The 70,968-nt window shown below is 43.9% G+C and overlaps 1 protein-coding gene and 1 pseudogene across 1 annotated transcript; one reads left to right on the forward strand and one right to left on the reverse strand.

Annotated features, from left to right (window-relative positions):
• Positions 1 to 6,926: 6,926 nt before the first annotated feature.
• LOC115173277 (ephrin-A1) lies at positions 6,927 to 20,250 on the forward strand. The gene is made up of 5 exons (XM_029731222.1): positions 6,927 to 7,193; positions 17,025 to 17,320; positions 17,939 to 18,004; positions 18,226 to 18,306; positions 18,521 to 20,250. The coding sequence occupies exons 1-5, from the start codon at positions 7,096 to 7,098 to the stop codon at positions 18,643 to 18,645; spliced, it is 666 nt and encodes a 221-aa protein (XP_029587082.1). The 5' UTR covers positions 6,927 to 7,095; the 3' UTR covers positions 18,646 to 20,250.
• Positions 20,251 to 33,506: 13,256 nt separating this feature from the next.
• Positions 33,507 to 60,117, reverse strand: LOC115173116 (dolichol-phosphate mannosyltransferase subunit 3-like; annotated as a pseudogene).
• Between the last annotated feature and the right edge of the window lie 10,851 nt (positions 60,118 to 70,968).

Raw genomic sequence — 70,968 nt, forward strand, 5'->3', positions numbered from 1 at the left:
AGCACACAGAGTGCTGAGCTCACCGTGAGACCTCTGACTGAGATGTGTCGTCTTAATAGGTTTACCTGAGCACAACACTCCTCTGGCAGCCCACTGATCATTTACTTCCGCTCACTATAATGAGCCACTCATTTCACCCTCTTATAATTAACCAGGGCATTAACAACTTAACTGTTGCTATAGCTTATAGGTGTTCACTCACTGATTATTCACTATTATTCACTAAGGCTTTATTGCATGACTAGCTACCACTAATCATTTACCACTGTTTGCTTTCCGCTGCCTTAGGGGAGTTGAGAGCAATTTAGCATTGATGCTAGAGTAAGGACAAAAATAGCAGGAACAAACTTGTTCCCATAGATAGGCTATATAGTATATTGACTATGCTTGTTCCTCTGTAACCCCATTCTGTTCGTGAAGGTGCAGCATTAGCAAGTTAGTGGATTGGTGTCGTATCTTTACAGATCTATATTAAAAACCAAAATAACATGACTTGTAGATGCTAAATTCCAAACACTTCACTTTCAAACACTTTTTTTTGTTCCAGAAAAGGAACTCAATATACAGATCCATCCAGGACAAGCAATGGGAAGCATTGTTCTACTGTTACTCTAATTACCCATTACAGTAACAGCAGGGCAGTCATAGAAATAGAATCTAGTCGTTATGTTTCTATTCGAGCAGCAGCATCCCATGGAGGCCCATAATAGGACATCCACTGGACACACTGGGCCGTGTGCCGTTCACACATTCACTCATTTCCATTATGTTAATGTCGTTATACAATGGTAGCGCCATAACAGCTCAGGCTAAAACCATTGGTATTCACAGTACTGGGAGGGAGGGAGGCAGCAAGCAACATCCCCGGAACGAGACGCAAAACCCCAAGGTATACCTCACCTTCATTCATTGCATTCTGACCATCCAGAACTAGCGTTATTATACAAAACAACCCCAGTCATGCAGTCCTTCCTTTGTTTTAAGCAATTTACGTTTAGCTACCTGTTAGCCCACTGGGATTCACAGTACAGGGAGGCAGACAGGCATACAACATCCCCGGAATGATCCGCAAACTCCCAAGGAGAAGGAACTCTGCATTTAGCTACCTGTGAGTCCACTGCAGGTGACTGACAGATTAAGTTCAGCCTGTGGATCTGGTAAATATAGAGCTAATGACCTTGTGAGCTGCTGCTAATCCGGTCCCATCAGGCACCAGACTGGGGATGTGATGGCTTTCGTCGTAATGAGAAGGGGACCAAAACGCAGCGTGGTAAGTGTTCATATTTATTAATATAACGGAACACTTAAACAAAGAAACAAAACAAAAGCAAACAGTTCCGTCAGGCAACAGATAACTAAACGGAAAACAACTACCCACAAACACAGGTGGGAAAAGGCTGCCTAAGTATGATTCCCAATCAGAGACAACGATACACAGCTGCCTCTGATTGGAAACCATACTCGGCCAAAACAAAGAAATATAATGACATAGAATGCCCACCTCATATCACACCCTGACCTAACCAAACAGAGAAAAATGGCTCTCCCAGGTCAGGGCGTGACAGGGGATGTCATCATCATCAAGGTGACCCAGGAGTCATCCGCACAGCCACCGATTCCAGGAGTCATCCACACCGCCACCGATTCCAAGGAGCAGAAAAGTCTGTGTCACGACTCCCGCCGAAGTCGGCTCCTCTCCTTGTTCGGGCGGCGCTCGGCGGTTGACGTTACCGGTCTTCCAGCCATCGCCGCTCCACCTTTCATTTTCCATTTGTTTTGTCTTGTTTTTCCGCACACCTGTTTTACATCCCCTCATCACTCTACGTGTATATTATCCTCTGTTCCCCCCATGTCTGTGTGTGTAATTGTTCGTTACGTGTCATGTGGGACGCTTCATGCTGGTTCTTCGCTGGGTCTTGTTTGGAACCCGTGGTATTGTATAATGTACATTATTTGTGTGACGAGTGTGCTATTCGCTTTTGCCTTTGGCGGGAGTGTCGTTACGCAGTTGCGGCTGACTGTTTTCCTTCTGCCAAATAAAGTGTGCCTATTCACTCATCTCTGCTCTCCTGTACCTGACTTCAGTTAACCAGTTGCGCACACTCCTGACAGAATTACACACCTACCATGGAGTCAGCAGGAGCAGGTACCCCGGTTGTAGGGGTTGAGGAGCGCGTCAGAGAGATGCTGCAACATCTCGGCGCCGCGATGGGCCACGGCTCCCATTACCTCACTGCTGAAGGGGGGACCGGTAAGTTTGCGGTGGTCGGCTGAGGCGGACAGCGCTTTTGTTCACCTAAGAGCTCTGTTTACCTCGGCTCCCGTGCTGGCCCATCCGGATCCCTCTTTGGCGTTCATAGTGGAAGTGGACGTGTCCGAGGCTGGGATAGGAGCCGTGCTCTCTCAGCGCTCGGGCACGCCACTGAAGCTCTGCCCCAGTGCCTTCTTCTCGAGGAAGCTCAGCCCGGCGGAGCGAAACTATGATGTGGGGGACAGGGAGCTGTTGACTGTGGTCAAGGCTTTGAAGGCATGGAGACATTGGCTTGAGGGGGCTAAACACCCTTTCTCACCTGGACTGACAACCGCAACCTGGAGTACATCTGGGCAGCGAGGAGACTGAATCCTCGTCAGGCAAGGTGGGCCATGTTTTTTACCCATTTTGTTTTCACCCTTTCCTACAGACCAGGTTCCCAAAACGTGAAGGCAGATGCACTGACCCGGCTGTATGACACAGAGGAGCGGCCCATGGATCATACTCCCATACTCCCGGCCTTCTGCCTGGTGGCGCCGGTAGTGTGGGAGCTGGACGCGGACATTGAGCAGGCGTTACGTGCAGTGTCCCGCTGGGTGTCTGTACGTTCCGTCTGCTGACCGTGACCGGTTGATCTACTGGGCCCACACGTCACCCTCCTCTGGTCATCCTGGGATCAGTCGGATGGTGTGCTGTTTGAGTGGGAGGTACTGGTGGCCTACCTTGGCCAACGACGTGAGGGTTTATGTCTCCTCCTCCTCGGTGTGCGCCCAGTGTAAGGCTCCTAGGCACCTGCCCAGAGGGAAGCTACACACCTTACCCGTTCCACAACGGCCTTGGTTGCACCTGTCGGTGGATTTTCTTACCGATCTCCCCCCTCACAGGGAAACACCACGATCCTGGTCGTTGTGGATCGGTTCTCTAAGTCCTGCCATCTCTTCCCTCTGCCCGGTCTCCCTACGGCCCTACAGACTGCGGAGGCCTTGTTTACGCACATCTTCCGGCACTACGGGGTACCTGAGGATATAGTATCTGATCGAGGTCCACAGTTCACTTCGAAGGTCTAAAAGGCGTTCATGGAACGTCTGGCAGTCTCGATAAGCCTTACCTCTGGGTTTCATCCCGAGATTAATGGGCAGGTGGAGAGAGTGAACCAGGATGTGGGCAGGTTTCTGCGGTCCTATTGCCAGGACCGGCTGGGGGAGTGGGTGGCGTTCATGCCCTGGGCCAAGATGGGTCAGAACTCGCTCCGCCACTCCTCCACTAACCTCTCTCCCTTCCAGTGCGTACTGGGGTACCAGCCGGTTCTGGCACCTTGGCATCGGAGTCAGACCGATGCTCCTGCGGTGGAAGACTGGTTCAGGCACGCTGATGAGACATGGAAAGCTGTCCGTGTTCACCTTCAGTGGGCCGTGCTGCGCCAAAAGGAGAATGCAGACCGCCACCGCAGTAAGGGTACCGGGTCTGGCTCTCGACCCGAAACCTGCCCCTCCGCCTGTCCTGCCGGAAGCTGGGTCCGTGGTTTGTGGGGCCATTTAAAGTCCTGAGGAGAGTGAACAAAGTTTATTATAGGTTACAGCTTCCCCCTGATTACCGTATTAACCCCTCGTTCCATGTGTCTCTCCTCAGGCCGGTGGTGGCTGGCCCGCTCTAGGAGTCTGAGGTGCGGGAGGTTCCTCCGCCCCCTCTGGACATCGAAGGGGCCCCGGCTCCATACTGGATTTGAGGCGTTGGGTGAGGGGCCTTTAGTATCTCGTGGAGTTGGAGGGGTACGGTCCGGAGGAAAGGTGCTGTGTTCCAGTCGAGGACGTGTTGGACCCTTTAATGCTGCAGGAGTTACACCGTCTTCGTCCGGATCGCCCTGCGCCTCACCCTCCGGGTCGTCCCCGAGGCCGGTGTCGACGCGCTGCTGGAGCCACGCGTCAAGGGGTGGTACTGTCACGACTTCCTCCAAAGTCAGTCCCTCTCCGTGTTCGGGCGACGTTCGGCGGTCGACGTCACCGGTCTTCTAGCCATCGCCGATGCACCTTTCATTTTCCATTTGTCTTGTCTTCCCACACACCTGGTTTCAATTCCATCAATTATATGTTGTGTATTTAACCCTCTGTTCCCCCCATGTCCTTGTCCGGTATTGTTTATTGTAGTGCTTGTGCATGTTATGCTGGTGTGTGGCGGTGTGTGGATTTTTTTGTGGAAAAGATTGTGTTGGTTTGACAAAGAAAGCTTTAGAAAGACTTTGGCAACTTTTATTCCATTCATCTCTCTGTTCAATTCACACCTCAGTGTCAGAAGGAGGATAAGTTATGAAAAAGTCCTCTCATGTGTATGTTATGGATGATGTTTTGACATGAGTTCTTACGGTACGTTAAAAGCTTTGACAGTGCAATTTCCCTCACTTGCGATGCAAAACTCAGTTACGTTGACTGTAGGCTCTCTCCCACTCATCTTCCTCAGAGTGAGACAAAGAACAAATGCAAAAAGTGATTCTTAAAAATGCATCTAATGGAATTAAAGTGTTATTCATAAATGCTAAAATCAAGTTATATCTGTATTAGGCCTAGAATAGAACCTATCTAGAATTGAACAGATATACCAGTATCCATGTGCATTTGTGCAGTGGTGCCTTGTGTGATACTTCATATTCCCATTGGTTGAAATTAGAAAGAAACTGTGAGGATTGAAGGTAATGTTACCTACCTGTCAGACTCAGAACTATTTCACTTAGCTAAATGAGGTAGGTAAAGTGTTTAAGTTTGCAATGTAGGCCTACTACATACAGTATGGTCATCACAAGGTGGTTATTTTATTGCTGAGTGGAAATGAAATGTAAGGACCCCAACCTCGAAATAGGGCATTTCAAAGAGAGCTCTTTTCCTATACAGTATCCAAAATAATGTATGTTGCCTAAGTATGTGTGGTTTATGGCCTCATTAGTACGTCAGAGCTCAGAGGTTTACACCTCAGTAGATACATTGGAACAGATCTTTACTGCGTTGACTACATTTTAGGTAGACAATTATCTGCACCTACTTCGGATCCCTACTTGTATATCAAGAATCAAGGTAAGACCCAGGTGCAGACTGTCGATGTAACAATGTTTATTGTAGCAACAGGGGCAGGCAAAGACAGGTCAAGGCAGGCAGGGGTCGAAGATCCAGGGTAAGTCAAAGGTACAGGATGGCAGGCGGGGTCAGGGTTAGGGACAGACAGAGTTTAGTAATCCAGAGGTGGAGCAACGGTACAGGACAGCAGGCAGACTCAGGGACAGGCAGAGAGGTCACGCGAGCGGGTACAGTGTCAGGACAAGCAGAGGTCAAAAACCAGGAGGACGAGGAAAGAGAGGCTGCGAAACTATAGGAACTGACAGGAAACGGCTGGTTAGCTTGAACGAACAAGACGAACTGGCAACAAACAGACAGAGAACACAGGTATAAATGCTACGTTAGCTCAACCGTCCTGCAGGGGACCCACCAATCCTGAAGAAGTTTAACCTCTTCAGGAACGGACCCTTTTTAAAAAATTTCGCCTAAAATGACATACCCAAATCTAACTGCCTGTAACTCAGGCCCTGAAGCATGGATATGCATATTCTTGGTACCATTTGAAAGGAAATACTTTGAAGTTTGTGGAAATGTGAAAGGAATGTAGGAGAATTTAACACAATAGATCTGGTAAAAGACAATACAAAGATAAAACCAACCATTCTTTTGTATTTTTTTGTACCATCAATGCAAGAGAAAGACCATCATGTATTATTCCAGCCCAGCTGCAATTCAGATTTTTGCCACTAGATGGCAGCAGTGTATGTGCAAACTTTTAGACTGATGCAATGAACCATTGCATTTCTGCTCAAAATGTTGTGTCAAGACTGCCCAAATGTGCCTAATTGGTTTATTAATGTCTCGCTTAAATGTAACCTGTCATTGTAAGTAATATGCGCTAATCGGATTGTTTGGATTTAATGTCTAGCTTAAATGTAACATGTCACTGTAGGTAATATGCACTAATCGGATTGTTTGGATTTAATGTCTAGTTTAAATGTAACATGTCATTGTAGGTAATATACGCTAATCGGATAGCATGTCAAATACTGCAACAGTAAATGCTCCCCAGTTACATGTTATGTCTATGGGCCTATGTCATGTTGGCAATGTCACCAGACCTACACAAAACCAATCACTGAAATTGAGGAATGAGAATCAAGAATAAAATGTAATTTGCATCCCAATGGCACCCTATTCCCTAGATATTGTACAACTGTTGGCCAGTGCACTTTGTAGGAAATAGGGTGCCATTTGCTACGCATATAGCCTAAAGTTTGGGAAACCCTGTGTTAACTGACCACCATAGAGTGGTTGTGTTGAAAAGCTATTATACAATTGACTTCCCTCAGATTGGGTCGTTTGATTCTGCGAAGATCATGTAAACGATATTGACGTAGTCCCTACTGCGAATAAGTCTGGAAAAATAAATTGTCAATAGAATAGGCCCTTAAAACTTATTTGAAATTCCCCTCTTCGACCTGTACCACAGAGGGCATCTCGCGTCTATCAAACAAGAGGTGGAGTAACTAGGCGCTTTGTCCTCCCATTGGTTCTTAATCCTAATGGGGCGTGATTAACGATAGTAGGCGTTCCACAAAACCAGAAATCACGCAAGTTGTTGTTCATTCACTGCGGGCTGAGCTTAATTGAAACAACCCCTTCGTATTTTTTCTTTCTATTTTAAAGCTATTGCTTGCCTAAGTCAATTTCCTGAGTAAACAACCTACTCGTGAATGGACGCATAGATATTTTCCAAAGTTGAATTTGTCTGCTAGACTCACGCATCCTCCCCACTCCACAATGGATTTGGTCTGGAGCCTGTGCTTCGTTGGGAGTCTCTGCGCTTGGTTTGCATCTGCAGAAAGGCACAGCGTATATTGGAATAGAACAAATACCAAGTAAGTTAAACTGTTTGTGATCGCTTAGGTTTTTTTAGTCATTCTTTTTCCATTACTGTTCATTTGTAACAGTTTAGCGAATCCGATTCGCAAGTGCAACAAAGTAATAAGATGCAATCTATTGGCAGCTGTGCAACAAGGTAGTAACATCTATCGGCAGCTGTGATTGTTACTTTCATGATTGTCGGCTAGCTAGTCTACGCGCAACAATGCTACAGTAGCCTAACTGTTTATGTCTGTGCATATCGATGACCATGCAATAGCCTAAACCTGTTAGTGAACTGCATTAATGTGATTGTTCAGGGGTATTTTAAATGCGCGTAGCCTACTTCCTCAACTGGTTTACATACTGATTCTACTGAATCTGATGGAGATGCATATATGCAGCTGGCCGCTATTGTTATTATAATACATGGCAGTTACAGTATCTTCTTGGTCACTGGCTTCACTACTGCCCGCTGGAAACTTTTCTACAATCTGTTTGTCTGCCCGCTTAGAAGGAGTTGGTAGTTACACATAGTTATGCCATAAATCTGATGTATTGATAGGCTACCGTCTAAGTTACACAACTTTCAAGGACATATGGTTATGGATTGGGGGGTGCGTTATTATTAGCACTACCTTTACACCAAGACTAGCGACTATTAGTTATTAAATGTAATATTGATGTGATAATCAGTGATAATAACATTTCCTATTGAAAGACCCAAACAAACTAACAGAAATGTAATTCCACATTCCTTTATCAACAGATATCACTTTTTAAATGGATATGCCTGTCGTTGCCAAAGGCGTTATAACAGTCACCCAGAGACTTGACCGTGGTAGTACATTCTTCAGGAGAGTAGTGGAATATGTCCGTGTTGGTTTGAAGGTGTTCGTCCATCAGTGTGGTGTAGAAATATCGGTTGCAAAATCCGTTCCCTCTGATGGCGTTGATATCTCCATTTTAATTAGGCCTGTCTGTCTGTCCACTAAATCACTGGATCTTCGATGGGCTGACAGGATGGTACAGGGAGACATATGAAGGTTCATTTTTTTAGGTGGCAAGATGAGGAATAATGGTGTAATGAGACAGAGGAGGTAACTTGAAGCCTGCCCAGTAGGTCATATTATGGGAGTGAGATGGATAGCTTGGGATGGAGAGATTGAAGGCCAAATTGTTGGGGTTTGGAGACAACTGAATAGATGGAGGTCAATTCGAGTTATGGTTGATGGTGGTTGGGGTGAAAAGTTGGGAATGTGTTGGAGTGTGAGATTGAAACACACACACTTAGATACAAACTCATTCAATCACACATGCAAACAAAGCAAATGCCCAATCAATCACAGCAAGGCATACACTCTCACTTGTATGCAAACACGTCCCATCTTGTAGACACACACACACACATATATTCACATTCCTACAGTACTAAACTTAGTTTCTCCTCTGCTGTGATCCATGGAGATTTCCCATAAGGCAATGCCACTGCAGTCATTGTTCTCAGAAACACATCCATGTCATAATCTCAGAGAATGAAGTTACCAGTCCCAGATGTAAGCGTGTTACGTCAATGCAGGGACAACAATGATCGTCATTTCTGCAAATAAACGCTTAATCCCCACACTTGCTATTTTTACTGGATATCTGCACTAAATCTCTCCCTCTGGCAGCACTTAATCTCACATTCGCAGAAGTAAAGGAGAGTTCGGGAGAGAGATGTTTTCTCATTAATTCTCTTCTTTTCTTAGTTTTCTCTCAATCTGTCCCCCCCCCCTCCCCTCCCGACTGCTGCTTGATGTGCTGCTGTTGTTGATTTGTTTGCCTCTATCAGTCCTTTTTGCGTTGACGCCCTCCCTCTCTCTCCCCCGATCTGTGTGGCCTATCAATCAGTAGTCTTGATTAGAACGCTATAGTTTAATCTAATTGACAACAGACTGATCATCTCGGTCAGTTAGGTGTCTGCTTCTCTATATGGAATAAACGGTGTATGTGTCAGTTACAGATGCTCTACTATGCACTGGTGTGTGTATCGTGCGTGTGTGTGCGCCTTGGGGCATGTTGACTGCAAGGTCGCGGCTGCTAGTGAGCGAGCTACCGCTGTTTCAGTCCAACTAAGATCTGACAGTGCATTGGCTGGGTTGGTGTGTGTGTGTGTGCGCCTATGTGTCAACCTGCAAGCTTGCATCTGAGGTTAAGAAGGGCTTAATCATTCACATTGGTTCCCAGAAGTTGCTCTATCAGTATGCTTTGCTCTCTGTGTGTCCGTATGCGTGTGAAGGGTGTGTCCCATGCGGGAGGCAGTGTGTTAAAGCACCAGCTCCTAAATCACTGGCTGACTCACTGGCTCGCTCACTCACACACACACACACACACATTAACCCAGACTTCCATGCTTACACACTGCTGCACTGCATTTCTGTGATTGATGTTAACATTGTCTCTAGTGCTCTATGGACTATATAACCCCAAAGTTAAGCTATACTGTAGCCTACTCCTTCAGCTTGCTCCTTCTCTGGGTAAAACACTTTTTTTTCTCCCCCTGACAGAGCACGAGTACACCTCCCTCTTCCTTCTCCCTGTACCTGTCTCTCCCTCTCTCCACCGCCTCATTCCTGTTCAAGCTGATTCAGTGGCAGAAAGTTCACGTGTTCAATGTTAACTCTTTCCTCACTCCCTCATGCTAGAGTGAACATTCTCTCTGTTTAGCATATTTTCCACTTTATTTACACCTCTTTTCCAACTTAATGGCTTTTTCTCATCACATATTTCCAACGTAATCGCTTTTTCTCGATGCACATTTAATCTTTTTGGGGGGTTTAATCTTCTTCGTTAATGTTTTGCTTTTTTTAGCCCAAATGAGCTCTGGGATATTTTCACACAAATGACTTATCGCTCTATAGTGCATTTCATCCAAATAATTTTTTATGGTGTATTTGCATCTAATTAATGATTTTTATGGTAAGTTTCACCCATATGAGTGATTTTTGCAGGCATTGTCCAGACAATTTGGCTGTTTTTTTGTAGTGCTTCCCATACAAATTGGGGGAATTCTCTTCAGAGTGCCTCAGAACAGAACAGTAACTGGTGTGACTGATTGGGGTTCAGAGTGCACACGGTGATGAAGTGCCATTGCCTCTATCAGTCTGTCAGTCATTCTGTCACTGCGGTGGTCTCTGAATGCTGGCTGCCACTCAGGCCTCCCCTCTTCACACGGCTTTGGAACTGCCTCGGGGAGATTCATTCTTCCTCCTGTCTCTGTGTCCCCCTCTGCTCTCTCTCTCTCTCCACCTTTTTATCTCAACTTTACATGCTGCCTCTTTTCAGTTCATTTATTTCCTCACCTCCTACTCTCCTTCTCTAAAAGGGGAAGGAGGAAAGAAGGCTAAGAGGTGTGTACAGTTTTTATTGTTTTTGGCACCCATAGCCATTCACCACTAGGCACTTTGCCCTCTCTCAGCTTTACCTCTCCTTCAAGCTTTCCCCTCCACTAACCGCCATTGGCTTTTCAATGAACTCAAGCAATTTCGTCCCCCTCTTTCAGTTGTTGTCTCACTCTGTATGCTTTTCTCTTTGTGTTTATTTTATGGGGCAATGGAAGTGGTTGAACCAGTCTGAGAACTCTGCTCTGCCACATCAAAAACAAAGGTGTGTGTGTGTGTGTGTGTGTGTGTGTGTGTGTGTGTGTGTGTGTGTGTGTGTGTGGCGAGAGAGAAAAAGGGTTGGCTAGCCACATCTTCGGGTGACAGTAGGTGGTGTGCGAGATGAGGGATTTCTACATTGCTTAGACAATCTAAATTGTATCGCTCTTTTCTGCGAAAAAGGCTAGTTTTCCTCTTTTCTCTCGAATCCCATGTTGTTCCCATCTTTTTACACCCCCTTTCTAGTCATTTCTGGGAATGTCTCTTCCATCCCCACTCATTCTCTGTTTCTCCATCTCCCCCAAGTCCCATAATCTTCTCCCTAATCTCTGTCTAGTAAATTGGAATCGGAGGAAAACACGCTGAGATTGCGGACTACTGGTAATCTGCTGCGATAGGCTCAATGGTCGTTGGGGTGTGTAGACAGTATTATAGTTGGTAATCATCAGTTAAGCAGACTTTACCTCGACGACCATAATGACAGGTCAGCCTTTTATTTATTTATTTTTCTTCAATAATCTTCATTGTCGTCTGTCTGGGTGGGAGACAGAAGGTTCTAAATTGTATTGAGTACAGGAAGATGGTGAATCAGGCCAAAGGTTTTCACAGGGGTAGTATGTGCATGTTTCTCAACGAGTGTGAGCTTCCTGGCCTAGTCTTTTCCCGGGAAATGGCATATCCTGCCTATACAATAAACAATACCTTTCTCACACACAGGCAACCACGAACCCTGTACTAATTACTTATCTACACACTGAGGAGTTGATCACATTTTCTCAGGGTCATTTCAGAAATCAACACAATTTGTCTCCTGCCATTGAGAGTCATTTGATGAATAGTGATTTGATAGTGATCGGTTGTTTGATAAGGTGTGTGTGTTCTCCACCTCCTTCTCAATGTCTTACAACCTTTCAACCCCAAATACTGAGTATAAAAGACTTTCCTGATAAACAGATGTAGTAATATGATAAGTGTGTGTGTGTGTGTGTGTGTGTGTGTGTGTTCAGACTTGTCCAGCTACATAGTCATTGTCTTTGCGTGTATCCATGCATTTGTAATGAAGTGTGTAGGAGAATGTGTGTATGGCACTCCATGTGGTTGATTATTGTCTGTGTGTAATGTTGTGTAAATAAGGGTCATTGTGTGTTTGTCCTGTTGAAATGGTGAAATGGCTGGACTCTGGTTGTTAACTTGTTCCCACAGCAATTGTGCGCATATTGTCACTCGTCTACAGTATGGGCCACACTCTCGCTCACACTCTGCTCCAGTTACTACTGCCCCCTGGAGGTAAAGATGTGTAGTGTTGACCTCTGCATTGAATAGAACATCTCAGCCAATGTACTTGTACCGTCTCAATGCCACTGGCAGACAAACAATGGTCAATGCTCACAGACTATTATACTCTCGGAGGAATTCATTACGCTACGAGGCTCGACTGAGCGAGGATTGGGGGAAAAAAAGATTTAAAAAAAAAAAGTTTATCTTGCGGAAATCAATTTGGTAAAATCGATTTTCCTAGCACAGATATTTGCCTCTTGATAAATGTAATTTCAGTGGTGACCTTTTTGGTCAGGCTCTTACAGAAGTACAAATGACTCTGGGGACTGTGTTAGACAGTTGGAAAGAGCACACCTATTCATCTAACTCCCGCAGTTGTCCAAGATAAGGCAATTATGTTGCTGGTGCACTCTGGGGTTACTTTGTTGGAGGGAAGGAGTTAAAATCTTTGGCCAGGGGCGCTGTCAGAATGAACAATGGACAAAGGTAAAGTGACAGAGAAAGGCGAGATTGATGACAGAAGTCAACACAACCCAAGAATGAACCTGCGCCTCTGAATATTGTGTTAAGAGGGAGGGGCTAAGAGTGTTGGACCATTCTTTTTTCTATTAACTGTGCTAGCCTCTCTATAAACGGTGGGACACAAACTCACATGTTTGGCATTCCAACAAGGCCTTCTCTGATTGGTTCGGCGAGTACTAGGAGCAGGGAAGGGGTTGGAATGAAATGGGGAACTATTAGGCTTATTGAGTGATGAAAGAAAGACAGACAGGGAGAGGGTGGGGAGACCTGACAGAGATGGATGGATGGATGGATGGAGAGATGAAATGAAAGAAATTTAGCTGTGTAGAAAACCGTGAACCAGCACTACAGCACAGCCGGACTTGTATTTCAGAGGGGCTCTCAATCTCTTAACTGTTTTCCAGAGGATACATTCAGAAAGAAATGCCTCCCCTTTCATCCATGTCTTTCATCTCTCTCTTTTTTTAACACCTCATTTTCCCTCCATGTCCTTATGCTCGCACACACACAGTAATACCCCCTCTGTTTTGGAACAATGGACCCAAGGCCCCACCCCGCCCTTTTCCCCGTCTTTCCCCCACTCCTGTCCCCCCTCTCTGGGCCTCGGTGTCGGCTCTAAGCCCTTGTATTAGGCAGAGTCTGGTGCCGCTGAATGGACCCGAGCTCAGCCGCTGCTCCACCCAATAATCCGGGTTTGGACGAGCCGATTAGGCGGCCTCCGGCATTCCGATCCGCTCATGCGATGGCTCTAGACTAACATGGCTCTCGCTCTATCATGGTGAGTAGTAGGGCTCTGGTGGTGATTTTTCTGGGGTGTCACAGTGGTCAGGTGTTGTGAGCTTGTCAGCTGGTGGAACCTCATGTGCTTTTAAATAGACTAAAACTGAACCTCAAAGCAGGTGATTCTCCACACAACATCCATCTCTGGGCTTTTAAATGCACGGGAGCAGCACATCACTTGCTGACCGTGTGTGTGTGTGTGTGTGTGTGTGTGTGTGTGTGTGTGTGTGTGTATATAAGACCCTCTGGTGCTGACTGCGATTGCCCGACCTTTGATCCTGAGTGAGCCCTCCTCCCCTCAGAGGTCCCACATTCCACAGGGCGGTAGAGTGCAGAGATGAAAGAGGAAGGGGGGTGGAGGTGAAGAAGAAAGTAAAACACTGGCCAGAGAGATTAAAGTAGAGCGATTAGGCTCCTGCCCCTGAATAGGCTCTAATGCATCAATAATTCACTCTGTTCGAGCCTCTTCCTCTCCTCCAGTCTGGAGTCTAATTTTCACTAGACACAACACACAGACAGACACCGACGCAGAACCCCGACATCCATGGCTGGTTGTCTGCTACCGATGTCATTCATTATCCGCCCTTATCACACACACACACACATTCCTCAGCAGACCCAATACACACACACAAACATAGTTGCATATCTGTCATAGTTCCACAAGTCATCCATAAGCAGAGAATGTCACCCCCTCCCTGTAGTTATTTCTGCTCAGGCGCTAAACATCGCTGTTATTAAAACTGAGCATCCCAGGAACAACCGAGAGTATTAATCAGCTTTGTAACCATAGTGAGAGACAATTCCGGCACCATTTTCAATATGGACACTGAAAGGAAGAGATTGAATCTGTTTAGTTTGCCAGAGTAATGGTGACAATGTTTTACATTAACTTTAATCAGTCCGGATGCTGAGGACCCTTTAATGCCAAGGTGTAGAAGATAAAAGCCCCCGGGATAATTCAACTATTTACAATTAATAAAAGGGCCCCTCAGGGGTGTGCATTCATCCCCCTGTTCATTTTGGTTCATGATATATTCCATCAGATGAGGGTGTGAATGGTACCACTGTATGAAACGGTGGCATTGATGAAGCAACTGCAACACTCACACACAAAGTTTAACACAGATCAAAGTCATTCGCAGCTAGAGGCCTCTGACCCTCTTATTCACATGGCTTCCCCCTTCCCCTCACTCCCAGCCTGGGGGGGCAGGGTGGGGGGAGGGGAAGCAGAATTACTCCCCTGCAGGGGGACTTTAACACCCCTTTTTGTGTTTTAATTGCACCCCCCCCTTTTGATGAACACATGGGATGGGGGGGTGGGGTCAGTGTGTGCGTGCTCAGCGTGTGTGCGTGCTCAGTCATGTGGTTACTGTTTGAGGAGGATACTAGGTCAAGCACAGCATACAAACATGTTTGCTCAATAGTATTATTGATTTAGCTGGAATTGCGAGTGACCACTCTACAGTAGAACTTGTAAACAGTGTGTGGCAGCCAGACAGATAAGCACTAAACTGTCCTAGAGCACAGTCAGTGGAATAATAATTACTGGCACTGTGTTTGCTAAATATGCTACTATTATGCAGCTAAATGGTAGTTGGCATGCTTCATTAGAATACGGAGAGGAACAGTTGCTCTTTTGACCGGCCTAACACTACTCTTGTCACAGTGCCGTTAATCTGGTCATCTGCATTGAGAGAAAGCAGTGAAGCGGGGAGGCAGAGAGGGTTGTGCTGGAGGGGAGGGTCAGTGGGCATTAGGGGCTTGGAGTTTGTAGCCACAGCGTCTGTCCTTTTAACCAGGGGGTTCACCGGCAACAAGCAACAACACCAGCCAATGAGCGACGGGCCTCTCTGTGCTCATGCACTTTGATCGTTACTCACACATATGGACATTGTCACACCAGCACCCCCCACTCCCTCCCGGAACACATCCCAAATGTCACTTGTTGCATTCTTTGCTTTCATGGAGTGAAGCTGGAATTCTCAACAAAAAAAACCCACATTGGAGCCATTTTGGCTCTAGGGTGAGTTTTCATTGGCAGATGTGCAAATACACACCCCCAGGGCTACGGAGCAACCAGAGCTGTACGGTGTAAAATAGGGTGGATATAACACACCACACACTAGCTGGCTTTGTGAAAGTACCCCAAATGCAGAGTTGCACATGTATTCATTGCAAAAGCAATAACATTCGATCTAAGACACACATTCGGGTGTGGACATATTTGAATCCGGGTGAGTTTACTCCACTTCTCCGTTACTCTGGGCACCCTGGTGATGCGGACAGTTTCAGGCAGGAGGAGATGGTAATGGATAAGCACATCTTGAGTAACTGAACACTTGGTGGTGGGGGGTGGTGGTGGTATGTCGCTAGAGCTAGCTACCGCTCCCTCCAGGTTGGTGTGTGTGGTGATGGATGGGGATGAATGCATATCTCTGGGATAAATAATGGTAGAGGAGGAGGAGGAGGAGGAGGGTGGGAGGGCTGTGCTTTTTACTGGGTGGAACTAGGGGACCTCCGTACACGACACAAACAGTCCAGGAGAGACACTTGTGTCGTGTAAAGCGACTCCCCTTGGAGTGGAACAGTGTGAAGACGAGGGTTTTCCCACACCACACGTCCCCTAAAGAATTACCTTCGTTCTTTTCTCTGTTAGCCAAATGGAAAATGGAAAGGCTTTTAAAATACCCATACATTTGTGAATCATTACATTAATCAAGTTTGCAACACTATGCAATATGGTTTAGATTAGAAGCTCCTGTATAGTTTGAATTGCTACCCTTATTTTGTTTGTCTATATACTATGGCATTTACATTATGCTAATAGCTGCACTCACACATGAAGCATGAATCACATCCGAGGCTAGTAGGGCAGAAAAGTTGCAAATCCGTTGTTGAAGAAAGATAGATCTCACTAGACATATTTTACAAATGTAAATCCACCCTAGGACTGCTGTTGTAAAAAGCTAGGAGTGGAGGGAGGGAGGGAGGGAGGAGAAGCATGCAGACAGTCTGACTGCTTCCCGAGGGGGAGTGTAGCACGAGACAGAAACGGACAGGGACCAGACCTGTGTGTCCGTCTGTCCTTAATGAAAAGGGGAAATGTTCAGGAGAGACCTGGCCTCCTCATATTCCTGCCTCTCACTCTTTCTGGGCGACGGTGTGTTTGTGATTAGGCATTCTGTACCCCTTGTCTGTGACGGCCTGGTGTGTAGCTCTGGCTGCAGTTTAGTGTCGATACTCATCTCCCGGCCCGGTGTCCTGACTGAATGCTAATAATTTTCTGTAAACATCGCTGGGTTCCCGGGGGAGCCGGGATCAATGTGCACTCAGGATTAGCTCCCAGCACAGCCCAGCGCTTCTGCTGCTGCTGTCCACAATCATCCATATTTATGCACACATCCACCCAGCTCACTTCCCCACTTAGTGTTTCCTCCCTACCTGCTGCTCATGCCTCTCCATCTCCTCCATGATTTCCCCTGTTGAATCCGGGGCACACATCACCGGTCGATACATAATCACGAATTTGGTGGTTGTATTTTAAGCCATCGCCGTACTTATCAATCCCGATGCCACTTGTGACTCGACTAACCCCCTCCGTCCCCCGTTGCTCTTCGTCCTCAGGTTCCTATGGGACGACTATGCGGTGGAGGTGCGGCTGAACGACTACCTGGACATCGTGTGCCCCCACTACCCGCTGGGCGAGGTGGCATCGCAGGATGCTGAGCGCTACGTGCTCTACATGGTGGAGCGGGAGGACTACGACGCTTGCAAGCCTCAGTCCTACGACCAGATGCGCTGGGAGTGCGGCCACCCCTTCGCACCCCACGCTGCTGAGAAGTTCTCAGAGAAGTTCCAGCGTTTCACCCCCTTCACCCTGGGCAAGGAGTTCCGCCAGGGAGAGAGCTACTACTATATCTGTAAGTGTCTAGCTAGCAGATAGTCCACCATTTTATTTATCCATGTGAATAAATTCTTTCTAGAGAATTTGGTAAGAGAACTTAAAGGGACAAAGTCAATGTCTGTTAGATGTTTTCAGACCTCAAAAGTAGTCTAATGTCAAAATGAGAGTGGGGTGAAATTGCACTTTTAAATCGGGAAAAATGTGATTGGAAAAAGCACTGCAGATGATATAGAAGTGTATACAGTAAAGTTTGACCTTATGACCCTTGGCAAAGCATCCAGGCAAACAAGTTGTCATCTTGAAGGCTTATGTTACCATTCAGTGAATGTTGGCGTGCTATGTTGTGTTGTTGGCATGCTATGTTGTGCGTTAGTGCTCACATGCTAGCTAGCAGATAGCCGGTGGCCAGTCACCCAGAGAGGCGACGCCGTGACCCTGAGTGTGTTGTAATTAGATGAGCGACGGGACACACACTGCCTGCTCACAGATGTCTGCAGGCCGCGTGTGTGTCCATGCATGTATATTCACGTGTGTGTGTGTGTGTGTGTGTGGAGGTGGATTAAGGCCACATGGGAAGATAAGTGCATTAGTTTGTCTGTAATTAACGCTCGTCTTTGTTCCTTCCCCTCTCCAGCCAAACCTCTGCACCACCACGGACAGGAGTGCCTCAGGCTCAGGGTAGATGTCGTAGCTGCTGATGGTAAGTTTCACTGCCCTAGTGGTTGGGTGGAGAAGTGTACTGAATAGGCTTTTGCCTGCGTCCCATAGTGAACTACTTTTAACCAGGCCCTGGTCAAAAGTAGTGCACTGTATAGGGAGTCGGGTACCATTTGGAATGTAGCCTTTGTTTGATAATGATGATGATTTTAGCTCCAGGCTGCAGTAAGGCAGATGGATTGATTTGTTATTTTTCTCATCCAGGATCTCAAGAGGCCAGGGTTGCAACTGGAAGAGCTGGAGCTGGGGGTGGAGCGCACAACGTCTCCAACAGACTGCCTGCAGGTATGTTAATGAACAAACCATTGACCAGTTGTAATCTCTATGGGCCAGTTATACTTGACCCTAGGACTGAAAGTTTGGGAGGGATGATACTTAAAAATATATTTCAGCGGCGATTCTTCATTGAGCATGCTTTTCAATCCAGAACTAGGATTAATCTGTGTAAGGAATCCGGGTTAACATGGACTAATGTATATTCTATATTTTCTCCATATAGATGACCCAGTGGTAATCCTCCCAGATGTCCAGAAAAGCATGCGGACAAATTCAGCGGTTTCGACAGCATCCTTCTCCATCCTCTCATTGATGGTGCCAGTCTTATTATTTCTGTCGTTACAGTGAGACTCTGAAAGAACTACAGATCCTATAGACTTGGAGTGACTACAATGAAGTTGGTCTGTGGGGAACCACAGACACAAAAGACAGTTCTCAAAGCCCTAGTGCTGGTCACTGGGAGGGCCATTTTTTAATGTTGTAAATACAGATGGACATACATTCACTAAGTGTGCTGAGTGAGACTTTGGTTGGAGTTTTGTGAGGAGGCATTAAACTATCTCCTTACTTTTTTAAGATGTCAGTATTTCCTGCACAGATTTTGTTCTTTAATGTTAGTATTTTTTTTATTTTTTTTACACTCCTCCAAAAAACAATTCATTTTGGAAAAGTGAGGAAGAAAAAATTAAGACGAACATAAACTGGAATGGATGAAGAGCAATCACTGAAGACAAAGCTAACGGGCTTTCCTATAATGGACAACTGTTTGTATTTGATATGAATTTGTATTAGGAAAAAACAGCATTTAGTGCATCATCTTCTCTAACCGTTTGAGCCAAAGAATACAGTGATCATCTCTCCAGTATCTATTCTATTCCAACCGTGACTATTGTGTACTGTTAATTGTATTGAGTGGCACTAAATGTCCAAGTGATTATTTCTCAATGTAGCATCGACCAAAAGCAGGGAATGTGTTAGCTAACTATCAATGTTCCTGTGCAGACTCGACCATGTGCTTTCACAGCACTAACCATACAGCACAACAGACATGCAACACACTATTCAGTTGTCCAGTCTGACTGAGGCACAGACTGACTGACAGACTGACTGACACCACAATGCAGACTCATAAAGGGAGACTACATGGAAAGGAACGGTGTTGTGTACATTTTCTGAAAAAAAACATGTATAAAAGTTTGCTGCTGAAAGATTAACCTAATATTGTAAGTTTATCAAATGCTATGTTTACTAAGGGTGAGCTCTCTCTGAGAAAGGAGTGTTCACGGGAGTGGGAGAATGAGTGTTTCAGTGAGAAAGTGTGCGAGGGAGGGAGAGGTCAAACAAAATGTTAAATCTGCCAAAAGCAAACATGTTGTGTGTAGCAGGGGAAGGCGGACCTTCTCTGTTTTGTCGGATCATGCACTCGTACTGTTTTAAACTAGATCACCCAGACTGATCTATACTAAGCACAACACTCGCCAGAGTGTTTCACTATGTAACACTGTCTGTTGCATCTAACCTCTACTTCAATCACTAAAAAGACAACCAAGTAAAAAAAAAGGAAGACATTTTATTCAGACAGTTCTGATTTGATTGGACATCATTTACAATTTGGTTGTACTTTAATGCGGTTCAGCGTTTTACAATAAAGCAAAGATCTTGGGAAATACTACTCCGGAGAGATTATAGGACTACACCCACTGAAATCACAAGACACGGCACGAATCTTAGCTGCCAAGCTCAACTAGACTTTCACGGGGTGGTTTGAACGTCAGACGCAACGGTATATGACTAACATTGAGTCAATCCTTTTTGTTCTTAGAAAACGTGTTACCTTATTGTGTACATGTGGTAGTGAAGTGTATTATATGTGTATATATAGAATATTATATAAAGAATCCATTTGATAAATGTGAAATTTCCATGTGAAATAAAATATATTTTTGAAAACGAGCTCAGCACTTCCAATGGTTTCTCTTCCCTTTTCTTTGACTATCATTTTCCAAATGTTTAACATTTTTCCATCCCCTCTTAAAATGATCTGATTTCCATTATATTACAGTGCAAAAAAAAAGTATCAGTTGATAGCTGTAATAATGGTCACTCATATCAATATTGAGTTAATAAATAGATGTTCATGACAGTTTTTCCCAGGCCAAAGTCTTGGCTCATGACAGGAAAAGATTACAATGGAGACAGAGCTGTGTATGTCATTAACAATAGGCTTGGCCTTTTTGGCAAGGAGGTCTAAAACTACAGGTGTGATCCTACTCTTGTCTTTATATCTAAAGTTTTGTGGACCTCCGCCCGTATCTACCCCTCTCCCCCTCGTTTCTCCTTCATATCCACCTCTCTGCTATCCCACAGTAGTCCGTCTCTCTATTTCCATCCATTGTTCTCTCTCTCTTCCCAGAAGAGCTTTACGGCCGTGACAGTAAAAGCAGCTGTGACACGAAAGTGTGGTGGTGCCACAGCCACTCCCCTGTGTTTTCAAAGTGATTGTCATAAATTAGGCCCAGCAGACGGCTGACCCTTCAGAGAGCCTCAACATAATGGGAGCCTGTTGAGGAGAATTGCTCTTCTGTTGACTCCTGACTCGCTCGTCCACTGCTTTGACATAAGGGTGAAGAGCAATGAGGAACACGTGTAAAATCTTTATCTCCTGTACTGAATGTAAGGGCAGTCTAGACACTGAATTAGAAAAATCTTATTCAATTGTGTTTTTAGGCCGTAAACATCAAGCGCTAGTGCTGTTAGACATGTAGCCATATATGACACAACCATTTCCTGATACTATGAGCCAATCTCATAGGTCATATCAAGCAAAGCATTTTATATCAGGAGTCATAGACATAGTTGAACTTTCTAAGAGCTGCATGAACAACATAGAAGCAGGACTGATGTCGGAGACACAGTGAGAGGCTCACAATTTGGAGGACAACAGAGTGGGTTTGGCACAGCCAGCAGGTCTAGCCCTGATTTTTTAGACCGAGTCAACCAACCAATCAGCAGGACACAGCATGGGTCGTGGCCAGCAGACGTTAACCCAATAACAGAGTAGGTAGGATACAAGAGTCAGGAGTTTCCAGAGCCTAGGGGGAGGTTATCTAAAGTTATGGTAGCCATGTGTGAGTCCCAAATGGTACCCTATTCCCTTTTTTAGTGTGCTACTTTTGACCAGAGCCTTATGAGCCCTGGTCAAAAGTAGTGCACTATATAGGGAATATGGTGCCATTTGGGACACCATGTTGTAGCATCTGTAACCTGCCTGGGCGGCACTGTGGTTGTGGAAAGCTAGCTAGCATCTCATTACTAGTGTGTTCAGCCAGTGGCTTATTGGAACAGGAACCGTGGGAACACAATAGGCTGACCTGTGGCTGACTTGATCATTTCATTCTAGTTCTTCATTATGCAGTGGTGTGCGCACATTTATTTTTTTTATTTTTTATTTTTTTTTCACCTTTATTTAACCAGGTAGGCAAGTTGAGAACAAGTTCTCATTTACAATTGCGACCTGGCCAAGATAAAGCAAAGCAGTTCGACAACATACAAAAACACAGAGTTACACATGGAGTAAAACAACATACAATCAATGATGCAGTAGAAAAAAAATAAAAAATAAGACTATATACAATGTGAGCAAATGATGTGAGATAAGGGAGGTAAAGGCAAAAAAATGCCATGGTGGCAAAGTAAATAAAGTATGGCAAGAAAAACACTGGAATGGTAGATTTGTAGTTTGAAGAAAGTTAAAAGTTAAAATATAAATAATATGGTGCAAAGGAGCAAAATAAATAAAATAAATAAATACAGTAGGGGAAGAGGTAGTAGTTTGGGCTAAATTAAAGATGGGCTATGTACAGGTGCAGAGATCTGTGAGCTGCTCTGACAGCTGGTGCTTAAAGCTAGTGAGGGAGATAAGTGTTTCCAGTTTTAGAGATTTTTGTAGTTCGTTCCAGTCATTGGCAGCTGAGAACTGGAAGGAGAGACGACCAAAGGAGGAGTTGGCTTTAGGGGTGACCAGAGAGATATACCTGCTGGAGCGCGTGCTACAGGTGGGTGCTGCTATGGTGACCAGTGAGCGGAGATAAGGGGGGACTTTACCTAGCAGGGTCTTGTAGATGACCTGGAGCCAATGTGTTTGGCGACGATTATGAAGTGAAGGCCAGCCAACGAGAGCATACAGGTCGCAGTGGTGGGTTGTATATGGGGCTTTGGTGACAAAACGGATGGCACTGTGATAGACTGCATCCAGCTTGTTGAGTAGGGTATTGGAGGCTATTTTGTAAATGACATCGCCGAAGTCGAGGATTGGTAGGATGGTCAGTTTTACGAGGGTATGTTTGGCAGCATGAGTGAAGGATGCTTTGTTGCGAAATAGGAAGCCAATTCTAGATTTCACTTTGGATTGGAGATGATTGATGTGAGTCTGGAAGGAGAGTTTACAGTCTAACCAGACACCTAGGTATTTGTAGTTGTCCACAAATTCTAAGTTAGAACCGTCCAGAGAAGTTATGCTGGATGGGCGGGCAGGTGCAGGCAGCGATCGGTTGAAGAGCATGCATTTAGTTTTACTTGTGTTTAGGAGCAGTTGGAGACCACGGAAGGAGAGTTGAATGGCATTGAAGCTCGTCTGGAGGGTTGTTAACACAGTGTCCAAAGAAGGGCCAGAAGTATACAGAATGGTGTCGTCTGCGTAGAGGTGGATCAGAGATTCACCAGCAGCAAGAGCGACATCATTTATGTATACAGAGAAAAGAGTTGGCCCAAGAATTGAACCCTGTGGTACCCCCATAGAGACTGCCAGAGGTCCAGACAGTAGGCCCTCCGATTTGACACACTGAACTCTGTCAGAGAAGTAGTTGGTGAACCAGGCGACGCAATCGTTTGAGAAACCAAGGCTACTAAGTCTGCCGATGAGGATGTGGTGATTAACAGAGTCAAAAGCTTTGGCCAGGTCAATGAATACGGCAGCACAGTATTGTTTCTTATCGATGGCGGTTACGATGACGTTTAGGACCTTGAGCGTGGCTGAGGTGCACCCATGACCAGCTCTGAAACCAGATTGCATAGCGGAGAGGGTGCGGTGGGATTCGAAATAGTCGGTAATCTGTTTGTTGACTTGGCTTTCGAAGACCATAGAAAGGCAGGGTAGGATGGATATAGGTCTGTAGCAATTTGGGTCAAGAGTGTCACCTCCTTTGAAGAGGGGGATGACAGCAGCTGCTTTCCAATCTATGGGAATCTCAGACGACACGAAAGAGAGGTTGAACAGGCTAGTAATAGGGGTTGCAATAATTTCGGCAGATAATTTTAGAAAGAAAGGGTCAACATACAGTTCATTCGGAAAGTTTTCAGACCCCTTGACCTTTTCCAATTTTGTTACGTTAGAGACTTGTTCTAAAATGTAAAAAAGGAATTATGGCAAAGCAAAAACAGGTTTTTAGAAATGTTTGCAAATGTAAAAAAATATATAATGAAATATCACATTTACATAGTAAGTATTCAGACACTTTACTGAGTACTTTGTTGAAGCAACTATGGTAGCCTCGAGTCTTCTTGGGTATGACACTACAAGCTTGGCACATCTGTATTTGGAGAGTTTTTCCCATTCTTCTCTGCAGATCCTATTAAGCTCTGTCAGGGTGGATGGGGAGCATTGCTGCACAGCTATTTTCAGGTCTCTCCAGAGATGTTCGATCATGTTCAAATCCGGGCTCTGGCTGGGCCACTCAAGGACATTCAGAGATGTTCGATCGGGTTCAAGTCCGGGCTCTCGCTGGGCCACTCAAGGACGCTCAGAGACTTCTCCTGCGTTGTCTTGGCTGTGTACTTAAGGTCATTGTCCTGTTGGAAGATGAACTTTCCCCTCAGTCTGAGGTCTTGGGCACTCTGGAGCAGGTTTTCATCAAGGATCTCTTCTCTGTACTTTTCTCCGTTCATCTTTCCCTCGATCCTGACCGGTCTCCCAGTCCATGTCGCTGAAAAAAATCCCCACAGCATGATGCTGCCACCACCATGCTTCACCGTAGGGATGGTGCCAGAATTCCTTCAGACGTGACACTTGGTATTCAGGCCAAATAGTTCAATCTTGGTTTCATCAGACCAGAGAATCTTGTTTCTCATGGTCTGAGAGTCTTTAAGGTGCATTTTGGCAAACTCCAAGCGGGCTGTCATGTGCCTTGTACTGAGGAGTGGCTTCCGTCTGGCCACTCTACCATAAAGGCCTGATCGGTTGAGTGCTGCAGAATGGTTGTCCCTCTGGAAGGTTTTCCCATCTCACCAGAGGAACTCTAGAGCTCTGTCAGAGTGACCAAGGCCCTTCTCCCCCGATTGCTCAGTTTGGCCGGGCGGCCAGCTCTAGGAAGAGTCTTGGTGGTTCCAAACTTCTTCCATTTAAGAATGATGGAGGCTACCGTGTTCTTGGAGACCTTCAATGCTGCAGACAATTTTTGGTACCCTTCCCCAGATCTGTGCCTCGCCACAATCCTGTCTCAGAGCTCTAAGGGCAATTCTTTCGACCTCATGGCTTAGTTTTTGCTCTAACATGCACTGTCAATAGTGGGACCTTATATAGACTGGTGTGTGCCTTTCCAAATCATGTCCAATCAATTGAATTTACCACAGGTGGACTCTAATCAAGTTGTAGAAACATCTCAAGGATGATCAATGGAAACAGGATGCACCTGAGCTCAATTTCAAGACTCATAGCAAAGGGTCTGAATACTTAGGTAAATAAATTATTTCTGTTTTTATTTTTAATACATTTTAAAAAATGTCTAAAAGCCTGTTTTATCTTTTTTGCTTCAACAAGGTCCTGAGTAAAGGTTCTGAATACTCATGTAAATGTGTTATTTCAGTTTTTTATTTTTAACAAATTAGCAAAAATGTGTAAAAACCTGTTTTTGTTCTGTCATTATGAGGTGTTGTGAGTAGATTGATGAGGGAAAAAAACATCTTAATCAATTTTAGAATAAGATTGTAATGTAACAAAATGTGGAAAAAGTTAAGGGTTTGAATACTTTCCCAAATGCACTGTATATATCAACATCAAATGAACACAAATATAACGTAGCTCGTCAAAGTGTTACACAGGACATCCCCCTGAGCCATTGCCTAGGCTACTGACTAAAAACAACAGAGAGAGAGAGAGTACATGTCAGGGTCACAGGGGGCTGAGGGGAAGGAAGACACCCTGGTCACTGTCAACAACACAGTCAGGCAGCTCGGCTCAGGCTCTCTCTCCAATCAGGGCACATCCTGACACCCTGCCATCGGAGCGCGGTCTGGGTGTAGTCTACTGTTCCTGTCAAAATGTCCTGTCACACGCTCCTCTCGCCCATCATGACTCAGCCAGTGTCATCTACCATGTTTTCCAGCTCAGCTGTCCTGCCCTTGTCTCTTAGCCTAGCTTTCTCTCTATCTTTCTCTCTGCCTGACCCACTCCCTCGCGTCTGTTTTCAGCCCAGTTCATCCCTTTCTTCCTATCTCTTTTTCCTCCCCCTAAGTCTCTGACTTTGCCATCATCCTATCTTTTCCAAGGTTTTGAGCTTTACTGTGAAATGTGGATTGTGTAGGAGGGGAACGCTTTTTGGTATGATAGGAGGACAACCTATACTTTCTCAGGTTTTAAATTCATGTCTGTGTTGATAACTCTACTCTTAGTGCTGGCACTGTGTCTTGATCCCTGTAGGACTGGCGAGGACCCAAATGTGACCCTATATTGTTTATGCCTGTTTTTCTGCGCTCCTCTCACAGTGCTGTAGGGGAGACCGTGGTTGGTTGCCACACATTTTACTTGTGTGTATTTCTCAGTACCAGTATATCTTACAAGACTATTTTCAATATTAGGAGAAAGACGAAGGTCTTGGGTTGAAATTGGGACACGTTTTATCCTCATATCTTATTCCAACATGGAGTTATAAGCCAGTGGTCCTCTGTAGCTCAGTTAGTAGAGAATGGCGCTTGCAACATCAAGATAGTGGGTTCATTTCCAGCGACCACCCATATGTAAAATGTATGCACGGATGACTGTAAGTTGGATAGAAGTGTCTGCTTAATGGCATATATTATTGTTATAAGCCATCAAACAAACTCTGTCCACTTGTGTCAACCAGCCCCATCGTGGAGTTGGTTGTCACGCAGTATGGGGTTGGTTGTCACAATGTTTGCTAGTAGCTTATTCCTTTTGTAACAGGAAGTGAGGCAATATAGCATACAGACAGCCAAGCCTTTCCTTGATCGAAAGATATTCCTAACAAAATTCGGCATTTTATGCATTGATAATAACATATGACATTTTGAGTAAATGTGTGTATGCGTGTGTTTACACATGCATGTGTGCCGGTGTGGGTATGTGACAGAAAAAATATGTGCGTGAGAGGGAGGCAACGAAGGGAGCTCTTTATAGCACAAGCACAAAAGTGCTTGGGATTTATTGTATACTGGTAGTGGAAATGTTCCCAAACAATATGGTTACAATGGGTTGGATTGTGACAAGGGCATTTCCATGTAAAAGGCCCCATGAGCACTAACATAGGAGCACATCAAAGTTGGTGTATATGTTTCAACCTTGGAATAAGCAAAGGCTTTGATTTCTGGTTAAACAGATAGAAAAGGGGTCTTAGAAAACGGTAGAGTATTAGCTCAGCACAGTGCAGTACAGTGCAGTAGAGTTCAGTAGAGTCGAGCACACCAGAGTAGAGTACAGTATAATGTACTGTATTGTACTCCACTGTACTGAACTCTACTCTACTTAGAGCTCTGTTACCCAACCCGAGCCCGAATGGCCCTGACATTATACACTGAACAAAAATATAAATGCAACAGGATAAAATGCTCACTAACAAGGATGAAAACAAATGTGTGCAAAACATTTTTGAGAAATAATGTTTTTGTGCGTATGGAACATTTCTGGGAACTTTTATTTAAATAAAAGTTCCCAGAAATGTTCCATACGCACAAAAACATTATTTCTCTTAAATTCTTTGCAGACATTTGTTTGCATCCTTGTTAGTGAGCATTTTATCCTTTGTCAAGATAATCCATCCACCTGACAGGTGTGGCATATCAAGAAGCTGATTAAACAGCACGATCATTACACAGGTACACCTTGTGCTGGGGATAATAAAGGCCACTCTAAAACTTGCAGTTTTGTAAGACAACACAATGCCACAGATGTGTCAAGTTTTAAAGGAGCGTGAAATTGACATGCTGACTGCAGGAATGTCCACCAGAGCTGTTGCCATAGAATTGAATGTTCATGTCTCTACCATAAGCCGCCTCCAATGTGGAGTATTTCTGTCTCTAATAAAGCCCTTTTGTGGGGAAAAACTCATTCTGACCTAGTCATGTGAAAGGACCTATGCTATAACAGGCTCACCAAGGACCTATGCCCTAACAGGCCCACCAAGGACCTATGCCCTACCAGGCCCACCCATGCCCACCCAGGACCTATGCCTTACCAGGCCCACCCATGGCTGCACCCCTGCCCAGTCATGTGAAATCCATAAATTAGGGCCTAATTGACTTATTTCAATTGACTGATTTCAAATATAAAACAGGAGAGATTATTTCACAAAAAATATTAATGCTCCTTGAGTTTTAGCAGTGATGAAAAATAGCAAACAGCTAACTGCTCTTATGTCTCCTCATGAGTAGGGCAGCCCAAGCAAAGCCATTGCTATGGTTACTCACAGACTCAAAGCTGCTATGAGCAGGGATCGAGTGACATACAAAGAGGAGCAGCTAATGGATTGACTAACAGAGGAAGTTATTTCTGATTTCGGGCTTTTCACGGGGCCTGGCTTTAAATTAGGCAGAAGCAATCGGGCCTGAGTAGGGTAGGGCATGAATGTCTCGGTCATGGGTAGGGGCTTACAATTCACATGCAGGGCTCTAACTCTGATATGCTGTGCTCTACTTTGCTGTCCAAACCTGAGAAACATAGACATCTATGATTGATACAGATTTGGTCCGGTCTTGTTTGGAGGGACGAGCTCAATAGCATATTAGCCAGTGTGTAGAACAATACCCAAACATGCAAAGGAGGATTGTACATGTTTCTACCTTGTGTACCTATTGAGGATACATCACCATGAAGAGATTGAGATGCGTAATTATGCATTTCTGTATAGTACAGGTCAGGGACCCGTGATGTCATTCTGTTACTATCATTCTACCACGGAATTCCCCACAACCAACCCCCAAAAATGTTATAATGGAGTTAATTGTGACAACCGATCTCACCCCCCCCCCCCCCCCCAATGCTAATTAAGATGCTATTTACCACATGGCTTGACCTTGGAACTCTGAAATAGGTTTTAAATATAGCTCTCCATTTCCTCTTTTCAACAAACACAATTGTTCATAGATACTCCCAAAATCCTAACAATTACAAAGAAAATAATAATAAAATTAAATCACATGAAAAACCTAAACTCCCCTCACCTCAATGAATTGACAAGGTGAATGAGTTTTTTTCAAAGAATTCACACATTTTTAACCTTAAAATGGTTACAAAGCAGCATTTGGATTGGGAGTAATCAGCACCGTGACAACCAACCCGGTCTCCCCTACGCCTGGCCAGCTCAGCTTGCAGAGGGAGCAACAAAAAAACAGGGAGTACATTCTGTGTGCATAAGTCATCTCGCTCTCTCACTGCCTCCCTGTCTGTCAGATCCTCTCATGCCAAAACCAGACCTCTCATGAAATTGTTAGTTGATATTTCAAAACGCAAGCTAAAATTCCACAGGAAAAAAAACACAAAACCACTAGGCAGTGACTGCAACAAAAATCATTCTCAAGTAACACTTAGCGTGTTTTTCTGTGAGAGGACTCAGATGAGTTTGACTTACACAGAACTTTGTGTTACAAAACAAATTAATAATTCAAAATGAATCATCCTTTTACTGGCAATGTAGAAACAATGGTGTGTCAACTCTAGTAGATCTATCAAACATATTTAATAATATATGTCATTTAGCAGACGCTTTTATCCAAAGCAACTTAGTCATGCCTGAATACATATTACATATGGGTGGTCCCAGGAACCAAACCCACTATCCTGGTATTGCAAGCGCCAAAGCTGCGCCGTGCTCTTCCAACTGAGCCACAGTGGACCAAAAGGACAATTTTTCATACAAACATCTATTCAGAACATTTGTTCAAGGTTATTCATGAGGTGATGTTGCCAGCTCATGGTTCCCAGAAAGGGGAGTATTTGATAGTTGTGAGGGTTAGCGACTAGATAGATACATTATCTGCTTTCATGGTATCAGATAATGACTACACCTACTCATGACAAAGTTTCATAGAATTCCACAGGAAATCATATAAAAAAACATGAAAATACTCTTTGGATAGGGTTGAACAGTTTTGATAGAATCGGTTGAATATTCTATACAAAGAATTGAATCTGTTGACTATTCTATACAAATATCCTTCTCATATGCTTGTCTGTGGACACTCATTTCCAAAGAAAAAGCATATGAAAATAACGCAATATGTTTTTATATCCTATTTCGTTACAAACACTCCAAACTACACTGTTAAAATGATTGCTTTGTAACACTAAAATTAGTGGCAACTGAGGGTAGGCCTATACCACTTTATCCTCTTTTAGGACCAGGAGCTATTGGCCTGGAGGGCAAAGGTTAATTCATAACATCAACATCACCTCATAAATTACCTTGAATGAATGAATATACTCTGTACAATGCAACTCAACACGTAGTTTCCACATGAGAAAAGATATGGATGGAAGCTGTTTCACTTGTCTATCTTGGCCAGGGGAAAAGAGATATCAATTTCAAGTTCTTCAGCAGTGAGAAGACATTTAGACTGATTCTCAGATGAATTAACTTATGTCAATGTCACACTACCTGAAGAACAAATCATGATACATTTTCATTTGAACTCCATTCCATTTTATTCTCTGGCGTATTACTTTTCACAGAGACATAATGCGTGGGCCCAGAAGGCATACAAAATGTTTTCTCAAGGTCTATTGTGACTGCCTCTCTTACAAAAGTCACATTGGGTTAGTTGAAATGCAATGGTAGCATTGCACCACCTTTTGCCGTGTGAATCATAACTCTTCTCTAAGCCTCGTCAGTGGGCCGGCCGGAAGAGATTTTGCATTATTATGCGATCATTATTATGGATTTGACTCTGCGTTTCAAGTTACAGTACTGTATTAAATCAAAAGCTTCCCTCTTGTGAATAGTCTTTTGCCCAACGCATAGCAATAACACTAACGGTAATCCTCTCACGTGCATTGTAAACAAAATGCAAGGAGATTTAACAAAGAGCTATACCAATTGAAAGGTCATTACTAATGGGAGAGCTTTGTGTATTACTGGTTGTAGGCTACATTAGATTGCAGATTTATCGCTAAAACATAAACATACTCAAACTGTGTTGAAGGCAATGTCACTTTTGGAGATTTGGGATTAAAACTGAAATCTAAGAAAGTGCTTTAGTCTAGAGTTCTGTTGGATTTGGCCCTTTTCTGTTTGTCTGATGCAAAACATTGACATCAGCAAAGTTATTTTTATGAATGTTAACTACAACACTATTTGCGTTACAGGCTAGCGATCAAAGTTGGAGATAAAGACAAACAGATGAAGTCAGATTTACGCATGCAGGTGATTAGTGGAAAGTGCAAATCTGCGGGACTACCCCACTTTTCTGTGGGGCTTGCAACAGATCCATGGGGGGTGGCAAGGCAGAGCTTGATCCCACGCCAATCAGGCACATGGAATGCATTTGTTTGCATTCGTTATATAATTATTTTTTTTACGCCCTTTAATGATGCCTTTGCCCAGACTGTGCTCTATCTGTGCCCAGCAGGGGTCACTGAAAATGAGCAAAGGCAGCCATTTTAGCCTGACGAGAGAAAGAGACATCAGATCAGTTCTGAGCTAAATATTTTCTCCTATATATTTCAGCTGAAACCGATTCAAAAAGGGAAACAGTATGTATTTTTATGTTGCCAAACAAATACTGTATAAGACCCTTTTTAGACTATCAGTAGAGAGCATTCATTATGTGGTTGAAGTAAAGAAGCTCCTAAGCCGAGGCCATATGTTGAGATATTCATCAAACACACACACACACACACACACACACACACACACACACACACACACACACACACACACACACACACACACACACACACACACACACACACACACACACACACACACAAACAAAGAGAGAGAAAGAGCGCTTTGGGAAAAAACTGCCAGTCTCTATTAAGTCGCAATTGCCTCAGGACACAAGTCAGAAACATTACAATGGAATGTGCCCTTTTTGAACACAAAAACTAGCCGATGCGATCAACAGCTGAATCTCCAGACATACTACTCAATTAGCTAGACAGTACGCAATTGTTTGACATTCCTGGGACAGAAACTAGTCCCGTTCTGTACCAGCATGACCCTTGAGATTCATTAGTAGACTTTTCACAGTGAACTACACTTGGCCACAGAACAGTGATTTGACTGTGCTTTATGTTATAGACATTCCTAAAGGATCTTGTCTATTTCCTTCACAGTGCACAAGTGCCCTTTATAGGGTTATCGTAATAGTACAAGCATTTAATAGGTTTGCTCTGTTTCCATTGATGTTATTGGTTGAAACCAAGCATATGTAATCAGCAGTTTGTTAATTTATAACCAGTGGCGTCAGAACATACACTACCGTTCAAAAGTTTGGGATCACTTAGAAATGTCCTTGTTTTTGAAAGAAAAGCAAATTTCTTGTCCATTAAACTAACATCAACTTGATAAGAAATGCAGTGTAGACATTGTTAATGTAAATGACTATTGTAGCTGGAAACGGCTGATTTTTAATGGAATATCAACATAGGCGTAAAGAGGCCCATTATCAGCAACCATCACTCCTGTGTTCCAATGGCACGTTGTGTTAGCTAATCCAAGTTTATCATTTTAAAAGGATAATTGATCATTAGAAAACCCTTTTGCAATTATGTTAGCACAGCTGAAAACTGTTGTTCTGATTAAAGAAGCAATAAAACTGGCCTTCTTTAGACTAGTTGAGTATCTGGAGCATCAGCATTTGTGGGTTCGATTACAGGCTCAAAATGGCCAGAAATAAAGATCCTTCTTCTGAAACTCGTCAGTCTATTGTTGTTCTGTGAAATGAAGTCTGTTCCATGCGAGAAATTGCCAAGAAACTGAAGATCTTGTACAACGCAATGTACTACTCCCTTCACAGAACAGTGCTTACTGGCTCTAACCAGAATAGAAAGAGGAGTGGGAGGCCACGGTGCACAACTTAGCAAGAGGACAAGTACATTAGAGTGTTTAGTTTGAGAAACAGACGTCTCACAAGTCCTCAACTGGCAGATTCATGAAATAGTACCCGCAAAACACCAGTCTCAACATCAACAGTGAAGAGGCGACTCCGGGATGCTGGCCTTCTAGGCAGAGTTCCTCTGTCCAGTGTCTGTGTTCTTTTGCCCATTTTAATCTTTTTTTGGGGGGGGCCAATCTGAGATATGGCTTTTTCTTTGCAACTCTGCCTAGAAGGCCAGCATCCTGGAGTCGCCTCTTCACTGTTCACTCTTCACTCTTCTTCAAATCAGCCGTTTCCAGCTACAATAGTCATTTACAACATTAACTATGTCTACACTGTATTTCTGATCAATTTGATGTTATTTTAAAGGACAGAAAATGTGCTTTTCTTTCAAAAACAAGGACATTTCTAAGTGACCCCAAACTTTTGAGTGGTTGTGTACGTGACCAACTTGCAAACACAATAGGGATGGGAATCTTTGCTAAAACATTATTGATTTATTTTCAGAAAACATATCTGCTGGGGGACCTGATCTAAGGGCTATGTGTTACTGTTTTTTGTAAGATGCATTGTCTAAATGGCTACTGGATAGTGCTGTCAGATATGGATGATGGATGAGTCTTCCGTGTGACTTGGCATCAGTAAAGGGTGAATAATGAATACAGAATAGGGACTACAGCATCCAATGATGTATGTAACTCAGGAAGAACCTATTTGATTTTAAGACTTTATCCACTCTACTCTATGGACATTGGGAACTGTAGGAAATTTTAAAAAACATGGTCCATGATAAGAACTTTGCGTTGTGTATGTTTCCAAATCTGTCTTTGTGGTGTCTATAACAGTCTCTCCAAGAGTCTCTATAGTCTCTACTTTTCACATCTTCAAACCTGTTTTCTCAGGTCCTACTTGGCCTCCTTTATCTGAGCCTGTAGTTCTTTGGATGCCTCCTCACAGTCGTTGAAGGTGTGTCACGTCCTGGCCAGTGTAAGGGTTAATTGGTATTGTAGTTTGGTCAGGACGTGGCAGAGGGTATTTGTTTTATGTGGTTAGGGGTGGTGTGTTTGTTGTAGTGCAGTTGATTTAGGTATTCCGGGGTTTTTGGGCACTGTTTGATTTTCATGTATTCTATGTTTAGTCTAGTGTGTCTGTTTCTATGTTTGGGTTCATTGGGGTTGGGACTCTCAATTGAAGGCAGGTGTTGTCTATTTGCCTTTGATTGAGAGTCCCATATATGAGGGTGTGTTTGTCTTTTGTGGGAGATTGTTGTGTGCACTGCGTTTGTTTGAGCCTGCCACACTGTTGCCGTTGTGAGTATTGTTTATTGTTTTGTTTTTCTTCAAGTGGACACCTTACATGTTTTTATCAGGAATAAACATGAGTGTCCACAATCCCGCTGCATTTTGGTCCTCCTTTCCTCAACACGACGAAATGTGTGACAAGGTGGCTACCTCGTAGCAGCCGAACACTAGCAGCAGATACATAGGCATAGGCCCGGCCACCTCCCTGTAGGCCTCTGGGAGCCTCATGTCTAGAAGGTCAAAAGTCACAAGAGCCAATGCTGCACCTATTACAGAGATGCCGAACACCCACTCCAGGAGCTTGGTCAGGATGATGGGAAACTTCAGGGCTCGGGTGCTTTCTCTAGTGATGTAGTTTCAGCAAACGAAGAGGCGAAGCAAGAGGGCTCACTCTCGCCAAATTATTTTCAGTATAAACCCAGTGCATTTCTTAGGGTAATAATATGCTGTCACAAGGGTCGTTGAAAGGGGACCAAGGCGCAGCGTGTAAAGTGCTCATATTTATTTTATTAATGATAACACTTCAACAAAATAACAAAATGACAGCCAACAGTTCCGTCAGGTACGTATACAAAACGGAAAACAACTACCCACAAACCCCAAAGGAAAACAGGTTGCCTAAGTATGGCTTCCAATCAGAGACAACGAAAGACACCTGCCTCTGATTGGAAACCATACCCGGCCAAAACCTGGAAAACAAAACATAGAAATAGAATACTAGAAAAACCCCACATATAAACAGAAAACCAAAACCACCCAACACAACCACCTGTCATGCCCTGACCGCTCTACTATGGCAAATGACCTCTTACAAGGGTCAGGACGTGACAGTACCCCCCACCCCAAAGGTGCAGACCCCAACTGCACCCAAACAAAAACCCAACAAAAACAACCCCAAACACAAAGGGAGGGAAGGGAGAGTGACAAACGTCTATGGCGGCTCATGCGCTACACCCAGACCCTTCCTCTGCCTCCGATCCTCCAGCAACGGAGGTGGCTCCGGATCAGGGCATAACCCCCGTTCCGCCTGCAGATCCCTCCGCTTCTGTAACCCTGGCCTGTGGATCATTATTGGAGGAATCGGACTGTAGATCCTTACCGGAAGCTCTGTGATGTAGACCACCGCTGGAGGATCTGGGCTGCAGGCCGCCGCTGAAGGATCTGGGCTGCAGACCACCACGGGAGGATCTGGGCTGCAGGCCGCCGCTGGAGGATCTGGGTTGCAGGCCACCGCTGGAAGATCTGGGCTGCAGACCGCCGCTGAAGGTTCTGGGCTGAGGAGCATCGTCGGAGGCTCCGGGCTGAGTGGCGTCGCCGGAGGCTCTGGGCTGAGGAGCGTCGCCGGAGGCTGCAGACTGGAGAGCGTCGGTGGAGGCTCCGGACTGGAGAGCGTCTCTGTAGGTTCCGGACCGGGGACCTTCGCTGCAGGCTCTGTGTCTTGGATCATCACTACTGGTTCCACGCCATGGATCATCACTGGAGGCTTTGTGCCATGGATCATCACTGGAGGCTCTGGGCCATGGGTTATCACTGGAGGCTTTGTGCCATGGATCATCCCTACAGGCTCCGGGCCATGGATCATCACTGGAGGCTTCGTGCCATGGATCATCCCTACAGGCTCCGGGCCATGGATCATCACTGGAGGCTTCGTGCCATGGATTATCGCATGGAGGCTTCGGACCATTGATCATCACTGGAGGCTTCCTACGGGGAGCTGGAACCGGTCTCACCAGACTGGGGAGACGCACTGAGGACCGCGTGCTCAAAGCAGGCACCGGCCCGTACTGAGCTATGGAGGCGTACTGGAGGAAGAGTGCGAGAACCAGGCACAGGACATACTGGGCTATGGTGGCGCACTGGAGGGAGAGTGCGCGGAGCAGGCACAGGGTACACTGGGCCTTGGAGGCGCACTGGAGGTCTGGCGCTTAGGGCTGGCACAACCCGTCCTGGCTCGATGTTGATTATAGCCTGGCAAGGGCGGAGCGCTGGTACAGGACGAACTGGGCCGTGCTGGTGAATGGGGGGTACCGTGCGTAGAGCAGGTGCAGGATAACCTGGGCCGAAGAGACGCACTGGAGACCAGATACGTTGAGCCGGTGCACTTCTCCCTGGCTGCCGGCCAACTCTAGCACGGCAACGGTGAGGAGCTTGCACCGAGCACACTGGGCTGTGAGTGTGCATGAGCGACACCGTGCGCACCACCACATAACACGGTGCTTCTACCGTCACTCGCTCCCCACGGTAAGCACGGGGCGTTGGCTCAGGTCTTAACCTCGCCTTTGCCGATCTACCCGTGTGCCCCCCCCCCCAAAAAAAAAAAACACCCAACACAACCACCTGTCACGCCCTGACCGCTCTACTATGGCAAATGACCTCTTACAAGGGTCAGGACGTGACATATGCAGGCCTAAGCTTGTCGCCTACCTCCCCGCCTTTGGGACAAAGATCCCATTGTTAGGGCAGAGACATCAGCATCTCTGTCATTATATATCTCTGGTTTCAGCCTCTTGCGATTGGAAAAGAAAGTTGGCGGGTCCACAGTGCACTGTTAAGATGTTGGACTGCCTTAAAGGAAATTGATGTTTCGCCAACACTATATAATTACTCCTGTCTAAATAAAATAATTCAAAATACTTCACCAGGGAGCATGACTTAGCCACAGAGGATCATTAGCTTCTTTATTTTTTGCCATGCACATGTTGATGCTGGATCAGATCCAGAAAGATAATTGATTTTTATCACCTACAACAATATGAAATTAATATTAACCAGATGTTTCACATGCGCTACACTAAATGTAATACTTTTTCATGCAAGTAGATTAAGTAGACAATTTAGGGTACGTTTTTACAGTGATCTTTTTAAAGAGGTGGATTTGGCGCATGTGCACTTGGTCAAGAACAATACAGATTCATCGTCTCCTCTGCCCAGGGCTCATTGTTTTATGCCACGTTCAAAACAACTGGGAACTCTGAAAAATACGAGGTCAAATCATGACGTCAGTGATCTTTAGGTCAGAAAGTCAGAGCTCTAGAAAGAGGGCCGAGTTCCTGAGTTGGATGACGTTCAAATCGATTTTTCCCAGTTGGAGCTCGGTTCTTCCAGAGTTCCCAGTTGTTTTGAGCGCACTTCCCAGTTCCGAGTTCCCAGTTGGTTTGAATGCAGCATTACTTCAGATAGCGCGTATGGAGCCAAATACCTGCCAAACGGTTGAACGTACAGTACATATTGTTAGGATTGTAAGAAAATCCATGTGTGAAACATGAACATAAACATGAAATTTCATCTGTGAACATACAAACACCACATTACGATTACGGACTAACATTTTAGACTTGAACAAATCTGTTGCAATTCTGATGTACAATAAAACCTTTCAGAGTTTTGGCAGTTTCATCTCACCAACAAAAAAAACATACACCAAATGACCTGTGAGGAGTGCTACCTGAACAAGCATAACACAGTACAAAAAAATGGAAGTCGGGAATGGAAAGAGGTATCCTGCATGTTTTCAAGTTAAAAGTCTCCATTCTCTATTTCTCCTCAGTTGAGTTTACTTCACATTTAAGTAGCTAATGTAATGGATTTGTTTGCCAGTGTAAGTCTAGATAGCACTAGCTGTATTATGCCTATACCAGTGAAGTTTCAGTCCGCTAGGTGTCTCTCTACAACATCTGCATATCTCTGGGTGACGTGGACATCCCCATGCATGCACCTTATCAAAATATGACTAAGTCAGTTTTGCACCACCCCATTCTCTGGGCTCTGTCTGCAATAATAACCAGTAGTAAATACCAGGAATAATTAAACATAACCAGTAGTATCTACCAGGAATAATGAAACATAGAAGAATAATAGCTGTTTGGGGAATCTATGAATTTTGTATGACCACTGGAGTATGCCACTCAAAATATTTTTTTATTGAACATTTCGATATTTATTTCATATCTCCAAATTTTGCCAAATCATATTCTGTAGGAGTGGTTAATATGAATTTAAAATATAATAATTTGACATGATTTATATGAATCGGGTCATGAACATATGGACATTGAAATGAACAAGGGAGAGAATAAACAGAGGCTAAATCTGACATAAGCTTATTCCCACACTTTATAATAACTCTGCTGCATTGGTCTTAAGTAGTCTCCGTATAGACTATTCCCTCCATCATGACACTGCTGCCCAGTTGATGAGCACCACAGCACCATGTTCCTTCAGAAAAGCACCTCTCAGCCTCAGAAGATGCCCTTCTGGAGGCATGCAGCCAAACAGTCATTATACCCTAATGTAGGCCTATTTGCCTACTAGCCAAATAAAGTGCAGCGCATGCATGATGCGTGCAACTCGTCATTCCAACATATTTGAACATTTAATTCATCCTTCAGTCAGTCAGTATGTCATCCATTCAGTCATTTGTCTGAGTTGCAATAGGAACTAACTCAAAGAGAATAGAACAGTCTTATCCATTTGTTTATTGAAGTCCATGTGTATTCAAAATTTTCTGAATTCTCCAAAGTTCTTTAGCCTATCACTTTAATAATTCAATGTTTAATTTGGGCCTATCCAAATAAAAAATAGGCCTTCAACTTGTAAGCATTGCAATTTAGGCTATCATTTTGGGTACTGGTGTCTTGCTGAATAATTTTAGAACTCTATTTGTGTTTAATAACTGTTTTTATTATAGGGCTCCCTTTTTTAAAAAAGGCCCTAGCTCACAGGCCTCTAAATATATCCTCTAAATAAATGTTAAACAAAATAGTTGAAGAAGCACGTGCAGTGGCTGACAGGGAAAACAGATCTGGCAATAAGAAAAGGCTATGAATAGCCTTGACCATTTATGACCCCTTGGCTCTTTCACTCAGGACAGGATATAGCCAATACTTAATCAATATTTTGTTATGTCTCATTTATTGATATGGATATAGCCTCTGCGTGATGGGGTTGTGCAACGCAAACGGCTATAACAAGCCTACATACAGAGTGGAATTCACTAATACAACAGTCAAAATGCCTAATATAAGGCCTACAGTCCATGCTCCCAAATACTGGGAAAAGTGTGATTCATTTGGTTACATGAGCACCACCATAGCCCCACACGGCTATACAAAAAAATTATGCAATTATATGGCCATTAAATAACACACAACAACATGGCATATTTAGATAGCTGAATAGGCCTAGCCTAAATCATATTTACTTTCTATTTTGCAGCTCAGATGGTTATTCTAGACAAGGCTCTTCTGTGTCTTTATCATTCTCACACAAGTAATTTGCTGAAGGCCCAATACTATACACCTCCTATACACTCCTCCCTTCATATAGGCAGAAACTCAAACAGGAAGTACCAGAGGTGGGACCAAGTCATTGTTTTACAAGTCGCAAGTAAGTCTCAAGTCTTAGCACTCAAGTCTCAAGGCAAGTCCCAAGTCAAGACAGGCAAGTCCGAGTCAAGTCTCAAGTCAAGACCGTCAAGACCGTCAAGTATCAAGTCAAGTCTCAAGTCCTAAACTTTGAGTTTTGAGTTCTAAACAAGTCATAATGTGCTCTTCACCAAATGTAATACCATTTCATATTTTTAACAAGAGTAATAGTTAGTATATTACATTTACGCAAATCATGAATGCTTTTAAAAATATCTATATATTTATTACTTTCCAAATAAACCTTATATTTCCATGGAAATACATGGGTAGCCATGAGAAAGAACCCCCCCAATAGTGATCGACTATCGAGGATTGCTATGGGGCGCAATCGGGCGATGTAGGCTTGTACACAATCGCCCAACCTTAACACACACACACACACTCTGTGTGGTTACAGTAGGCTAACGTATGTCAATGGTTTTAAGAACAGCAGTAACATCAGGCAGGATTTAGGCTACCAACTGCCTAGCCAGTTGTAGCTCAATCTTAGGTGCAATGATCACGTTTCTGCACTGACTGACTGTGTGGAGGCTCATTGATTTAACGTAACGTTAGCCTGCATGCTACACTAGTAAAGTTATAAATTATATAACTGTTGGCTATATTAGCCACAACTTACCATTCTTTGTGCAGCTTCAAATGTCAAACAAAGTTGGACATTTTTGCGCCTTCATCTGTAATTTTCTTCCAGCATGTTATGCAAGTTGCAATACGTTTTTTGTTGATACAGCCTCGTCCGTATAGCCGAAAATAATCATTTTGGGTATCATCTTTCCAAGGGCTCCATCTGAATTTACCCGCTTACGTTCCTCTGCACTGCCACGCACAACTTTTTCTCAGCTGGCACAATTTGATTGGCTGCTGTCCGATTCAAACTGTAATCCGTTAAATGAAGACTTGATGCACTGCACACTTTTTTTAATAGCATCATTTTTAATATTTGGGCTTGGGGAGGGTATCAAGTCAAGTCGAGTCAAAAGGCTCAAGTCCAAGTTAAGTCACGAGTCATTGGTGTTAACGTCAAAGTCGAGTTGCAAGTCATCATATTTGTGACTCGAGTCTGACTTGAGTGCAAGTCATGTGACTCGAATCCACACCTCTGCGAAGTACCCATGCTAAGGACTATTCAACGCTGGTCTGACCAATCGGAATCCACGCTTCAACATTGTTTTGATCACGCGGACTAGGATATGTTCCGGGTAGCGTCAGAGAATAATATTGACGTATACGTTGATTCAGTGAGTGAGTTTATAAGGAAGTGTATAGAAAATGTTGTACCCACTGTGACTATTAAAACCCTAACCAGACACCGTGGATAGATGGCAGCGTTCGCCCACAACTGAAAGCACGAACCACCGCATTTAACAATGGAAAGATGACTGGGAATATGCCTGAATACAAATAGTGTACTTATTCCCCCTCCAGGGAAATCAAACAAGCAAAATGTCAGTATAGAGACAAAGTGGAGTCGCAATTCAGCAGTTCAGACACGAGATGTATGTGGCAGGGTCTACACACAATAAAGGACTACAAAAGGAAAACCAGCCACGTTTCTCCAACACCGACGTCTTGTTTCCAGACAAACTAAACACTTTCTTTGCCCGCTTTGAGGATAATACAGTGCCAACGATGCGGCTCGCTACCAAGGACTGTGGGCTCTCCTTCTACGTGGCTGAAGTGAGTAAGACATTTAAACGTGTTAACCCTCGCAAGGCTGCCGGCCCAGACAGCATCCCTAGCCGCGTCTTCAGAGCAAGCGCAGACCAGCTGGCTTGTGTGTTTACGAACATATTCAATCGCTCCCTATCCTAGTGTGCTGTCCCCACATGCTTCGAGATGGCCACCATTGTTCCTGTACCAAAGAATGCAATGGTAACTGAACTAAATTACTATCGAACCGTGGCACACACTGCTGTCATCATGAAGTGCTTTGAGAGACTAGTCAAGGAACATATCACTTCCACCTTACGTGTCACCCTAGACCCACTTCAATTTGTTTACCGCCCCAATAGGTCCACAGATGACGCAATCGCCACTGCCCTATCCCATTTGGACAAGACAAACACCTATGTAAGAATGCTGTTCATTGACCATAGCTCAGCATTCAATACCATAGTACCCTCCAAACTCATCATTAGGCTTGATGCCCTGGGTTTCAACCCCGCCCTGTGCAATTGGGTCCTGGACTTCCTGACGGGCCACCCCCAAGTGGTGAAGGTAGGAAACAACATCTCCATTTCGCTGATCCTCAACACTGGGGCCCCACAAGGGCGCGTGCTCAGCCCCCTCCTGTACTCCCTGTTCACCCATGCCTGCGAGGCCATGCATGCCTCTAACTCAATCATCAAGTTTGCAGATGACACACTAATAGTAGGTTTGATTACCAACAACGATGAGACAGCCTACAGGGAGGAGGGGAGGATTCTTGGATTGAGGTGTTTTGCAAACACAACCTCTCACTCAATGTCAACAAAACAAGGAGATAATCATGGACTTCAGGAAACAGCAGAAGGAGCACCCCCCTATTCACATTGATGGGACAGCAGTGGAGAAGATGGAAAGCTTTAAGCTCCTCGGCGTACACATCTCGGACAAACTCAGGAGGCTGAAGAAATTTGGCTTGTCACATAAAAACCTTACAAACTTTTACAGATGCACAATTGAGAGCATCCTGTCGGGCTGTATCACCGCCTGGTACAGCAACTGCACCGCCCACAACCGCAGGGCTCTCCAGAGGGTGGTGCGTTCTGAACAACACATCACTGGGGGCAAACTACCTGCCCTCCAGTACACCTACAGCATCCAATGTCACAGGAAGGCCAAAAATATAATCAAGGACAACAACCCCCCAAGCCATTGCCTGTTCACCCCACCACCATCCAGAAGGTGCGGTCAGTACAGGTGCATCAAAGCTGGGACCGAAAGACTGAAAAACAGCTTATATCTCAAGGCCATCAGACTTAAACATCCATAACACAGAGAGGCTACATACAAACTTTAAATCATTGGCCACTTTAATAAATGGATCGCTAGTCACTTTAATAATGCCACTTTAATAATGTTTACATATCTTGTATTACTCATCTCATGTTTATACTGTATTTTATACCATCTATTGCATCTTGCCTATGCCGCTCGGTCATTGCTCATCCATATATTTATATGTATATATTCTCATTCTATTCCTTTACTTAGATTTGTGTGTATTAGGTAGTTGTTGGGGAATTGTTAGATTACTTGTTAGGTATTTCGGCACTGCCAGAACTAGAAGCCCAAGCATTTCGCTACACTCGCAATAACATCTGCTGACCATGTGTATGTGACCAATAAAATTGGATTTGATTTATACTTCGTAATCTACTGGTATAACATCGTTATTGAATGCAGTTGTAAAACAAGCTCTAGACTTCTATTTTGGAAATTAAACAGGAAGCTGCAAAGCATCTCTAATGTCTTGACTATAGTTGTTTTTTAATGATTAGCTAACTTCGACTAGCTACGTTCGGTTCATGTCCTTTGCAAATGCCACATTACTGACAAAAGTTTGTATGCACAAAACAGATAAGTAACCGGGTAAAGAGAGACGTAAAGTAGTAATTGAACATGTAAATGTTCATTCATAGTTGTAACATAGGATTTGAACGTTTGTAGATCTATTTTAACGATTACGTTTCATGCATGGATTTCCTTACGATCCTAACGATACGTACGTTCAACCTTTTGGCAGGTATCTGGCTCCATAAGCGCATCGATTCTGCCTGTACTGATCGGCTGAAGAGAGGAGCATTGCAGAAGAGGTGACGCCATCTGACTTGAGACTGTGGCCGTGTTCGAGAGCATCAATACGACTGCAGGTGACTACCGACTGACTGATTTACAAATAACCTTGCATCATAAATAACGACTCATTATTACTTGTAGATCAGTCAGTCAGTCACCATTTACCCATGATACATTGATCTTCTCCAACACAGCCAATTGCCGTGTTCACGTGTTAGTCGGAAATGTCCGACTTGCTAACTGGTTGCAGCTAATCACGTGCCGCATTCAACGAATTAACAAATCACATTATTGAATTGAATATCCGAGATTCCTAGTTCCGACTAGCACATGAACGCGACAAATGCCCAGGGCTAGGCTATTCCTTGCCAATACTACAAATGAGCTAGTGTGCTACCCTAGCTCGTTGCCAACAGGTGAATACATGCACAAATCTGTCGCTGTAGAAACTGGCAACATGATATAGGTACAGCTCAGCTATGAATAGAGAAATAGCTTCAGTCAGTTGGCCTACATGATGACTATTTTTCTCAAGGAAATTATGATATCTTACTAGAGTAGAGAGAACAGATTATTTAGCTATCTATCTTTAGTTAGGTTCCTATGCGACACAAAATGCATCTGTTCGACAGCGAATTTGCGGTAACGTTAGATGAATTCAAAATACAAATATAGCCACATCGTTAAATCACCTAATAAAAAGATTAATCGGGTTTCTTTCCTTCTTCCTAAAAACCAACTCACCACTGGGTGCAGAGTATTGACATCATAGGTAAATAGTGATATGTAGTGTTTCATTTTTTATTTAACTAGGCAAGTCAGTTAAGAACTAATTCTTATTTACAATGGTGGCCTACCAGGGAACAGTGGGTTAACTGCCTTGTTCAGGAGCAGAATAACAGATTTTTACCTTGTAAGCTCAGGGATTCAATCCAGCAACCTTTCGGTTACTGGCCCAACACTCTAACAACTAGGCTACCTGCCACCCCAAAGCGAGATTGAATTTAATACAAGCAGTGTCCAACAATTTACAACAACAACAACGACAACATTAGTTACAGCTAGGGGATGATAATGCAAAAACAATAAAACATAGTTTGTCTGTTTGTGTTTCTTTAGAAACACACATTACAAGTACTTCTAATTGTTTCTTGAAGCAAACATACAGTTGAAGTCGGAAGTTTACATATACCTTAGCCAAATACATTTAAACTCAGTCTTTCACAATTCCTGTAATTTAATCCTAGTAAAAATTCCTTGTCTTAAGTCAGTTAGGATCACCACTTTATTTAAAGAATGTGAAATGTCAGAATAATAGTAGAGAGAATAATTTATTTCAGCTTTTATTTCTTTCATCACATTCCCAGTGGGTCAGAAGTTTACATACATTCAATTTGCATTTGGTACCATTGCCTTTAAATTGTTTGACTTGGGTCAAACGTTTCGGGAAGCCTTCCACAAACTTCCCACAATAAGTTGGGTGAATATTGGCCCATTCCTCCTGAGAGCTGGTGTAACTGAGTCAGGTTTGTAGGCCTCCTTGCTCGCAGAAGCTTTTTCAGTTCTGCCCACAAATTTTCTATGGGAATGAGGTCAGGGCTTTGTGATGGCCACTCCAATACCTTGACTTTGTTGTCCTTAAGCCATTTTGCCACAACTTTGGAAGTATGCTTGGGGTCATTGTCCATTTGGAAGACCCATTTGCGACCAAGCTTTAACTTCCTGACTGATGTCTTGAGATGTTGCTTCAATATATCCACATAATTGTACTTCCTCATGATGCCATCTATTTTGTGAAGTGCAGCATTCCCTCATGCAGCAAAGCACCCCCACAACATGATGCTGCCACCCCCGTGCTTGATGGTTGGGATGGTGTTCTTCAGCTTGCAAGCTTCCCCCTTTTTCCTCCAAACATAACGAAGGTCATTCTGGCCAAACAGTTCTATTTTTGTTTCATCAGACCAGAGGACATTTCTCCAAAAAGCACAATCTTTGTCCCCATGTACAGTTGCAAACCGTAGTCTGCCTTTTTTATGGCGGTTTTGGAGCAGTGGCTTCTTCGTTTCTGAGCGGCGTTTCAGGTTATGTCGATATAGGACTCGTTTTACTGTGGATATTGTCACGGTTGTCGTCGGTGAAAGAGGACCAATATGCAGCAGGTACGTGTATGCTCATTTTGACTTTTATTTAACTATCAAAAGAACACTCCAAAACAACAAAACACGAAAACGAACGAACAACAAACAGTCTGGCAAAGCCTAGGGCTGAACACAGAACAATCACCCACAAATACCAAACACAAACACACCCTACTATATGGGACTCTCAATCAAAGGCAGATAGACAACACCTGCCTTCAACTGAGAGTCCCAACCCCAATTAACCAAACATAGACATACATTCACCAGACTACACATAGAAATACATAAACATAGAACATCAACCCAAAACCCCGGAAATACTAAATCAAACCCCCCTTTGAACAAACACACCACCCTGAACCACATAAAACAAATACCCTCTGTCACGCCCTGACCAACTACAAAACAATTAACCTTATATACTGGCCAGGACGTGACAGATATACATACTTTTGTACCTGTTTCCTCCAGCACCTTCACAAGGTCCTTTGCTGTTGTTCTGGGATTGATTTGCACTTTCGCACCAAAATACATTCATCTCTAGGAGACAGAACTCATCTCCTTCCTGAGCGGTATTACATTTGACATTTACGTCATTTAACAGATGCTCTTATCCAGAGCGACTTACAAATTGGTGCATTCACCTTATGCTATCCAGTGGAACAACCACTTTACAATAGTACATCTATATCTTTTGTGGGGGGGGGGTTAAAAGGATTACTTTATCCTATCCCAGGTATTCCTTAAAGAGGTAGGGTTTCAGGTGTCTCCGGAAGGTGGTGATTGACTCCGCTGTCCTGGCGTCGTGAGGGAGCTTGTTCCACCATTGGGGTGCCAGAGCAGCGAACAGTTTTGACTGGGCTGAGCGGGAACTGTGCTTCCGCAGAGGTAGGGGGGCCAGCAGGCCAGAGGTGGATGAACGCAGTGTCCTTGTTTGGGTGTAGGGCCTGATCAGAGCCTAAAGGTACAGAGGTGCCGTTCCCCTCACAGCTCCGTAGGCAAGCACCATGGTCTTGTAGCAGATACGAGCTTCAACTGCAAGCCAGTGGAGTGTGCGGAAGAGTGGGGTGACGTGAGAGAATGTGGGAAGGTTGAACACCAGACGGGCTGCGGCGTTCTGGATGAGTTGTAAGGGGTTTAATGGCACAGGCAGGGAGCCCCGCCAACAGCGAGTTGCAGTAATCCAGACGGGAGATGACAAGTGCCTGGATTAGGACCTGCGCCGCTTCCTGTGTAAGACAGGGTCGTACTCCGCAAATGTTGTAGAGCATGAACCTACAGGATTGGGTCACCGCCTTGATGTTAGCGGAGAACGACGGGGTGTTGTCCAGGGTCCAGGCCAAGGTTCTTAGCACTCTGGGAGGAGGACACAATGGAGTTGTCAACCGTGATGGTGAGGTCATGGAATGGGCAGTCCTACCCCGGAAGGAAGAGCAGCTCCGTCTTGCCGAGGTTCAGCTTGAGGTGGTGATCCGTCATCCACACTGATATGTCTGCCAGACATGCAGAGATGCGATTCGCCACCTGGTTATCAGAAGGGGGAAAGGAGAAGATTAATTGTGTGTCGTCTGCATAGCAATGATAGGAGAGACCATGTGAGGATATGACAGAGCCAAGTGACTTGGTGTATAGCGCGAATAGGAGAGGGCCTAGAACTGAGCACTGGGGGACACCAGTGGTGAGAGCATGTGGTGCGGAGACGGATTCTCACCACGCCACCTGGTAGGAGCGACCTGTCAGGTAGGACGCAATCCAAGAGTGAGCCGCGCCGGAGATGCCCAACTCAGAGAGGGTGGAGAGTAGGATCTGCTGGTTCACAGTATCAAAGGCAGCAGATAGGTCTAGAAGGATGAGAGCAGAGGAGAGAGAGTTAGCTTTAGCAGTGCGGAGAGCCTCCGTGACACAGAGAAGAGCAGTCTCAGTTGAATGACCAGTCTTGAAACCTGACTGATTTGGATCAAGAAGGTCATTCTGAGAGAGATAGCAAGAGAGCTGCCCAAGGACGGCACGCTCAAGAGTTTTGGAGAGGAAAGAAAGAAAGAAGGGATACTGGTCTGTAGTTGTTGACATCGGAGGGATTGAGTGTAGGTTTTTTGAGAAAGGGTGCAACTCTCGCTCTCTTGAAGATGGGAGGGACGTAGCCAGCAGTCAAGGATGAGTTGATGAGCGAGGTGAGGTAAGGGAGAAGGTCTCCGGAAATGGTCTGGAGAAGAGAGGAGGGGATAGGGTCAAGCGGGCAGGTTGTTGGGCGGCCGGCCGTCACAAGTCGCAAGATTTCATCTGGAGAGAGAGGGGAGACAGAGGTCAAAGCATAGGGTAGGGCAATGTGAGCAGGACCAGAGGTGTTGTTTGACTTAACAAACGAGGATCGCATGTCGTCAACCTTCTATTCAAAATGGTTGACGAAGTCATCCGCAGAGAGGGAGGAGGGGGGGAGGGGAGGAGGATTCAGGAGGGAGGAGAAGGTGGCAAAGAGCTTCCTAGGGTTAGAGGCAGATGCTTGGAATTTAGAGTTGTAGAAAGTGGCTTTACCGGCAGAAACAGAGGACGAAAATGTAGAGAGGAGGGAGTGAAAAGATGCCAGGTCCGCAGGGAGGCTAGTTTTCCTCCATTTCCGCTCAGCTGCCCGGAGTCCTGTTCTGTGAGCTCGCAATGAGTCGTTAAGCCACGGAGCAGGAGGGGAGGACCGAGCCGGGCCGGGAGGATAGGGGACATAGAGAGTCAAAGGATGCAGCAAGGGAGGAGAGGAGGGTTGAGGAGGCAGAATCAGGAGATTGGTTGGAGAAGGATTGAGCAGAGGGAAGAGATGATAGGATGGAAGAGGAGAGAGTAGCAGGAGAGAGAGAGCGAAGGTGGCGACGGCGCAATACCATCTGAGTAGGGGCAGAGTGAGTAGTGTTGGAGGAGAGCGAGAGGGAAAAGGATACAAGATAGTGATCGGAGACTTGGAGGGGAGTTGCAGTGAGATTAGTAGAAGAACATCAAAAGAGGAGATGAGTGGAAAGAAGGAGGCTAGTGATAAGGATGTTAAGCTTGAATGGGCTAGTGACTGTGACAGCATGGAATTCAAAGGAGAAGATAGACAGATGGGTCAGGGGAGAAAGAGAGAATGTCCACTTGGGAGAGATGAGGATTCCAGTGCCACCACCCCGCTGACCAGATGCTCTCGGGGTATGCGAGAACACGTGGGCAGACGAGGAGAGAGCAGTAGGAGTAGCAGTGTTTTCTGTGGTATTCCATGTTTCCATCAGCGCCAAGAAGTCGAGGGACTGGAGGGTAGCATAGGCTGAGATGAACTCTGCCTTGTTGGCCGCAGACCGGCAGTTCCAGAGGCTGCCGGAGACCTGGAACTCCACGTGGGTCGTGCGCGCTGGGACCACCAGGTTAGAGTGGCAGCGGCCATGCGGTGTGAAGTGTTTGTATGGCCTGTGCAGAGAGGAGAGAACAGGGATAGACAGACACATAGTTGACAGGCTACAGGAGAGGCTATGCTAATGCAAAGGAGATTGGCATGAAAATTAACTAAACAACTGGGGAAGCAAGAGAGCAGGGCCTCCCTCACTAACTATTCACTGAAACACTCAAATATAACTTTTCCAACTTCCACTTTAGAAATTATAATTGATGTAAACTACAGTGGTTCAATGTTTCAGGGAATAGGCTCAAACGTAGTTTTTTCAGCCAGATAACTTGGTACAGTATTCTTCCGTGAAACCCACCCAGTGCACCGTATCCTATGACGCCGTAGCTAACTAGCATGCTAGCATCCAATAAAACACGGTTAGCACCAATACTTGGTTACAACAAACTACCAATGGATCATTCGTGTCCGTGTCTAGTTCCTTTCATAACGCAGACGTAATTAAACGTTGGCTAGCTAACACAAAGTCAGTCCTGCTAGCTACACAAGTGGACTACACATCTCGAATGTTCAGAAAGTTAAGCTTACGTTGCAAAAATCTTATTGACTCAAAAATGATACAGTACTGCTAGCTGGTAGAGTTGGCTAGCTAGCAGCGGCTGCGTTGTTGACTTTGTTTGAAAATGTAGCTGGCTAGCTAACCTCGATAGTTACTCTGTACTACGCCTTTATCTTTGATACAAAGACAACTATGTAGCTAGCTAACATTACACTAGTCAAATTGTTCCGTTGTAATGTATTTAGTTTCTACAGTACTGCTAGTTGGTATGACGGCTGCGTGGTCCCGCGGGGTCCCATGGTGTTTGTACTTGCGTACTATTGTTTGTACAGATGAACGTGGTACCTTCAGGCATTTGGAAATTGCTCCCAATGATAAACCAGACTTGTGGAGGTCTACAATTTTTTTTCTGAGGTCTTGGCTGATTTCTTTTGATTTTCCCATGATGTGAAGCAAAGAGGCACTGAGTTTGAAGGTAGGCCTTGAAATACATTCACAGGTACACCTCCAATTGACTCAAATGATGTCAATTAGCCTATCAGAAGCTTCTAAAGCCATGACATCATTTTATGGCTGTTTAAAGGCACAGTCAACTTAGTGTATGTAAACTTCTGACCCACTGGAATTGTCATACAGTGAATTATAAGTTAAATAATCTGTCTGGAAACAATTGTTGGAAAATTACTGGTGCCATGCATAAAGTAGATGTCCTAACCGAATTGCCAAAACTATGGTTTGTTAACAAGAAATTTGTGGAGTGGTTGAAAAACAAGTTTTAATGAATCCAACCTAAGTGTATGTAAACTTCCGACTTCAACTGTATGTCCCCTCCTCTCAATTTCAAAACAAATTTTCAAAGATTATCATTCCCAACCTTGGTCTCACCCTAGGTGATGGTAATGATATACCAAGTTAAAAATGGACCAACAGATGTTTCATGTGCTCAGTGGCACAGCCAGCGTCATTAGGTCAATGCCTCTTCAGGTGCCGAGGGTCGCATTCGTTCATTCACAGTGGTGAACTTGGAGTGGCTGGCAGGCAGCGGAGGGCACTGCCCTTTTTAGAGTGTACTTAGGGGCCAGAGAGACGTACACATCATTCACTTAGGGAGGGCAAGGGAGACACTAAAGAGCCACTGAGACATTAACATCGTTCACTGAGTAAAATGGGACGTTGGTGTTTACTGTTAATAGTGTGAGTGATGGTGTGCAGGTTCATTCTGTTTTAACAGGGTTTGTACATGCATACAAGTGTGTAAGATACTATGTTTTTGTGTATATTAGTAGAATATGTGTGTCTTTTAACACACACATACTCTACTCATATAGGCCTACCCTACACAAACATTTAGTGAGTATTTGACTCTAATTGTATGTTGAGTACTGAGCCTGAATATATAAAACTGCAATTGTCAAATAGTTATTACAGACAGTGAATGTGAGTACCCCTCTACAAATGCATTTGCAATAGTGTGTGCGTACGTGTGCCTGCATCTATCTATATATATTTGTACATGCCTTTGTATACGAATATATGTTTCTGTGACGTGCAGTGTAGTTGTCTGTGTTACCTCAGTGTGACTAGCCCTGTGCGTGTGTGCCTCAGTGGGAACGACCGTGCTGGCGTTTCTCAATGTGTTTCTCTGCCAGCTCCTCTTCCTGTACTCAGGAAACCTGTGCTCCAGCAGAGAGGTCCTGGCAGACACAAGAGCCTCCCTGGGAAAGGGAAGAGGGACGGGGAAGGCAGTGGGGAGAGATGGAGGATCGACTGGGAGGGAGATAGACAGTGGAGAGAGAGGTTAGGAGGGAAAGAGGCAGTGGAGAGAGAGGTGAAAGTGAGAGGTTGGGAGGGAGAGAAGCAGTGGGGAGAGAGAAAACAGGGGATTGAGTTTGTGGAGTGGAGAGGGGCCGAGAGAGGAGGAGAGGAGGGAAGGGAACAGGGGGAACAGAGGCAAAATGTTGAGAAGATAGGGGGTTAAAAGAAAGGGAATTTGCACGTTGAACAATTGATGACCTGAATGGTGCATTAAATCTAGATGCTCATCCAGACTTTTCTTCAATCCCCCAACACCCCTGACTGCCTCCCATATGCAAACAGAACCCCTGCTTCCCACAGCGTGAAGTTACAGCTTGGAAGGAACATATATATTTTTTTAATTTTACCTTTATTTAACTAGGCGAGCCAGTTAAGAACAAATTCTTATTTACACTGACAGCCTGCCCGGACCAAATCCTAACCCGGACGACGCTGGGTGTCACGTCCTGACCATTGAGTGCTCTTATTTTCTATGGTAGAGTAGATCAGGGTGTGACTGGGGGGTTTATTCTAGTTTATTTTTCTATGTTGTTTGGGTCTAGTTTCTGTTTTTCTATGTTGGGTTTTTTGGATGATCCCCAATTAGAGGCAGCTGGTCATCGTTGTCTCTAATTGGGGATCATATTTATGTAGTTGTTTTTCCCACCTTTGTTTTGTAGGAGATTATTTTGAGTGCATGTAGCATCTCTTCGTCACGGTTTGTTGTTTTGTTTATGGTTTATTGTATGCCTTGCATAGTTTCACATTATAATAAAATATGTGGAACGATATTCATGCTGCGCCTTGGTCCGTTCCTACACACAATCGTGACACTGGGCCAATTGTGTGCCGCCCTATGGGACTCCCAATCCCGGCCGGTTGTGATACAGCCTGGAATCAAACCAGGGTCTGTAGTGACGCCTCTAGCATTGAGATAATGTTTGGGCTCCCGACTGCTGCGCCACTCGGGGGCCCAAAGGTACCGAGAGAGAAAGAACGTTTGAGTTGACAAAGAAGATACTGTATGATTAAGTCAGAAAAGAGAAGTGACTCATGACTCCAGTGAGAGATAAAAGCTGAAAATGTGTTTTAGAGATTTATGTTGTATGTGTGTGGACAGGTCAATATCAGTCGAGTGAGAGGTCCAGATTAGAGATTGGGGTCTAAAAGAACAAAGGGCGTATTGAACATTTTGGATTGAGAAATATAGGCATACAGTATTTAACTCAAATTCTTTGTAACACGAAGAAAGACAGAGAGAAGCGGAAAGAGAGAGAGAGACTCACTGAGCTGAGAGTGTATGTAGTATAGGAGTCAGCTAGGGTAACAATAGAACTTTGCGAACAAACAGGAAACCTCTGTTTCCTGAGCCGAAGACCTAGTCCGTCATGTGTTATGTAGCCATGAGATGGTTGTAATGAGTGTTTGTGTGACTAGGGTGGCTAACAGTCGTGGTGTGTGTGTGTGCGTGTGGACATTTTGCATATAATGCGTGTAGTTGGAATATGCAACTGGGATGTGTGAGGTGAGTGAGTGTGTGACTGTGTGTGTGTACTCAGTCAGTGTGACCTGTAAAATCATATGAGGATGGGACAGCACTTCTGTGCCCTCATTGCCCTAAGTCAAAACACACCTGTTTCAGCTGCTGCTGTGAGGGAAGAGCAGAGCAAAAGGGGCTGCAATGAAAAAGAAGAATGGGCTTCTGTCATTCTCTTTCCTTCGGCCTCCCCGCCCGCCATCCTGTCATAATATATCACATCAGTAGGCTAATGTGATGTACAGTGGCCTGCTTTTTTCTCACTTGGGTATTGCTTGTTAAACCTTAATAGCTGTCGTTACAAATTGCCTTTGTGGAGTATCATGTTCCCCTAGTACACTACGTCATTCCCCCTCCAACCAAATCCATAGTTGTCGTTGTGTGTTTGATCAAATGCCTGGTGTCAGTGGAACAGTATAGCAACATCAGCTCGATACCCTTCCAGAGTGCAGTGTCCTTTAACATAATGTTTGACGTGGGAACTAATTGGAACATGATGCTACGAAAACCTCTGGCTGTATTAAATTGGACTGCGCTACTTCCTCCCAACAACAGTGCACGAGATCAGGGGATACAATGATTTTAATGAGAGAATGAGGGTCACTTCACTGTACCAAAACAGCATGGGTTTGATGATGTATGTGGCTGTGTCCCAAATGGACCCCTATTCCCTACATACTGGACTACTTTTGACCAGAGCCCTATGGGCCCTCGTCAAAAGTAGTGCACTATATATCAAATACATTTGTTTTCTGTCACATGCGCCGAATAAACAGGTGTAGACCTTACCATGAAATGCTTACTTACAAGCCCTTAATCAACAACGCAGTTCAAGAAATAGAGTTAATAAAATATTTACTAAATAAACTAAAGTTAATTTTTTTAATAAAAAGTAACACAATAAAATAACAATAACGAGGCTATATACAGGACGTACCGGTACCGAGTCAATGTACGGGGGTACAGGTTAGTTGAGGTAATATGTGCATGTAGGTAGGGGTAAAGTGACTATGCATAGATAATAAACAGAGAGTAGCAACAGTGTAAAAATGTAAATAGTCTAGGTGTAAATAGTCCAGGTGGCCATTTGATTAATTGTTCAGCAGTCTTATGGCTTGGGGGTAGAACCTGTTAAGGAGCCTTATGGAGCTAGACTTGGTGCTCCGGTACCACTTGCCATGCGGTAGCAGAGAGAACAGTCTGTGACTTGGGTGACTGGAGTCTTGGACAATTTTTTGGGCCTTCCTTTGACACCGCCTAGTATTTTTTTTTTTTTATTTCACCTTTATTTAACCAGGTAGGCAAGTTGAGAACAAGTTCTCATTTACAATTGCGACCTGGCCAAGATAAAGCAAAGCAGTTCGACAACATACAAAAACACAGAGTTACACATGGAGTAAAACAACATACAATCAATGATGCAGTAGAAAAAAAAAATAAGACTATATACAATGTGAGCAAATGATGTGAGATAAGGGAGGTAAAGGCAAAAAATGCCATGGTGGTATATAGGTCCTGGATAGCATGAAGCTTGGCCCCAGTGATGTACTGGGCCGTACGTACTACCCTCTGTAGCGCCTTACGGTCGGATGCCGAGCAGTTCCCATACCAGTTGGTGATGCAACCTGTCATGATGCCCTCAATGGTGCAGCTGTAGAACTTTTTGCAGATCTGGGGACCCATGCTAAATCTTTTCTGTCTCCTGAGGGAGAAAAGGTGTTGCCGTGCCCTCTTCATGACTGTCTTGGTGTGTTTGGACCATGATAGTGTGTTGGTGATGTGGACACCAAGGAACTTGAAACTTTTGACCCGCTCCACTACAGCCCCATCGATGTTAATGGAGGCCTGTTCGGCCCTCCTTTTCCTGTAGTACATGATAAATAATATAAATAAATTTGATTTTGATTTGATGATCAGCTCCTTTGTCTTGCTCACATTGAGGGAGAGGTTGTTGTCCTGGCACCACACTGCCAGGTCTCTGACCTCCTCCCTATAGGCTGTCTCATCGTTGTGGGTGATCAGGTCTACCACTGTTGTGTCATCAGCAAACTTAATGATGGTGTTGAAGTCGTGCTTGGCCACGCAGTTGTGGGTGAACAGGGAGTACAGGAGGGGACTGAGCACGCACCCCTGAGGGGCCCCAGTGTTGAGGATCAGCGTGGCAGATGTGTTGTTGCCTACCCTTACCAACTGGGGGCGGCCCGTCATGAAGTCCAGGATCCAGTTGCAGAGGGAGGTATTTAGTCCCAGAGTCCTTAGCTTAGTAATGTGGTGTTGAACGCCGAGCTGTGTCAATGAACAGCATTCTCACTTAAGTGTTCCTTTTGTCCAGGTGTGAAAGGGCAGTGTGGAGTGCGATTGAGATTGCTTTATCTGTGGATCTGTTGGGGCGGTATGCGAATTGGAGTGGGTCTAGGGAATAGTGTGCCAATTGGATATGGATGCGATTGTCTGTTCTGATAATCTTTTATTTATATTTTTATTTTATATTTGTCTGTTTTTTATGAACTAAGTAGAAGCTCAGGTTTGTTAATATAACCATTGTAGGACAGTGATTTTTTTCCCACTTGGATAACGTGCAGTATTCTGACCTGATGGCTAATCATATATACAATTGAACATACCGATTTGCAGCCTGGTCTCATAGACTAGACGTATTATAGTAAATGTAAATTTGGAACACTCAAATTAGAAAGTATTCACACCCAGGGGTTGTAAACAAAATAACTTTCCAATCGAACCACTATTGTTTTCGTTACGTTCCACTTTACCCAACAACAAAATAAAGTTGTGAAACGGTTTGAACCCCAAAAAAGTACCTGTTTACATCGTTCCCTTCTGTTTCTTTTTAACCTGTGAAATCAATCGTTTTTTTACATTTAGCTCATTAAATTACTTCTCTGAATTAGGTCCAGAGAACTATACCTAGGAGGATCAGCTTCTATGGAGGAACATTGAATGTCGTTTGAGCTTGCTAGCTAACAAGCTTGAGATAGCTAACATTAGCTAACAAGCGGCACCAGAGTAAAAACAAGTTTTACCTTTTTGGTGTTAATAAATCCAACATGAAATGTGATAACTAAGCCTACGGTATACTTAACTAGCATTTCAAAAGTTTATCCATTCATCTCTTGCTAATTAAAAATTATCTCCCTATCTTCTGAATCACAGTACAGTAGCCTTTGCTTTTGGGGGGGCAGGTAGCCTAAACACTCACAGGCAAAGATTTTCAGCTTGCAGGCAGCCACTGCAATATGTTTCTGAGTGTTAGAGTGAGGGATTTGCATAGGCGCTTTGTGTTTTTTTTGTGGGACTAGAAAAAAATATCTGTTCTGTTCTGGAACAGTATGGATCACTTTGTTCCAGGTTCCATTTCTGTTCCTTGAAAAATGTCTCGGTTTTGTTCCCTGAACTGGTTCCAACCTCTGTTGACACCCTTTGACTTTTTCCATATTTTGTTGTGTTACAGCCTGCATTTAAGATCTACACGAAATAGCCCACAATGTCAAAGTGGGATTTAGTTTTTAGACATTTTTACAACTTAATAAAAAATGTAAAGCTGAAATGTCTTGAGTCAAGTGTTCAAACCCTTTGTTATACATAGCCTAAATATGTTCAGGAGTAGTAATGTGCTTAACAAGTCACATAATAACTTGCATTGACTCACTCTTTGTTCAATAATAGTGGTTAACATTATTTTTGAATAAATACCCCATCTCTGTACCCCCCACATACAATTATTTGTAAAGTCCCTCAGGCATTATACAATACAAACCATTTCCAATGCATATTTGGAGTTTTGTGGATATGCACCATATCCTAACAAATTCTGAATCCAGATGTGAATATCCGAATATCACACATGGACATTTCCTTTGGCTGGATATTTTATTTATTAAACCATTAGGGAAGATTTTTGGTTCCAACCGCCATGTCTTTGTGAGACGCAGAGTAGGTGAATGGATGATCTCTGCATGTGTGGTTCTCACCGTGAAGCATGGATGAGGTGTGAAGTTGTGGGGGTGCTTTGCTGGTAACACTGTCAATAATTTATTTAGAGTTCATGAAACACTTAACCAGCATGGCTACCACAGAATTCTGCAGCGATACGCCATCCCATTTGGTTTGTGCTTAGTGGGACTATCATTTGTTTTTCAACAGGACAATGACCCAACACACCTCCAGGCTGTGTAAGGGCTATTTGACCAAGAAGGAGAGTGATAGACTTCTGCATCAGATGACCTGGCCTCCACAATTACCCGACCTCAACCCAATTGAGATGGTTTGGGATGAGTTGGACCACAGAGTGAAGGAAAAGCAGCCAACAAGTGTCCAGCATATGTGGAAACTCCTTCAAGAATGTTGGAAAAGCATTCCAGGTGAAGCTGGTTGAGAGAATGTCAGGAGTGTGCAAAGCTGTCATCAAGGCTACTTTGAAGAATCAAAAATATTAAATATATTTAGATTTGTTTAACACTTTTTTGGTTACTCTATGATTCCATATGTGTTATTTCATAGTTGTGATGTCTTCACTATTATTCTACAATGCAGAAAATAATAAAAATCAAGAATGAGTAGGTGTGTTCAAACTTTTGACTGGTACTGTATATATTTTCTTGATATAAATGTATTTAAATTGACTTACTGAAATTCAATAGACATGTCCCTCAGAGGTTCGCGGATCAGGTATCTTTCCCCGGGAAGCTCACAGTAAAAGTCTGGTCTGGGCGGGTCCACGTCCTCTTTGGTCAGATGGGAATTTCCCTCATGCCTTCACACGGAACTCACCACCGGTATTCCCTCGCAGATCCTGTTCGGAAATTCAACACCAGGGACACCTGAAGTCAATATTAAATTATTCTCTCTTTATTAACCTTTAACTGGAGAGGTTATAACAAACACACGTACAAGTCTGCCACAAGCTCCGCCAGGGTGGTCCCTTCAGTCCTCTGATATACAGTGCCTTCGGAAAGTATTCAGACCTTTTCCCACATTTTGTTACGTTACAGCTTTATTCTGAAATTGATTAAATACCTTTTTTTCCTCATCAATCTACACACAATACCCCATACTGACAAAGTGGAAACAAGTTATTAGAAATGTTAGCAAATAAAAAAATTAAAAAAACAGAAATACCTTATTTACATAACTTTTCAGACCCTTTGCTATGAGACTCGACATTGAGCTCAGGTGCATCCTGTTTCCAATAATCATCCTTCAGATGTTTCTACAACTTGAATTGAGTCCACCTAAGGTAAATTCAATTGATTGGACATGATTGGGTAAGGCACACACCTGTCTACATAAGGTCCCACAGTTGACAGTGCATGACAGAGAAAAAAACAAGCCATGAAGTCGGAGGAATTGTCTGAAGAGCTCAGACACAGAAATGTGTTGAGGCACAGATCTGGGGAAGGGTACCAAAACATTTCTGCAGCATTGAAGGTGCCCAAAAACACAGTGGCCTCCATCATTCTTAAATGGAATACGTTTGGAACCAGCAAGACTCTTCCTAGAGCTGGCTGCCCGGCCAAACTGAGCTATCGGGGGAGAAGGGCCTTGGTCAGGGAGGAGCCCAAGAACCTTATGGTCACTCTGACAGAGCTCCAATGATAGGAGATTCTTCCAGAAGGACAACCATCTCTGCAGCACTCAATCAATCTTTGACGAAAGCCACTCCTCAGTAAAGGCTCATAACAGCCCACTTGGAGTTTGCCAAAAGGCACCTAAAGGACTCTCAGACCATGAGAAACAAGATTCTCTGGTCGGATGAAACCAAGATTGAACTTTTTGGCCTGAATACCAAGTGTCACGTTTGGAGGAAACTGGACACCCATCCCTACGGTGAAGCATGGTGATGGAAGCATCATGCTGTGGTGATGTTTTTCAGTGACAGTGACTGAGAGACTAGTCAGGATCGAGGGAAAGATGAACAGAGGGAGCAAAGTACAGAGAGATCCTTGATGAAAATCTGTTCCAGAGCGCTCAGGACCTCAGACTGGTGTGACGGTTCACCTTCCAACAGGACAACAACCCTAACCATACAGCCAAGACAACGCAGGAGTGGCTTTGGGACAAGTCTCTGAATATCCTTGAGTGGCCCAGTCAGAGCCCAGACTTGAAAATAGCATGCAGCGACGCTCCCCATCCAACCTGACAGAGCTTGAGAGGATCTGCAGAGATGAATGGGAGAAACTCCCCAAATACAGGTGTGCCAAGCTTGTAGCGTCATACCCAAGAAGACAAGGCTGTAATCACTGCCAAAGGTGCTTCAACAAAGTACTGAGTAAAGGGTCTGAATACTTATGTAAATGTGATATTTCCCCCAAAAAATGTTTATAAATTTGCTAACATTTCTAAAACCCTATTTTTGCTTTGTCATTACGGTGTATTGTGTGTAGAAGGATGAGGGGGAAAACAATTTAATCCATTTAGAATAAGGCTGTAACGTAGCAAAATGTGGAAAAAGTCAAAGGGTCTGAATACTTTCCGAATGGACTGTAGATGAAGTTTACAATTTAACAGATTGACCAATGGTGTTTCTATAACAATTGAAGAGAACAGGTCCCAAAATCGCCCCCTGTGGTAGAACTTTATGTACTTCAAGAAATTCAGACTTAACCTCATCAATAACGATGGCCTAAGTTCTGTAACTAAGATAAATAATCATGAAACGATGAACAGACGTCCGAGCTCAGGCCTATCGAGGACAACTTATTCAATAAAACAGCATGATCAACAGTATCAAAAGCTTTTGATAGGTCCACAAACAGAGAAGCACATTTCATTTGAGTGTCTAAAGCATTGACAAGATCATTAACAACTAAAGTGGTTGCTGTAATAGTGCAATGCCCAGGTCTACACCCTGATTGGTTTACAGACAAAATACATTTCTCAGATAGAAAATATCAAAGTTCTACATTTATCAACGATTCAAGAATCTTAGCTAGACAAAGAAGCCTTGAAATGGGGCAATAATTATTAAGGTCACTACTAACCCCTCCCTTATGCAGTGGCAGCACAAGAGCTGATTTCCATATTTTTTGAATATTTCCTGATAACAATGTTAAATACAAAATGTGGGTTATTGAGCCTGTAAGGATCGACGCTGGTAGACTAGAAGCAGGTACAGGGAGTGAACATTTATTAAACAACGGACATGGAACAGGACAGGACAGCGTCTGGACATGAAAACATAACGATATTAATGCTGACACCGGGAACCAATGGAGGAACAGACAGATATAGATGGGGCAATCAACAAAGTGAAGGAGTCCAGGTGAGTCCAGTGAGCACTGATGAGCGTAATGAGAGGAAGAGCGGGAGCAGGCGTACGCCAGAGAGGGAGAGCGGGAGCAGGCGTGACAGTACCCCCCCTCTAGGGGCGCCACCCAGCGTCCCACCTGGGACAGCCTGACGGGCCAGCCGAGGCATGGGCGCTGGACAAGACGGCAGGGGCGTAGAAGCCCGACGAGCTGGCAGAGGCGTGGGAGACTGGCGAGCCGGCTGAGGCGTGGGAGCCTGACGATCCGGCTGAGGCGTGGGAGCCCAACGAACTGACTGTGGCGTGGGAGCCTGATTGGCCGGCTGAAGCATGACGTGGGGTGGGCGTCTGCCGAGCCAACCCAGGCAAGAAGACCTCTCGAGCCAGCTAAGACGTTGAAGCCCGGCAAGCTAGCCGAGGAATCCCCGGTTCCATCGGTGACGGCACCCGGACCCGACTCACCAACCAAAACATAAACCCCAAACTCCCTGATGCTTCCTTTAGTAGTGTCAGCATTTTGTAAGGATTGACACTGGTAGACAAGAAGCAGGTGCAGGGAGTGAACATTTAATAAACAACGGACATGGAACAGAACAGCATCTGGACATGAAAACATAACGACATAGATGGGGCAATCAACAAAGTGAAGGAGCCCAGGTGAGTCCAGTGAGCACCGATGCACGTAATGATGGCGACAGGTGTGCGTAATTGATAAGGGAATTTATATGTTTAAAGGTAATGACTAAGCAATTCCACCCTGAAACGTAATTATGACATTATGTAACATATATAATGAATAATTAGACAAACGTAACTATTAGTAATTATTAGATTCTGTAACATGTATAATGAATTAGAATGATAAACTTCAGTCTAATAAGGTTTGGTCCAGACAAGTAGAAATGTGTGTGTGACTAAGATAACACCGAGAACAATTAAACTGTGTATGACCTGACCTGGCTAGAACTCTGAGAAACTTACGGCAGGAAAGGGAGTCCCATCAAGTTCCCTCTAATCTCGGGGGAATGGAACTGCCAGCTTGGTAGAGATAAACAGTGGTGAGAACTTTTGGGAAGGATACATCCCACCTACTGTTCGTGTGCATGTATGTGCGTAGGCTATCTACTGTTTGTGTGTAGGTATGTGCGTAAGTAGGGAGGGAGTGAGTTATAAAATGACATGTTCTTTGTATTTTGACTTCAGAACGTTCTCGTGAATAAACTTTACGGACCTTTTGCATAAGCTGAGTCTTTGCCTAATTATTATTAAACCCAGGGTCTTACAAACTTCGGGGATTGGTCAAAGCTTATTGATTGTTAGTTATTATCATTGGGATTGAAAATTATTGTGACAGTAATGAAAGGCAGCCTGGCACCCTCGAGCGCAAGAGAGGGAGAGGGGGAGCAGGCATGACAGAGCCATCAATGATTGGCACTGCGCAGTTAACCTCTCTGGGCCAGTGGGACGTTTGCGTCCCACCCTATTCAACAGCCAGTGGAATCGCGTGGCGCGAAATACAAATACCAAAAAAATGCTATAACTTCAATTTCTCAAACATATGACTATTTTACACCATTTGAAAGATAAGACTCTCGTTAATCTAACCACATTGTCCGATTTCAAAAAGGCTTTACAGCGAAAGCAAAACATTAGATTATGTCAGGAGAGTACCCTGCCAAAAATAATCACACAGCCATTTTCAAAGCAAGCATATATGTCACAAAAACCAAAACCACAGCTAAATGCAGCACTAACCTCTGATGATCTTCATCAGATGACACTCCTAGGACATTATGTTATACAATACATGCATGTTTTGTTCAATCAAGTTCATATTTATATCAAAAACAGCTTTTTACATTAGCATGTGATGTTCAGAACTAGCATACCCACCGAAAACTTCCGGGGAATTTACTAAATTACTCATCATAAACGTTGACAAAATACATAACAATTATTTTAAGAATTATAGATACAGACCTCCTTTATGCAAACGCTATGTCAGATTTTAAAATAGTTTTTTGGCGAAAGCACATTTTGCAATATTCTGAGTACATAGCTCAGCCATCACGGCTAGCTAATTTGACACCCACCAAGTTTGGGACAACCTAAACTCAGAATTACTATTAGAAAAATTGGATTACCTTTGCTGTTCTTAGTCAGAATGCACTCCCAGGACTTCTACTTCAACAACAAATGTTGTTTTGGTTCCAAATAATCCATAGTTATATCCAAATACCTCCGTTTTGTTTGTGCGTTCAGGTCACTATCCGAAGGGTAACGCGCGAGCGCATTTCGTGACAAAAAATGTCAAAATATTCCATTACCGTACTTAGAAGCATGTCAAACGCTGTTTAAAATCAATTTTTATGCGATTTTTCTCGTAAAATAGCGATAATATTCCAACCGGACAACGTTTTATTCATTCAAAGAGAGAAAGAAAAAAAATGGCGAAGTCTCGTGAACGCGTATCTCCAGTGTCACTGTCCCCAGGCAGGCTACTTACAAACTCTGCTGCTGTACAGGAGATGCGTCATTCCGCTTTCTAAAGGCTTTAGAGAGCCAATGGAAGCCTTAGAAAGTGTCACGTAACAGCACAGATGCTGTAATTTCGAGAGAGATGCAACAGAAGGACAACAAATTGTCAGACAGGGCACTTCCTGCATGGAATCTTCTCAGGTTTTGGCCTGCCATATGAGTTCTGTTATACTCACAGACACCATTCAAACAGTTTTAGAAACTTTAGAGTGTTTTCTATCCAAATCCACTAATTGTATGCATTTTCTCGTTTCTGGGCAAGAGTAGTAACCAGTTTAAATCGGGTACGTTTTTTATCCGGCCGTGAAAATACTGCCCGCTAGCCCCAACAGGTTAATAATGTAAAATGAACAGCTGTACAGAAAGACTCATGTGAAGCCAATTAAACCCTTTAAGTCCGGGAAACTCCAGGGCTGGATGGCATACGAGTTGAGGTATATCAAACCTTTTTTTATGTACTCAGGACCGTTATTAGCATGTTTAAACCACTCCGATAAAAATGATAGATTAGCAGATACTCAACAAGAAGGCCTGATTTCATTATTACTGAAACAGGATCCAAGTGGTAAATATAAAGATCCAGTCCATTGAAAAATAATTTGGAGGATCCTTACACTTCAGTGTTGTGATGCACAAATTCTAGCAAAATGCATAGCGCATAGAATTAATAAGATATTGTTGGATATTATTCATCCTAATCAGAAAGGTTTTTTATATGGATGATACATTGGAGATAATATAAGACAAGTACTGGAAACAATAGAACACATTGAAAAATCTGGGAAACCAGAACTGGTATTCATAGCTGACATAGAAAAGGCATTTGATAAAGTACGACTGGAATTTAGAGTTGGAAGTTTACATACACATTAGCCAAATACATTTAAACTCAGTTTTTCACAATTCCTGACATTTAATCCTAGTAAAAATTCCCTGTCTTAGGTCAGTTAGGATCACCACTTTATTTTAAGAATGTGAAATGTCAGAATAATAGTAGAGAGAATGATTTATTTCAGCTTTTATTTCTTTCATCACATTCCCAGTGGGTCAGAAGTTTACATACACTCTATTAGTATTTGGCACCATTGCCTTTAAATTGTTTAACTTGGGTCAAACGTTTCGGGTAGCCTTCCACAAGCTTCCCACAATAAGTTGGGTGAATTTCGGCCCATTCCTCCTGACAGAGCTGGTGTAACTTAGTCAGGTTTGTAGGCCTCCTTGCTCACACACGCTTCTTCAGTTCTAACCACAAATTTTCTATAGGATTGAGGTCAGGGCTTTGTGATGGCCACTCCAATACCTTGACTTTGTTGTCCTTAAGCCATTTTGCCACAACTTTGGAAGTATGCTTGGGGTCATTGTCCACATGGAAGACCCATTTATGATCAAGCTTTAACTTCCTGACTGATGTCTTGAGATGTTGCTTCAATATATCCACATAATTTTCCTCCCTCATGATACCATCTATTTTGTGACGTGCTCCAGTCCCTCATGCAGCAAAGCACCCCCACAACATGATGATGCCACCCCCATGCTTCACGGTTGGGACAGTGTTCTTTGGCTTGCAAGCCTCCCCCTTTTTCCTCCAAACACAACAATTGTCATTATGGCCAAACAGTTCTATTTTTGTTTCATCAGACCAGAGGACATTTCTCCAAAAAGCACGATCTTTGTCCCCGTGTACAGTTGCAAACCGTTGTCTGGCTTTTTTATGATGGTTTTGGAGCAGTGGCTTCTTCCTTGCTGAGCGTCCTTTCAGGTTATGTCGGTATAGGACTCGTTTTACTGTGGATATAGATACTATTGTGCCTGTTTCCTCCAGCATCTTCACAAGGTCCTTTGCTGTTGTTCTGGGATTGATTTGCACTTTTCACACCAAAGTACGTTCATTTCTAGGAGACAGAACGCGACTCCTTTCTGAGCGGTATGATGGCTGCGTGGTCCCATGGTGTTTATAATTGCGTACTATTGTTTGAACAGATGAACATGGTACCTTCAGGCGTTTGGAAATTGCTCCCAATGATGAACCAGACTTGTGGAGGTCTACAATTTTTTTTCTGAGGTCTTGGCTGATTTCTTTTGATTTTCCCATGATGTCAAGCAAAGAGGCACTGTTTGAAGGTAGGCCTTGAAATGCATCCACAGGTACACCTCCAATTGACTCAAATGATGTCAATTAGCCTATCAGAAGCTTCTAAAGCCATGACATCATTTTATGGAATTTTCCAAGCTGTTTAAAGGCACAGTGAACTTAGTGTATGTAAACTTCTGACCCACTGAATTTGTGATACAGTGCATTGTAAGTGAAATAATCTGTCTGTAACAATTGTTGGAAAATTACTTGTGTCATGCACAAAGTAGATGTTCTAATCGACTTACCAAAACTATAGTTTGTTAACAAGAAATTTGTGGAGTGGTTGAAAAACGAGTTTTAATGACTCAAACCTAAGTGTATGTAAACTTCCGACTTCAACTGTATATATAAATGCCTGGAATATTTCAATTCTTGAGAATCTCTCATACAATGGGTTAAACACCCTAGGTGTAAAAATACAATGGGGATACAACCATACCAGCTCTGCAGAACTTTTGTGAAATATCACTCCATAGTTGAAAAATATACGGCAAATAAAAATCAAAACTGGATGGTGTTCAGAGATAGATGGGAGGGGTTGAGGGTGGCTGAAGGACGGAACTAAAAACAAGCAAAATATAACTATTGTAAAATATACTGTCCGCAAAATGTATATAGTATGTATAAGCTGGAAGTAGAAGCCTAAGTGTTGTTGTCTATTAGTTTACTCCAATTAGGGGAGGAGTGGTAGGGTTAGGGGAACATCATAAAGGAAAATATATTACAAAATATATATATTTTATATATTTACAAAAACATACATACGGGTGATCGGAAATTATTTGGACAATTACATTGATAGAAGCCACAATCTATCTGTGATATTAAAGCTGATCTACCCCTAAAAAAAAGGATACGGACACAAACAAATTAGGATAGCCTAACTATGGGGATAATGGGCTTTTTGTGACTCACATGGAAAACATTACATAGCCTTCAGCTTCTCATTATGCAATTAATATCTTATGTTGTCCAACCAGATGAGGGTATCCACTTCTGCATGGGTTATTCATTGGTAGTGATATATTGGTCAGCAAGGTCACTAGTATATCAGTAATTCATATCTCAATAGGGCATTTTCTGTACAGTGATTTGCGATCCGCTTACAAGGAAAGGGTCACATGATTCATATTAAACTAACTACCTGGAACATATTATATTAAACTATGGTACATTGATTCAAATAGTTATCCAATTAAACCAATAATGTACATTTAAATGTATATTTACATACATATTCACAATTACATAAATAGTGTAGGGATATAAATGTATTATAGACCTCATATACAACCTTATGAACTAGACGTGTGAATGTGAAAGGTCAACTTCTGACTGCCCCTCAGTATTACGCTGACAGCTGATTCTGGTGGTCGCTCTAGACAGGTGTCTCTGTGTGTGTGTGGGGGGGGGGGGCGTGTCAATCAGTAGATGAGGCTGATTGGATTGTAAGTCGACCTGCCTGTCGATCGCTTTAGTCTGGATACTGGGCATATTGTGCTCTCCAGCCCCCCCCTTTACCTTCCAGAAATCTGACCCCTGGACCCTCAGCCCCAGAGCCCCCTCAGGCACCTGCCAACCTCTGACCTGTGAACCTGGGGAGCATTTGAAGAGGGTCAAATGTTGACACTGTAACAGATTGGGCCAACAGTCCCAGACTACGAAGAGACAGCTCAACAGTTTTTCTCTTCTCACAGGTCAACTGTTTTAACCATCCCTCCTCACTCATCTGTCTTAACCCTCTCTATACTTTGGTATTTTCGCCCTCCCTCCCTCCCTCCCTCCCTCAATGTCTGTCTCTCCCCTCCCTCCCCCCCTTGCTGCCTGTCTCTCCCCTGATTCTTTCTCTTCTTTCTCTCACTCTGTCCATCTCTCAGGGTGCGTGTCATGTGACTCCTGATGACTACACACCTTCAGGGCTGTGATGTGATGTATGCACAGCTGCTCCTGACAGAGCGGTCCTGGAAGCGTGTGGTTTAGAAACCCCTTGTTGACACGCGGATTTACCTCGGATTTCGCTTTTTAGGGACCTGGAATTTTAACAGCTCTGAGACTGTAGGTGGAGGTTCCAGTCAGCACAGCGTGTTTGACCGGGGAGGGAAAGCCATTCTAAAAAAGTAGCTAACTGCCTGCCTCAAATGTAAACAACAGGTGTAGACTAACAGTGAAATGCTTACTTACGGGTCCTTCCCAACAATGCAAAGAGAATGAAAATAGATAAATTATAGAAAAGTTAAACACGTAATAATAAAAGTAATAATAGATACACAATGAGTATCGATAACTTGGCTATGGCAATGGCTATTTGCATATAGCCATTGCCATAGCCAATGGCTTCAGCAGTAATACATTTATGAACTTCTTTGAGGAAAAGATCATGATCATTAGAAAGCAAATTACGGACTCCTCTTTAAATCTGCGTATTCCTCCAAAGCTCCATTGTCCTGAGTCTGCACAACTCTGCCAGGACCTAGGATCAAGGGAGATACTAAAGTGTTTTAGTACTATATCTCTTGACACAATGATGAAAATAATCATGGCCTCTAAACCCTCAAGCTGCATACTGGACCCTATTCCAACTAAACTACTGAAAGAGCTTCTTCCTGTGCTTGGCCCTCCTATGTTGAACATAATAAATGGCTCTCTATCCACCGGATGTGTACCAAGCTCACTAAAAGTGGCAGTAATAAAGCCTCTCTTGAAAAAGCCGAATCTTGACCCAGAAATTATAAAAAACTATCGGCCTATATCGAATCTTCCATTCCTCTCTCAAAAAAAAAGCTCTTGCGCAGCAACTCACTGCCTTCCTGAAGACAAACAATGTATACGAAACGCTTCAGTCTGGTTTTAGACCCCATCATAGCACTGAGACTGCACTTGTGAAGGTGGTAAATGACCTTTTAATGACGTCAGACCGAGGCTCTGCATCTGTCCTCGTGCTCCTAGATCTTAGTGCTGCTTTTGATACCATCGATCACCACATTCTTTTGGAGAGGTTGGAAACCCAAATTGGTCTACATGGACAAGTTCTGGCCTGGTTTAGATCTTATCTGTCGGCAAGATATCAGTTTGTCTCTGTGAATGTCCTCTGACAAATCAATTGTAAATTTCGGTGTTCCTCAAGGTTCCGTTTTAGGACCACTATTGTTTTCACTATATATTTTACCTCTTGGGGATGTCATTCGAAAACATAATGTTAAATTTCACTGCTATGCTGACGACACACAGCTGTACATTTCAATGAAACATGGTGAAGCCTCAAAATTGCCCTCGCTAGAAGCCTGTGTTTCAGATATAAAGAAGTGGATGGCTGCAAACTTTCTACTTTTAAACTCGGACAAAACAGAGACGCTTGTTCTAGGTCCCAAGAAACAAAGAGATCTTCTGTTGAATCTGACAATTAATCTGGATGCTTGTACAGTCGTCTTAAATAAAACTGTGAAAGACCTCGGCGTTACTCTGGACCCTGATCTCTCTTTTGAAGAACATGTCAAGACTGTTTCAAGGACAGCTTTTTTCCATCTACGTAACATTGCAAAATTCAGAAACTTTCTGTCCAAAAATGATGCAGAAAAATGTATCCATGCTTTTGTTACTTCTAGGCTGGACTACTGCAATGCTCTACTTTCCGGCTACCCGGATAAAGCACTAAGCAAACTTCAGTTAGTGCTAAATACGGCTGCTAGAATCCTGACTAGAACCAAAACATTTGATCATATTACTCCAGTGCTAGCCTCCCTACACTGGCTTCCTGTTAAGGCAAGGGCTGATTTCAAGGTTTTACTGCTAACCTACAAAGCATTACATGGGCTTGCTCCTACCTATCTTTCCGATTTGGTCCTGCAGTACACACCTACACGTACGCTACGGTCACAAGACGCAGGCCTCCTAATTGTCCCTAGATTTTCTAAGCAAACGGCTGGAGGTAGGGCTTTCTCCTATAGAGCTCCATTTTTATGGAATGGTCTGCCTACCCATGTGAGAGACGCAGACTCAGTCTCAACCTTTAAGTCTTTACTGAAGACTTATCTCTTCAGTAGGTCCTATGATTAAGTATAGTCTGGCCCAGGAGTGTGAAGGTGAACGGAAAGGCTGGAGCAACGAACCGCCCTTGCTGTCTCTGCCTTGCCGGTTCCCCTCTCTCCACTGGGATTCTCTGCCTCTAGCCCTATTACAGGGGCTGAGTCACTGGCTTACTGGTGTTCTTCCATGCCGTCCATGGGAGGGGTGCGTCACTTGAGTGGGTTGAGTCACTGACGTGGTCTTCCTGTCTGGGTTGGCGCCCCCCCCCCCCTGGGTTGTGCCGTGGCGGAGATCTTTGTGGGCTATACTCGGCCTTGTCTTAGGACGGTAAGTTGGTGGTTGGAGACATCCCTCTAGTGGTGTGGGGGCTGTGCTTTGGCAAAGTGGGCGGGGTTATATCCTGCCTGTTTGGCCTGTCCGGGGGTATCATCAGATGGGGCCACAGTGTCTTCTGATCCCTCCTGTCTCAGGCTCCAGTATTTATGCTGCAGTAGTTTATGTGTCGGGGGGCTAGGGTCAGTCTGTTACATCTGGAGTATTTCTCTTGTCTTATCCGGTGTCCTGTGTGAATTTAAATATGCTCTCTCTAATTCTCTCTTTCTCTCTTTCTTTCTCTCGGAGGACCTGAGACCTAGGACCATGCCTCAGGACTACCTGGCATGATGACTCCTTGCTGTCCCCAGTCCACCTGGCCGTGCTGCTGCTCCAGTTTCAACTGTTCTGCCTGCGGCTATGGAACCCTGACCTGTTCACCGGACGTGCTTGTTGCACCCTCGACAACTACTATGATTATTATTATTTGACCATGCTGGTCATCTATGAACATTTTAACATCTTGACCATGTTCTGTTATAATATCCACCCGGCACAGCCAGAAGAGGACTGGCCACCCCTCATAGCCTGGTTCCTCTCTAGGTTTCTTCCTAGGTTTTGGCCTTTCTAGGGAGTTTTTCCTAGGGAGTTTTTCCTAGCCACCGTGCTTCTTTCACATGCATTGCTTGCTGTTTGGGGTTTTAGGCTGGGTTTCTGTACAGCACTTTGAGATATCAGCTGATGTACGAAGGGCTATATAAATACATTTGATTTGATTTGATGTAGTTTGACGAGCAGGTGTTCACATACTTTTTGGCCAGTGTATATTTATAGAATACTATATGAATCCTATAAATTAAAAAGGCCAATTTGGGTGCAATCAATTAGCTTAATTTATCAGATATCAAATTATATTTCAACAAAATAATGTTGCAGGAATGCTAATCTTATCTGTTTCTAACAACAGAAACAATTTCAGAACAATCTGAGATGATTGGTGTCGAAATCCTATTTCTTGTGCTTTTGAGGTGGAATGACCTATCTACCTCAATACAAGGGGTACCAGTACTGAGTCTATGTGCAGGGTACGAGGTAATTGAGGTAGATACCTGTACATATAACTACGAAAGTGACAGATAATAAACAGTAACAGCAGCGTATGGGATGAGTCAAAAAAGTTAATGCAGAAGGGTCAATGCAGACAGTCCCGGTAGCTATATGGTTAACTATTTAACTAACTATTTAGCAGTCTTATGGTTTGGGGGTAGAAGCTGGTCAGGGTCCTTTTGATTCCAGACTTGATGCACCGGTACCGCTTGCCGTACGGTAGCAGAAAGAACAGTCTATGACTTGGGTGGTTGGAGTTTTTGAAAAATGTTAGGGCCTTCCTCTGACACTGGTATAGAGGTCCTGGATGGCGGGGGGGCTCGGCCCCATTGATCTACTGGGCCGTATGCTCTACCCAGCCAAGGGCTTGATGATTAGTTCACAAATTGAATCAGGTGTGCTAGCTCTGGAATAATTCAAATAGACGGAACAGCTGGGGGTCCCCGAGGAGAGGTTTCAGAACCATTGACCAAAACTAAACATTGGAATGGAATGAGAGCCTACAAAATGCAGGCTAAATGAAGGGAACTAACACTAAATTGGCAGTTAAATATGTGTTGTTATTATTATTAAATGTATTTAACTGGGCAAGTCAGTTAAGAACAAATTCTTATTTTCAATGACAGCCTACCAAAAGGCAACACTTTTGATGAACAGGGCACAATAGAAATAGGCCTATAACATTTAGGATGAGCTTGATTTTCCCCTTTAAATAAAGGATGAACTGAGAGTCACTACTGATAGCGGCTAATACTTAACATGATAGGCTACAGAGAAATTCGGGCTTATGATTAAAACATTAGAGTGCATAAAGGTCACATTTGGCACGACATTGCTCCTGTGATTACATGAACTAGGCTACGGTACCCGTTTGGTTTGCGTTACCAAGTTTCATCCCTGCAAGCTAAAATGCCATACAATAAAAATTCTGCATAACATCACAGCATTTATACTTTACTGTGGGAAGGGGCAAAAATACCTGTCATGTTGATATGCTTTTAAGTTTGTTGCCATATGACTGGTTTCACATTTGTCTCCAGCGATCATAAGGTAGAATAGATCTTAAACC

This window comes from Salmo trutta, chromosome 34 (assembly GCF_901001165.1).
Source record: "Salmo trutta chromosome 34, fSalTru1.1, whole genome shotgun sequence".
NCBI classification, from domain to species: domain Eukaryota; kingdom Metazoa; phylum Chordata; class Actinopteri; order Salmoniformes; family Salmonidae; genus Salmo; species Salmo trutta.

What these genes read in the sequence shown, in the direction of transcription:
- LOC115173277 (XM_029731222.1), top strand. Translation starts at nt 7,096, where the DNA reads ATGGATTTGGTCTGGAGCCTGTGCTTCGTTGGGAGTCTCTGCGCTTGG. An exon ending in TGGAATAGAACAAATACCAA is followed by an intron (nt 7,194 to 17,024) that starts GTAAGTTAAACT and finishes CTTCGTCCTCAG; the next exon opens with GTTCCTATGGGACGACTATG. An exon ending in AGAGAGCTACTACTATATCT is followed by an intron (nt 17,321 to 17,938) that starts GTAAGTGTCTAG and finishes TCCCCTCTCCAG; the next exon opens with CCAAACCTCTGCACCACCAC.